We start from the raw sequence: 71,826 nt of genomic DNA on the forward strand, positions 1-71,826 counted from the left end.
GCTGAGGACATCCCAGAACACGTGGTAGAACTCCATGGTCAGCTCGTCCATGCCCGGAGATTTATTAGTGAGCATGCAATAGAGGGCTTCCGAGAGCTCAGCTAGAGAGAGAGGCAGCTCCAGCCGGTCTCGGTCACCCGCGCTGACCGTCGGGAGTTCGGTCCACAGCACCCTGCAGGCATCGGCGTTGGTCGGATCCGGGGAGAAAAGGTTAGCATAGAAGGCCCTGGCCCTTCCACGCATGTCCTCTGGATCCGTGAGGGGGATCCCGTCCTCCGCCAGGAGGCAGGTGACGTGCTTTTTGGCTCCCCTCCTTTTCTCCAGGGTGTAGAAGAAGCGGGAGCTGTGATCCATCTCCCGAAGGAAGCGGATGCGGGATTGAACAAAAGCGCCCCGGGCTCGATGGTCCTCCAGGGCCCGGAGCTCCTCCCGCTTCTACCAGTATGCTGTGCCGAGGGGTAGATCCTCGGGGCCGGAGGCATGACGCCTCTCTAGCTCCAAAACCTCCCGCTCCAACTGCCCTATCACCGCATTCCTCCGCCGGGTGGCGCCCCAGGTGTAGTCGCGGCAGAAGAGCCTTGCGCGCACCTTCGCCACATCCCACCACCGCCTCACCGAGGGAAAGGCACGCCGCTGCCCCTGCCAGGCCAGCCAGAACTCCTGGAAGGACGCCACGAAGCCCACGTCCTCCAGCAAGCTGTTATTAAAATGCCATTAGGCCGGCCCCGGCCTCTCCGAACTAAGAGAGGCTGTAGGAGACCGTGTCAAAAGCTTTGCTAAAGTCAAGGAACAACACGTCTACCGCTTTCCCCTCATCCACAGAGCCAGTTATCTCATCATAGAAGGCAATTAGATTAGTCAGGCATGACTTGCCCTTGGTGAATCCATGCTGACTGTTCCTGATCACTTTCCTCTCCTCTAAGTGCTTCAGAATTGATTCCTTGAGCACCTGCTCCATGGTTTTTCCAGGGACTGAGGTGAGGCTGACTGGCCTGTAGTTCCTAGGATCCTCCTTCTTCCTTTTTTTAAAGATGGGCACTACATTAGCCTTTTTCCAGTCGTCCAGGACTTCCCCGGATCGCCATGAGTTTTCAAAGATAATTGCCAATGGCTCTGCAATCACATCCGTCAACTCCTTTAGCACTCTCAGATGCGGCACATCTGGCCCCATGCACTTGTGCTCGTCCAGCTTTTCTAAAGAGTCCCGGACCACTTCTTTCTTCACAGAGGGCTGGTCACCTCCTCCCCGTGCTGTGCTGCCCAGCACAGCAGTCTGGGAGCTGACCTTGTTCGTGAAGACAGAGGCAAAAAAAGCATTGAGTACATTAGCTTTTTCCACATCCTCTGTCACTAGGATGCCTCCCTCATTCAGTAAGGGGCCCACACTTTCCTTGACTTTCTTCTTGTTGCTAACATACCTGAAGAAACCCTTCTTGTTACTCTTAACATCTCTTGCTAGCTGCAACTCCAGGTGTGATTTGGCCTTCTTGATTTCACTCCTGTATGCCCGAGCAATATTTTTATACTCTTCCCTGGTCATTTGTCCAATCTTCCACTTCTTGTAAGCTTCTTTTTTGTGTTTAAGATCAGCAAGGATTTCACTGTTAAGCCAAGCTGGTCGCCTGCCATATTTACTATTCTTTCTACACGTCGGGATGGTTGGTCCCTGTAACCCCAATAAGGATTCTTTAAAATACAGCCAGCTCTCCTGGACTCCTTTCCCCCTCATCTTATTCTCCCAGGGGATCCTGCCCATGAGTTCCCTAAGGGAGTCAAAGTCTGCTTTTCTGAAGTCCAGGGTCTGTATTCTGCTGCTCTCCTTTCTTCCCTGTGTCAGGATCCTGAACTCAACCATCTCATGGTCACTGCCTCCCAGGTTCCCAGCCACTTTAGCTTCCCCTACTAATTCTTCCCGGTTTGTGAGCAGCAGGTCAAGAAGAGCTCTGCCCCTAGTTGGTTCCTCCAGCACTTGCACCAGGAAATTGTCCCCTACCCTTTCCAAAACCTTCTTGGATTGTCTGTGCACTGCTGTATTGCTCTCCCAGCAGATATCAGGGTGATTGGAGTCTCCCATGAGAACCAGGGCCTGCGATCTAGTAACTTCCGTTAGTTGCCGGAAGAAAGCCTCGTCCACCTCATCCTCCTGGTCTGGTGGTCTATAGCAGACTCCCACCACGACATCACCCTTGTTGCTCACGCTTCTAAACTTAATGCAGAGACACTCAGGTTTTTCTGCAGTTTCATACTTGAGCTCTGAGCAGTCATACTGCTCCCTTACATACAATGCAACTCCCCCACCTTTTCTGCCCTTCCTGTCCTTCTTGAACAGTTTATAGCCATCCATGACAGTACTCCAGTCATGTGAGTTATCCCACCAAGTCTCTGTTATTCCAATCACATCATAATTCCTTGACTGTGCCAGGACTTCCAGTTCTCCCTGCTTGTTTCCCAGGCTTCTTGCATTTGTTTATAGGCACTTGAGATAACTTGCTGTTTGTCCTGCTTTCTTAGTATGAGGCAGGAGCCCTTCTCTTTCACGTTCTCCTGCTCGTGCTTCCTCCCGGTATCCCACTTCCCCACTTACCTCAGGGCTTTGGTCTCCTTCCCCCGGTGAACCTAGTTTAAAGCCCTCCTCATTAGGTTACCCAGCCTGCTTGCAAAGATGCTCTTCCCTCTCTTCGTTAGGTGGAGCCCGTGTCTGCCTAGCACTCCTCCTTCTTGGAACACTATCCCATGGTCAAAGAATCCAAAGCCTTCTCTCCGACACCACCTGCAGAGCCATTCATTGACTTCCATGATTTGACGGTCTCTACCCAGGCCTTTTCCTTGCACGGGGTGGATGGACGAGAACACCACTTGCTCCTCAAACTCCTTTATCCTTATTCCCAGAGCCACGTAGTCCACAGTGATCCACTCAAGGTCATTCCTGGCAGTATCATTGGTGCCCACGTGGAGAAGCAGGAAGGGGTAGGGATCCGAGGGCTTGATGAGTCTCGGCAGTCTCTCCGTCACATCGTGAATCCTAGCTCCTGGCAAGCAGCAGACTTCTCAGTTTTCCCAGTCAGGGCAGCAGATAGATGACTCAGTCCCCCTGAGAAGAGAGTCCCCGACCACCACCACCCGCCTCCTCCTCTTCAGAGCAGTGGTCATGGAACCCCCATCCCTAGGACAGTGCATCTCATGCCTTCCAATCGGCGGAGTCTCCTTCTGTTCCCTTCCCTCAGATGTATCATCTAGTCCACTCTCCGCATTAGTACCTGTGGAGAGAACATGAAAACGGTTGCTTACCTGTATCTGCACTGCTGGTACATGGACACTCCCCTTTCTTCTTCTGGAGGTCACATGCTGCCAAATTTCTTCACCGTCTTCCTGTCCCCACTGCACAGCTGCTCTGAATCTTCAGAACATTGTGCCCGTAGAAGCATATCCTGACGTCTGTCCAGGAAATCTTCAGTTTCTCTTATGCAACGCAGGGTCGATACTTGTTTCTCCAGACCTTGAACCTTCTCTTCCAATATCGAGACCAGCTTGCACTTTGTACAGACAAAGTCACTTCTGTCCTGTGGAAGAAAGACAAACATGGCACATCCAGTGCAGGTCACAACAGCTGAATGCTCCCCATCCATATTACCTTCCTTCTACGAGCTTCCTCAGGAGTTGTAGTAACTATTCAGAGAAGCTGGCAAGATGCAAGCCTCAGTGGGCTCTCCCCGGGCGAACTCCCAGGCAAACTCCCTCTGTTAGCCTCTCTGCTGTTTGCCGCTCAGCTGGTTCACAGCTGACTGGCTTTTTCTAACAGTCAGGCCCACTCAAGGTTCACCTGGAACAAAGCACTCCCAATTCACACTTTTCAAACAAACAACCAATCAAGCACGTGGTCAAACTGTCAAACTGTCCCCACAACAGACACTCAGATACTCACCAACACAGCCTCCCTAATGCAGCCCTTAGCATACGTCCTCTCAGACAGATCCCAGGCAAACTCCCTCTGTTAGCCTCTCTGCTGTTCGCTCTCTGCTATATACTGCCTAATGGGTTATTTAACTGGATAAAGTGATTCAGGGTGCAGTTTGCACAAAAAACATTCTACAAGGTAAATCTGTTAAGAATTTTAACATGAGTCTTGTTTTGGCTTCTGCCATCTCTTAAATGAATTTACACTCCTGTTGCTGAATGTGGCATTTAGTTTGATTCCAGCCACCCATTCAGTAAAGGCCATTCACAACCCAAATGTATTGGATGCTAGAAAGATGCATCTTTCTTTCTTTCTTTCTTTCTTTCTTTCTTTCTTTCTTTCTTTCTTTCTTTCTTTCTTTCTTTCTTTCTGAGGGAAATCTATCTCTGGTGGATGGAGGTTCAAATGATGAAAGAAAAAAACACATATAGACACACACCTACATATATATGTATATATATGTTCATACCCACTGTTACATGTACACACATACACTTGAACACATTTGTATATCCATCCTTCCCTGAGGTTTCAGTAAACCATTCCCTGGTGGTTTGAGACTCAGCCAAGCCATTTATTTTCCCTGCATTGTTTTTATATTTATTTATTTATGTATTGACATTGTACAGACAATTCCATACCCAGCCTTTTGCACTGTGATCTTTGACCTCCAGAGGTCAGGTATTCAATCAGTACGTTCCACTCTTGCCCCCACTTAATTCTTTTTCAGCTGCTCTTTCTTTGCACCCTGGTGCCATATGCCAGCCAAACAGATTCCTGATCAGTACTGTGTGACCAAGTTTCTGTGACCTTGCAACCTGCATCATAAAGGTCAAAGGGCAGCTCAGAATGGTGCCCATGTTTTCATTGCTAGACCAAGTGGGTTTTATTTTTTTTTCTTTTTCTTTTAATTAAATCTAGCCCAGTCAGCCCCTGAAAGATTCTCTCTGTATCTTGACTTCACTGGTGAAAGAGCCACTGAAAAATAAACAACCAAAGAAATCACTAGCACATCTCTATTTAAGACAGGAAATTGCAGTATCTGCCCTGTTCAGATTCCAAGTAAGGCCATTAAAGTAGCAACCTCTCTAATGCCTGACAGGCCCAGTGAGAATGGCTCAGCTTTGCCAATTTGTGAACAAGCTTCCATTCCTGCCTGAAACTAAGCACCATAAATGCCTTCAGTGGGAGTTGAGGGCACCTGGCATCTCTCAACAGGTGCTCAGCATCTTGCAGGATTGAGCCCTCAATGAACACACACAATTATAGAGTAAAGATGGTGCAAGTGCACTTCATGCCGACAACTATAGCCAAGCTCTATTTGTTTGCAATTGTGCTCTGTGGATGCACTGTGGTGTGGTGTGGTTTGTGAGGAAGTCACAGTTCTATGAGATCTCACTGTGATGCTTAGCTATTCAGTGTTGGCAAATGGGCTGGTGAGACCACCCAGTTTTGGTGCAGATTGTAAACCGTATAGATTAGTGACGTGTGTAAACATAGTTCCTTTTTAATCCACATCCTGTACCTACTTTCTGGATGTTATTTTTTTTCCATTTGCAACAAGCAAACACATGTCCATTCAGTCTAGATTGCTTTCAATTTAGTTTAAGGAGAAAAAAACAAAGAAAGACTAAATAGAAAGGTTGAGCTTGCCAAAAATGGAGTGTGATCTATCAGATAGGACAATGGTCTAAGAGTCAGAAGCCCTTGAGTCTCCTCTTGGCTCTGCACTGATTTGTTGTGTAACATGGGGTAAATCAATTCACCTCTCTGTGCCTTTGTATCGCTTCTTAGCCTTTGTCTCTTGAGACTTTGAGCTGTCTGGGTGAGGGCCTGTTTCACTATGTGTTTGTACAGCACTTAGCACGGCTGCAATCTTGGCTGGGACCTCTAGGAGCTACTGTAATATGTGCATTAATACCAGGGGATTAGGGTCATGGGCCAAAGTTTTCTAAAGTGACTAATCATTGAGTGGCTCAGATTTGGGTGCCACCTTGAAGAGGTTTGATTTTCAGGCAGTGTTCAGCAATCCACACCCTGAAATTGAGACACCTTAAGTGGAAAGCCAAGCTCAAGCTAGTTCAAAATAGCTCGCTAGTTCAGATGCTACTTTCCTTGTAGCAGCAGAAAAGACCACAGCATCTGAGATATCAGTAAAATCTCTCCCCTCAGAATCTTCAGACACTTCAAAATGTGAAGAGACTGAAAAACTCAGTCCTCTGAAGACCACGTTGCTAAAGAATCCACTAAAAGTAGTATCTGTCACAAAGCTGTCAAATGAGTGGTCACTTCTGAGACTCTTGGCCATGACCTCTTTTGAACCCCCCACATGGCTTTGGAGCTCTCACCCAATGTCACCAGAAGATCTCATCCTATGAGGTTCTTCATCACAGATGAAATGGAGGGAATAGAGTAGATGACCTGCTGAAGTCCCTGCCAGCTATACATTTCCATGACCTTGTTGTTCATGAATCCGACAGCCCTGCCTAACAGGAGATAGACAGGCAGACTCCTCCTGTTTAAAAGGTGCAGTACACAGAAAACAGAATAATGGTTGCAAACTGTGTGTCTTTGTTTCAAGATTTCCAGATGACAGGTTGGGTTTGTGACACTGGCAAGTTGAAAAAAGATCATCCTTTGGCTTGTAGAGTGAGATAATTTGATGTGGGATCACTATGAGATGACAACCATGGGAGCTTACTGTGTCCATATCATTCTTCTAGTCATTTCCTTTTGTTCAGTTTTCTAAGGCAGCTCTTGGGGTGCTCTGAAGATTCCTATGTGGGATGCTATTCACTTAAAAAAATAATGGAAACCAGGCATCATTGCATCAAAAAAGAGACAACCAAAATTAACCCCAGTTTGGGGAGATGGGGAAGAAAACCCAATGCTTGGGTCTAAACTCTACATTTAAACAAAAATATTAACCCTAAATGTGCTCCAAGGAAAGGCCAACCTCTAAATGGTGGTAGTTAGGAGGGAAATTTCATAGAATATTAGAGTTGGAAGGGACCTCAGGAGATTATCTAGTCCAACCCCCTGCTCAAAGCAGGACCAATCTCCAATTTCTGGCCCAGATCCCTAAATGGCCCCCTCAAGGATTGAACTCGCAATGCTGGGTTTAGCAGGCCAATGCTTAAACCACTGAGCTATCCCTCCACCCTCCCTGCCCTCTAGGCAGGTTAATCCACAACTGCCAGCTTAGCTGGTGTGACAAAGTTCCTGCTCTACCTTGATGGGTCTTACACTTATTGGCGGATTTGCTCATCTTGGAGCTTCACGGCAGCCCTCAGCTTGGCCGTTTTTCTGAATTCACAGTCCAGATCGACTCCTCCTGTGTCTGACTAGGAGTTGGGAGGATTTGGGGGGAACCTGGGCCTACCCTCTACTCCGGGTTCCAGCCTAGGGCTCTGTGGAATGCAGCTGTCTAGAGTGCCTCCTGGAACAGCTGTGCGACAGCTACAACTCCCTGGGCTACTTCCCCATGGCCTCCTCCCAACACCTTCTTTATCCTCACCATAGGACCTTCCTCCTGGTGTCTGATAATGCTTGTACACCTCAGTCCTCCAACAGTCCGCGTTCTCACTCTCAGCTCCTAGTGCCTCTTGCTCACAGCTCCTCACATGCACACCACAAACTGAAGTGAGCGCCTTTTTAAAACCCAGGTGCCCTGATTAGCCTGCCTTAATTGATTCTAGCAGCTTCTTGATTGGCTGCAGGTGTTCTAATCAGCCTGTCTTAATTATCTCCAGAAGGTTCCTGATTGTTCTGGAACCTTCCCTGTTACCTTACCCAGGGAAAAGGGACCTACTTAGCCTGGGGCTAATATATCTGCCTTCTATTACTCTCCTATAGCCATCTGACCCAACCCTGTCACACTGGGTTTTTTGTATCTTCCCATGAAGTACCTAGTGCTGGCTACTGTCAGAGACAGGCTACTGGACTGGATGGACCAACTGGCTGCTCCAGTATGGCCATCCTTATGTTCCTTCCGATATTCAATGAATTGACCCTTACGCGGGTGTAAATCAGGAGTAACACAATATAAAACCAGTGCATAGGAGAAGAGAATCTGGTATGGGATCTTTCTCAAAGGTAAAGAGCAAAAGATACAAAACTACAAACAAAAAGCTTCAACAAAAAGCCTAGACTAAGCTTTGAGAAGATCTAGATCTGAACTTCACAGTTCACCCCTATACCTATAATAAGCTGAACCCAAACCCTGGATCCAACCCCCACTGAACTTTAGAGAAGTTCAGATCCAGCTCCCAGTGTTGCAACTTGGAATGATTGTTGCAAAACAGATAGAACCAGGTCTTCAGCTCGGGTAAATCAGCATAGTGCCATTCATAGAATCATAGAATCATAGAATATCAGGGTTGGAAGGGACCTCAGGGGGTCATCTAGTCCAACCCCCTGCTCAAAGCAGGACCAATCCCCAATTAAATCATCCCAGCCAGGGCTTTGTCAAGCATGACCTTAAAAATATCTAAGGAAGGAGATTCCACCACCTCCCTAGGTAATGCATTCCAGTGCTTCACCACCCTCATAGTGAAAAAGTTTTTCCTAATATCCAACCTAAACCTCCCCCACTGCAACTTAAGACCATTACTCCTTGTTCTGTCATCTGCTACCACTGAGAACAGTCTAGATCCATCCTCTTTGGAACCCCCTTTCAGGTAGTTGAAAGCAGCTATCAAATCCCCCCTCATTCGTCTCTTCCACAGACTAAACAATCCCAGTTCCCTCAGCCTCTCCTCATAACTCATGTGTTCCAGTCCCCTAATCATTTTTCTTGCCCTTCGCTGGACTCTCTCCAATTAGTCCACATCCTTCTTGTAGTGTGGGGCCCAAAACTGGACACAGTACTCCAGACGAGGCCTCACCAATGTCGAATAGAGGGGAACGATCACGTCCCTCAATCTGCTGGCTATGCCCCTACTTATACAGCCCAAAATGCCATTGGCCTTCTTGGCAACAAGGGCACACTGTTAACTCATATCCAGATTCTCGTCCACTGTAACCCCTAGGTCCTTTTCTGCAGAACTGCTGCCTAGCCATTTGGTCCCTAGTCTGTAGCCGTGCATGGGGTTCTTCCGTCCTAAGTGCAGTACTCTGCACTTGTCCTTGTTGAACCTCATCAGATTTCTTTTGGCCCAATCCTCTAATTTGTCTAGGTTCCTCTGTATCCTATCCCTACCCTCCAGCGTATCTACCTCTCCTCCCAGTTTAGTGTCATCTGCAAACTTGCTGAGGGTGAAATCCACACCATCCTCCAGATCATTTATGAAGATATTGAACAAAACCGGCCCCACGACCGACCCTTGGGGCACTCCACTTGATACCGGCTGCCAACTAGACATGGAGCCATTGATCACTACCCGTTGAGCCCAAAAATCTAGCCAGCTTTCTATCCACCTTATAGTCCATTCATCCAGCCCATACTTCTATAACTTGCTGGCAAGAATACTGTGGGAGACCGTGTCAAAAGCTTTGCTAAAGTCAAGGAACAACACGTCTACCGCTTTCCCCTCATCCACAGAGCCAATTATCTCATCATAGAAAGCAATTAGATTAGTCAGGCATGACTTGCCCTTGGTGAATCCATGCTGACTGTTCCTGATCACTTTACTCTCCTCTAAGTGCTTCAGAATTGATTCCTTGAGGATCTGCTTCATGATTTTTCCAGGGACTGAGGTGAGGCTGACTGACCTGTAGTTCCCAGGATCCTCCTTCTTCCCTTTTTTAAAGATGGGCACTACATTAGCCTTTTTCCAGTTGTCCGGGACTTCCCCAGATCGCCATGAGTTTTCAAAGATAATTGCCAATGGCTCTGCAATCACAGCCGCCAACTCCTTTAGCACTCTCAGATGCAACACATCCGGCCCCATGGACTTGTGCTCGTCCGGCTTTTCTAAAGAGTCCCGAACCACTTCTTTCTTCACAGAGTGTTGGTCAGCTCCTCCCTGTGCTGTGCTGCCCATTCAGCAGTCTGGGAGCTGACCTTGTTCGTGAAGACAGAGGCAAAAAAAGCATTGAGTACATTAGCTTTTTCCACATCCTCTGTCACGAGGTTGCCTCCCTCATTCAGTAAGGGGCCCACACTTTCCTTGACTTTCTTCTTGTTGCTAACATACCTGAAGAAACCCTTCTTGTTACTCTTAACGTCTCTTGCTATCTGCAACTCCAGGTGTGATTTGGCCTTCCTGATTTCACTCCTGTATGCCCGAGCAATATTTTTATACTCTTCCCTGGTCATTTGTCCAATCTTCCATTTCTTGTAAGCTTCTTTTTTGTATTCAAGATCAGCAAGGATTTCACTGTTAAGCCAAGCTGGTCGCCTGCCATATTTACTATTCTTTCTACACATCGGGATGGTTGGTCCCTGTAACCTCAATAAGGATTATTTAAAATACAGCCAGCTCTCCTGGACTCCTTTCCCCCTCATCTTATTCTCCCAGGGGATCCTGCCCATGAGTTCCCTAAGGGAGTCAAAGTCTGCTTTTCTGAAGTCCAGGGTCCGTATTCTGCTGCTCTCCTTTCTTCCCTGTGTCAGGATCCTGAACTCAACCATCTCATGGTCACTGCCTCCCAGGTTCCCAGCCACTTTAGCTTCCCCTACTAATTCTTCCCGGTTTGTGAGCAGCAGGTCAAGAAGAGCTCTGCCCCTAGTAGGTTCCTCCAGCACTTGCACCAGGAAATTGTCCCCTACCCTTTCCAAAACCTTCTTGGATTGTCTGTGCACTGCTGTATTGCTCTCCCAGCAGATATCAGGGTGATTGAAGTCTCCCATGAGAACCAGGTCCTGCGATCTAGTAACTTCCATTAGTTGCCAGAAGAAAGCCTCGTCCACTTCATCCCCTTGGTCCGGTGGTCTATAGCAGACTCCCACCACGACATCACCCTTGTTGCTCACGCTTCTAAACTTAATGCAGAGACACTCAGGTTTTTCTGCAGTTTCATACTTGAGCTCTGAGCAGTCATACTTCTCCCTTACATACAGTGCAACTCCCCCACCTTTTCTGCCCTTCCTGTCCTTCCTGAACAGTTTATATCCATCCATGACAGTACTCCAGTCATGTGAGTTATCCCACCAAGTCTCTGTTATTCACATCAGCCAGAATAATGCAAAGTATTTAGCCCCATGACTATGGGGATCTAGTGTAGTGTTATGCATCTAAATCCATATTTAGACCTCAAAATAAAAGGATCCTGATTTTCAGAGATCTGAGCACTTGCAGCTCCTCTTGAAATTAGTGGTTGTTGTGTTTATACAGCAGCTTGAAAATCAGGCCATGTATCAATACTAAAATTCAGAGAAGCTGGGGGTAGTCTGGTAGCTACAAAGTTATACTGGCCTCCAAAAGAGCTGGGTTCAATTCCTTGCTTTTTTACAAGTTTGTTACACGATGTTGGACAAGCCGTTTTTGTTCATACATTCTCTGTGTTGTCTCTTACTTTGTACAGTGAATAGCTCAATGGGACCCTGATCTTGGTTAGGTCCTCTAGGCACTATGATAATATTAATGGATTTAGGCTCCTGTGATTGAAAATGTTGGATTGTATAAGCACATATTATAGGCCAATTTGCATATATGGGCCCCCTAAGAGAATGTCTATTTCTTGCATTCAGACTGTCATTTAGGTGTGATGTGGCTAAGTGTTGATCTGAGAGCTCACACAGGTGGCAGGACTTCCTATGAGTGGCATCCAGTTTGAAGGATCAGCTTTGAATGTGCAAACTGTAAAAACAAAAATAAAAGAAACCTAGCTCTTTAAATCTCCCCTTTAAATGAGACACAGACCACAGGAACAGCCAACCATACAAGAGTGATTGGGGGGCTTTCAAGCTTAGAGGGCAGACTTGTTAAGAAACATACTCATCACTCATGTTAACCTAAACCCTGTTGGGGTGAAAGCAACACAACTCTCCTCTTGAGAGGGGTCTAGTCATTAGTCACAAGGCTAGCAGAGCTAGGGATCTGCAAGCGAGAGAGAGAGACAGAGAGAGAGAGAATTATCCTTGCTACTTGGAAGTACCTGAGTACTTGTTTAAGGTCAAAAGTACAATATACTGGGCCATCCAACACCCTTGATCCATATGCATGGTTTCCACTGATGTCAACGGGAGCTGGTCATGCAGGTAGAGGGCAGGGTTGGGGCCATTTCCAATTAACCCTTATGATGTCTCGAGTTAGGAATAAAGGGACTTTCCATTCCCTGCAGGAGTGGTGGCCTATTTTATGTATATATCTCTGGTTTCACCTTGGCATATGACGTGCAGGAGGCAGTTATTCTGGGAAAGGTAAGCTATAGATATCTGATCTGCAAGCAAGGTGTCATGTTCCTTAATTTATTTTCAATTAGTTTGTATAGTTATCTCCAGTGAGAATTTCCTGGTGTCAATTCATTTGGTCACCCTGAGCCTGATGCACAGAAGGCACCTCTGCAGAGCGGTGTGGTCTGTTCCCTGTGTGCAAACGTGACAAATCCATTACCTTTTTCTTTCACATTGTCTCTTTCTTCAGGCTTCAGGTCCTATCCAAACTTAGTTTGCTCCAGCCAGTGCAGCAGGTCATTGGTGGGGACAATTACAATACTAGCAAGATTATAAGAAAAGCTCCTTAAATCTGATGATCTCAAAGCTCTTTGCAAACACTGATGAAGCCTCAGAGTCCTACTGTAATAGTATCAGTGCGGAGTCAGTGTCAGGTTGCCTTGGCTGGGTCAGCTGTTGGATCTCTGAGCTAAATGCATGAGTTTCTACTGCTCAAGCTAAAAGAGCTGCTCCTCAAGTTTGTGGGTAGTCACTCTCATCAATCTTGCTATGTGGTCTGGCCCCCGGGTGCAGTACTTAGCGCAAAGGGACCTCACTCCCAGTTGGAGCCTTTGGGCACTACCACAATATACACGTCACAGGAGGACAAAGAGTCACATGGCTAATTAAGTATATTAACCGCATTCTGTAGGGGAAGGGTACCAAGGCACGGGGACTTGCTAAGGGCCCCACGGTGAGCCAGTTGCAGAACCTAGATCTCTGAGGCCCAAATCAGCCACAAGATTTTCCTTGTTCAGGCAATGTTCTCAAAGGCTTCAGAGCAAGGACAGCAGGGTCAGCCCCTCAGAGGGGTGAGGACAAGTATATTTCTTCTTGGAGCTCTCAGCTGAAGGACAGGATGGAAAAAAATCAGCTCCCATCTCTCTCCCCACTGCAAGGAGCTCACACCTTCTTTCTCTTCCTTTTCCACTCCCCACTGACGCCAATGAAGTGCTCCCCCGCCTCTCCACCAGTGCCAAAAGGCAACTGCTGACCTTCCCTGCCAGACAGCATCTCAGCCCTGAGGTTATTCCAGGCTCCATGCCTATTCTACACTCTGGCTGCAGCAGCTTGCTCCCCAGCATGCAGCAGGGGGCAGAACTGCCAACAGGGAGAGACGAGGCAGAAAGACAAGTTATCAGGGGAGATGAGGCTATTCCTGGCCAGAGTGAGAAGCAGGTGCCACCTGATGTGCCTAGAAGAGACAATTCAGGCCTCTGACTTCCAGCCACAGACTCTTCCTCATCTCTGGTACAGCATGCTCTAATTATAGATGGTCTGAGCTTCCCCAAAGACCTGGGGTTCAGATCTGGGGTTGGAGCCTATCTCCAGATAAAACCTCTCATGATTAGCCAGTGTCCTAATGGTTAAATTACCTTTATGTTCACATAAGCAATCTGGCACCTTCTTATGCAACTGATCCACTCCCTGTGTGTCTTTGAGTCAGAGCTGATTTACTACTGATGAAAGCAAATTCTGACTCCTGTTGGCAGCATTGCCAAGTTAAAACAGCTATAGGAGGGAGACATGGGTTGTGAGTCTGCCTTGGATACCATTAACAGAGCTGCCAGCTAGATGCTGGTGGTGGGATATCTATCTCTGCCAGTGATGACATCAGAGGCAAAAAGGAGTGTGGCTGTGTTTTCAGATTCTTGGTGGAGTTTGCAGCACTGGTAGCTGGAAAAATCATTTAGCTTTTGAAAGGGGCAAATTTGTTTTGGTTTCAGTGAGAGAGACATAAATAGAACCCCCCAGTGACATTCCTTAATTTTTTAGAGGCATTTTTTTAACTGATAATTTGCACATCAAGAGCCAAAGATCTTGCTGCCACATGCAAAGTCCTTCATCACAGCACCAGCCCAGGAGGGAAGCGAATAGCAGGAAGTAGATTGCCTTGAAGCAGCTCATGTGAGCCTAGGGCTGTGGCTTTAATCTAGAACAACTGCAGCACTTTGAACACACACAGAAAACACTTTATCTTTCCCTTTGTCATCCTTAGACACTTCCCTAATTCCCAGCAGTGACAGGCGCATCTGGAAAGAGATGCTGCCACAACAGTGTTAACTGAACTGGAGTACACACATGCACAGGAAAGGCCCAGACCGATTTCCCAAAACAAAGGGAGGGAACTTGTATGTGCAGCCATTCAGAACAATTGGATAAGGAGTCTTATTGTAATCATATTACAGTAGTCCCTAGAGACCCCAGCTGAGATCAGCGGCCCATAGCTCGGTGCTGTATGTACATATGGTATTTGACAATAACTGTCCTGAAGAAATTACAACCTAAGTAAACAAAACCAAGGGTGGGGAACCAGCACCACCAAAATGTTAAGTGTGGAGTCTTAGTTTAGGAGAATAAGACTTGCTCAGTGTGCTTGGGTTCAAATCTCGGCTCAGCTCAGATTTTTAGATAGACTGGTGGTGGAGGATAAGACACTTGCTTCTGTTGCTCAAGGTCATAGGGTCAAATACACTTGACAATATCAGAGAGAGTGAAAATCACTGTACAGTTACATTTTCTATTGGTACCTTCTGGCCTCAAACTCTTTGAATCTATTAAAGTGACTTGTCAGTGGCTGAACTGAGAATAGGACCCAGGGCATTCCTCTGTTTATCAGCCCACACTGCCTCCGGCTGCTGACCGGAATTGAGCCCAGTTTGATAGTCACTGAATGCACTGTTGGCTGGACCATGTGAAATGAATTCAGTGTTGCCCAGTTTCTTTCCTTTATCATGAGGCTTGTGATATTTGGTGTTTTCCTTAAAGCCACAGCTCCTGGAGCCAGGTGATTACATGAGAATCTCAGCTTTCATCTGAAAAATAGTAAGTTTCTGGTCCTCGTGGTTGGAGAGAAAAGCTTGAAAATATGACTCATAAAGTCTCAAAAAGGAGAAAGCAAATAATAAGCATCCAACATTAATTAGTCTTTAAAAATGTTATGAGTTTTAAGACAATCTCATGATTCTGGGGGAGTCTGGTATGTGATTTTTGAACTCTCAAGACTAGCAACATCAACTGTGATGGCCTCCCATTACTTGTGAGCTGGTGTCCAGTGCACAGAATGACCACTATATATTGTTACCATCTGGTAGTTATGATCTGAAAGACCCATCAAGACACAATTCCCTTCTTGCCCATAGAGGATGTCCTCGTCCCTACCAAAGCAGGATGAGGACACAATTCTGGCCTTTGTGGATAACTCAGAGGACTTCAAATTTCTGGATGAGATGAGATTAGATAGATAGATATAGAGATAGATAGATAGTATTTAGCTCATCTAATACAATCTACCTAGCTATCTATCCTGTAACATTTATCTAGAAAATCACTGTGCATAAAATTTGCAGATGACACAAAGACTGGCAGAGTGGTAAATAATGATGAGGACAGGGCAGTCGTACAACGCAATCTGGATTGTTTGGTAAACTGGGCCTGTTTGAACAAAACGTGTTTTAATACAACCAATAGCAAAGTTAGAGGAAGGTAGGCCATACATAGAGACTAGAGGACTGTGTCCTGGAAAGCAGTGACTCTGAAAAGGATCTAGGGGGTCACAGCAAGTCAACATGAGACCCCAGTAGGATGCTGTGGCAAAAATGATTAATGTGATTGTTGGATATATAAGCAGGTTAATGAATAGGAGTAAGTGGGGTGTGATTTTACCTCTTTATACAGTATTGGTGATGCTGTAACTTTGCATCCAGGTCTGGTGTCCATGTTTTTAAAAGGATGTTGAAAAATTGGAGCAAGTGCAGAAAAGAGCCACAAAAATTATTTGAGGGCTAGAGAAAATGCCTTACAGTGAAAAACTTAAAGATCAAAAATAAAATTGATAGGTGACTTCATTACAGTGTATAAGTACATTCACAAGGAAAAGATATTGGGGACTAAATGACTTTTTAACCTAGCAGAACAAGAATGTATGACTGGAAGATGAAGCCAGATAAATTTAAATTACAGATTAGGCACAGAGCTTTAACATAAGGGTGATTAACCACTAGAATAAACTACCAATTGAAGTGGTGGATTGTCCATCTCTTGATGTCTTCACATCAAGACTGGATGCCTTTCCAGAATATGCTTTAGCCAAAAACAAGTTATGGGTTGAAATACAAGGGTATCTGGCTGAAACGTTACAGAGGAGGTCAGACTACATGATATAATGGTCCCTTCTGGCCATAAACTCTATGAACTGTGAATCTCTAATCTAATCTTTCTATCTGTCTAGTCATCCACTCACAGTTGCCAACTTTCACAGCGTAAATAAGCACCGCGACTTTCACAATAAGCCAAAAATCAAGTTAATCCCATTTCAAAACAAGGCCAAAACAAGCCAATCCCTAAGAACCCCAACACTCTATGTGACTAGATCCCCCCAGCATGCAGTCTGGGACTGTGGTGGGCTTACTGTGCACCCCTGACTCTCTCCCCCGCCTTGCCCGGAGCCCATCAAAAAAAAGAAGCAACAAGCAACAAGCTACAAGCCAAAAACTAGCCAACAAGCAACTCACAAGCCAATTAAGCCAAAAACAAGCCCAATAGTTTTGTGGTTTTCTCATGGGTTTGGCATGTCTGCATCCAATCACCATGGTATCTAGTCACTGTGGTATCCACTGTGCTACGAGGTTGCAGAGACAAAAACCTGCCTCGAGCATTTACGCAGCCCATAGGGACTCAGGTAAGTTGCAGCCTTTAGGCATATGATTGTCAGTGTTTCTTTTAAACTATTATATACACTTTGAGGTTATAAAACAGCTTAAAACCCCCAACCACCGATGCCCTATCAGTGCCAGCATGAGGAGTACCCACCTCGCAGCTCCCTGATAATGAAAGCATGAACTCCAATAGTCAGTGCAGCATACGATAGTGCACAGCCACCATAGCGGAAGTTCAGGCTCGGGTCTGCATACAGGTGTGAAACCTGGGTTTCCATTGCACTGTGGACACTCAAACGTAGGCTTGGAAACTCGAGTCCACAAGCCTGGGTCCCACAGACCTGGGCTTAGTGTGCCATGTAGACCTACCACTAACGTGCCAGCTTGCCCTCTGCCGAGGCAGCAGCAGACTGAGTCGTGCCCATGCCCTGCCTCTCTCTACCCCTCCCCCTGAGACAAGAACAAAAGAGAGGTTTCAAAATTAATATATATATTTTATTGAATGGTTGCTTTCAGTGGCCTGGAAAGCCACCCGTAGAATTACTTCTTTTATTTCAGCAGTGGTTCAGTAACAGTTATTAGCTTGCAAGAGAAGAAAACCAAACAGAAGAGGATGCTTTAAAATAAATAGGTAATTTTTTTATCTTTAAAATAAACTTTTCAAATAAATACTTTATTTTTTCGTAACTGGTACAAGAGTATTGTCAAAAAACAGTAACAGGATTATGGCCAGGTATTAGACTGTCTAGACCGGCAAAAGAATTTCAACATGACCGTTGTGGGATGGGCTCTCTTTATACACTGTACAGGATGCCTTTTGTACCAAATAAACAGAGAGTTAGATGCTTCAGTCCTTGGTACTGGGCTTTCCTTTGAAGTCAAGAGGGAATGAGTCTTCTAAGGAGTTTATGCTACAGATAGCTGGGGTATAAGGAGGCAGCAGAGTGCGTGAAGGAGCCTTTGAACAAAGGCTGGGTGTTGGGGAGAGACGAGAAGGGAGACTGGAGCAGTAGTGTGGGGGAACTGAATGGGCCGCATCCACAAATAACAATTCTCATCACTATTGATGTTGGGGTTAACACAGCCTAGGTGTTCAGTGTGCATAGGAACTATGCCCTGATGCTAGGCGGGCAACATAGGCTGCATTCACCACAAATCCCTGAGTTTGCTGTTGACAGGCTCTATCCCACTCCCATTGAAGTTGGTGCATGTCTCGCTGCTGACTTCAGTGGCAGCAGGGCCTGGCCCTCTTTCTCCAAACCCAGTTGCATCACATGCAAAACTTGATTCCCTTTTGGTCAGCACTGATTCACAATGCAGACCATTGAATGTAAGGTTTCCTGCAAGGGACTGATTGAAAGAGACTTAGTTCAACTTGGCTCCCATCTATCCAAAGTCTTTCCTGACCACACTCCACACTATAATGAAAGATCTTTGGCCCCTTTCCCTATCATCGTCTTTCTAGACATGTGGCCTTTGGGCATCTTCTGAAGTAGCTTGTAAGGGGTGGAACAAAGAATCCATTTCAGGTGGGCCCAGAAATGCAGGGTGGGTTTGATCACAGGCTATCGGTGACAGAAAGCATTTGCTAATGAGCTCTGCACTAGTGTCTCGCACTAAGAAGGACCCCTAAGCAGATTGGAATAAGGAGGTGGATGCTAAGTAGTATTGCTTTGCCCATCTGGAATGGATGCTGGGTACTGTATTTCAACTGCATGTAAGCACCCAGCAGAAATGGACTGTGGATACTTCATGCAGAAGAAGATCCTGAACTAGATTTGCTTGACCACCTGAAGCATATCCATTCTCCCTTTTCCAAGGTGTGGAGCGGTAGAAGTCAGAACAGTGGATATGCACAGATCCCCCACAGCTCCCCAGACTTCTGCAGGCTCACTCAGACTGGAAATGCAACAGTTGCAAGAGGCAGCTAGAGAGATCAATAACAAAGTGTGTGCTGGGGATTGGGGAACATTATAAACGTGCCATCTGCTTATCCTCGGGCCAGTCTAGCCATGCAAACTCCAGTATGGTTTTATTGCACTAATGCAATTGTTCTGAAATTGCTCTTTTGTGCTTTGGTGCCTTTTGGCCACAAGTGGGGATAGAAAGAGACCAGGCAAGTAGGCTTAGGGCAAAGGGTGGGGAGTGAGTGAATCTGAGACTAGCCATCAGCTAGAAACCCCTTGGAGATACTCTGCTCAAAAGGGCCATCCATGCTTCTGGAATGAGACTAAAGGTGTTTTCAGGTTCTGGGCTTGGTGGGGACAAGGATGTGGTTCTTTGTCTGTTAGCCTGTCCCCCAGGGCCTCAGAGTGCTGTTGCAGCAGGGGGCACTTCACATCACTCTACAGTGCCCCCTTCTGGCCAGTGCAGGAGTCTAGGAGGTGGGCAGCACCTCACCTTCCTGTGCAAAAGAGAGGAGAGCTGCAAGGTGCAAACCTCCGAGTAGTGTTTGGAGCTCATATAAAGAGGGGCACAAGCAAAGCAAGTAGCTATTAAAGGCCTGGCTCTTATGGGGCCCTTTTGTCTCATGCAAGTTCTGCAACACACAGGCCAGCTCTGTCTCCCTTTCTAGCAGTAGAATCAGCTGGGGAGGCAAGAACCCACAGCCAGATTCCTTTCCTTCCTCTGCTCCAAAAGTGGGACCAGACAGGGAGGCAGCTCAGACCCTGCATCTCCCCCTTTCAGCAGCTTGGAGCCCAACAGGGTCCTTTGACATAAGTCCCTTTTCCCACATCTAAGTACACTGTAATGCACTTTGTCTATTCCAATTTCAGCTGGAAAACCTACCTCATCCAGCTTTTATTTTCTGAATGAGATCAGATGCAGAACACCACATGCACTGAGCATAGCTTTCCCTGTATGGAGCTGTCTAACAATCAGACTCTGGGAATAAGCCACAGTAAAATCCCAGGTACACAGAGAGATCTGGGGAATCCCAGTCAAAGCTCTTACTCTCTGTCAGAGGACAACTGTAACTTACATTTGGACACCAAGGTGAATCAAACATAACACTAGATCAACCTGCTGCACACATTTGGAGCAGATCTGATCCCTCCCACTTTGTGGCAGTCCCAGCCAGCACTAGATCCATATCTGATGGTAAACTGCATTTTGACAGAATAGAAGAAAGCTCTACCAAGCTGGAGATCTTGGGAAACTCACAGGGAGACCCAGGTTGAAGATGGACTATTTGTTATTAATTAACCAATTAGCCCATGTTGTTCACCTTCAGACAGATTTTGGTAAATCCTGGCCTGGTGTTTTCTGTCCTTGTCTAATAAATAGACTCTCCTGCTGCCCCTCGCCTGGAAGAGGAAATTGATAGTTTTCAATAGAGATGAGTCCCAACTAAGCCCCTGGATCCAAATAAATCTGAACTTCGAAGGGAGTACAACTCAGATTCTGAACATGGTTCTGAATTTCACAACTGACACCAAGAATGGCCCAACCAACGTCCTGGTACTGAACAGTCTTGGATCTGATGTTTTGTGACTCGGTCCAATCTCTGGTTTCCACTCAAGTGTTCCATATTTTACAGAATGTATTGCTAAAAAATTGACAAATTGCAAAATATTTCTAAAATATTACAAAATAGGCCAGATTTCCTGATCCATAACACCCATGATACGGCACAATGTGCTCTCAGAGTGGGAACTTTCACACTGGCACAGAAGAAAGAACATGTAAACAGAAATCACCATGACCTGCCAGTAATCTTCTGACAATTATTGGAGGTATCTGTGGTCGCATAACAGAAGCATAATGCCCATAGACTCGTACTCCATAGGCATGTTGCCTTCACAGGGACTGGAAGATCAGGCCCTTCCCCTCACCACGCAACTTCTCTAGCACTCTGAGGAGTTCACCATTGTGTTTTCATGACATCATGATTCCTCTCCATGGAAACATTCAAGAAGCCATTATCAAGTCATTCCATGAACAAGTGAGAGGAAAAGATGGACTGTGAAGAAAGAAAGGCATTGACTGAATGGACATGCCCACCCCTTTAAAGGAAAACATGAAAAGCAAAGCTGATCAGGAAGGTGGGGGGGGTGGGGGTAGGTTTGTTTTTTCCCCATGAAAAGTTACACTGATTTTTCATCAAATAAACCTTTTCTAAATATTTTGGGTTCTTATTAAAATAATATAAAAACATTTTTCCATGAAAAGGGGCATTTTACACAAAAATTTTAATTTTGTGGAAGAAGTCATTTTCCATTAAAAAAATTCTTATGACAGAAAATGTTTGACTAACTCTGGTAAAAAGTGAATGGTGCTAGCGAAGAAAGAAGTATGGTGCGTCTCGTTATCGAAGTCCCTCCAATATACATGTCTCTGTGTACATTACTCTTTATCTGACAGCAGAAATTGGAATTATAAATCACACTAATTATTGTTGCATATATAAATATATGTTTGCAATACATTATATAATTTATGGAACAGAGATATGGACTGATCATCTATACACACACACGTCTAGTGGAACTCTCACAGGGAAGACCTGGTGTTTTTCACAGATCACTCTGCATAGCATTGCTATGCTTGGAATTGCTCATTCTGAAGCATTAAAACAATTCATGGCTGTGTGTGTGTGTGTGTGGGTGTGTGTGGGTGTGTGTGTGTGTGTGTGTGTGTGTGTGTGTGTATCATATGAATGCCACAGCTTATATAAATATGCTTCCCAGCTTCCAATGGGACAAGCAAACTCCCACAACATGGTTCTGGACTTGGCTGAAATGGAGGACCCCCACCAATGGTACAACGCAGCAGGGAGCAAACTTCCACCTAGGAATAGAACTCTTGACTTCTCCTGTCTTCTATACCTACCCTTCCCATTCACCAGGCCACTCAGTACAGAGCGCTGTTAGGAGAGCCTGTAAAATACCCCAGATTACCTATAAACCAAGATCTAGGATTAGCACAACTGAGCTGAGATATTCCTTTGGAGTTTGTAAATGTACCAGGAAGCCAAACCTTGCATATGGCACCAGTCACAGCAATATCATGAATATTATTATAATAGTCCTAGCCATAGTAACATTATACTTATATATACAAAAATATATCAAAGTAATTCCAAAGGAAGAGGAGTCATCGGTGGATAGGTGTGTGTGACGTCTGTGCCCTAAACATTGGAGTGCCTTGGAGGAAGATTTGGGACAGTTGAGGGATTTGTTGCATGTATTTTTCCAGCTCTTGCATGTCCTGTAGCCCTCCCGAACCTTTACTCCAATGGAACAGGAAGGTTATTATGCCTTTTTCTCTTCAGACACACACACACGCCTCTGAGGATGGATGTGATGGTCGGATATAGCACTGAAGGGTCAACCTGGCTTTCATTCCACAGGCCAAGTTTCTGAAGTCGTTGAGGTTGTAACTGAGAGTTTGGCACCATGTTTTTACAGCAGAGATGAGTGAGCCGGAAATTTTGGATTACAATCTGGATCTGAACTTCCTCAAGGACCAGGAACATTCAGATACAGGGATTTGGTTTGGTTTACTATAGGTGTTGACCATGAACCATCACCCATACCCAAACCTCCCCATAGTCTGAAGATTTCCAGACCTGTGGATTTGGTTCAGACCCATCTCTAGTTTGCAGAAGGTGTCACCTGTCTTAGAACACCTGTGTCAATATCAGGTTTGCTTATAGGATGCATACCTATGCAGCCAATCCGCTTTTGTGTAGCTTTCTCTATAATATGTGGAGATGAGTGAGGATGCTGAGGCGCTTTGGCTGAGGAGGGAAGGCTGGCTTCATGCATTACCCATCCTGTTCAGCTTTCTAACACACAGATCTCCCTTTCCCCACCAGCCCAAAGCTGGAGCCTCAGCTAAGCACCATTTTCAGGCCCAGGCAAGGACATGATCATTTTTACAGCATCAGCACAAGGAGAGAAGTCGGGGTTCTTAATTTTTTTTAAGGTTCAGCTTTCCTTTTCTTTTATTAAAGTGAATTCAGTGCTGGTGAAAGGTACCAGATTGACAGCCCCAGAGACTGAAGGACTCTGTTGATCTACTGGGCAGGGCAGAAGGGCAAGCCTCCTACACACTGCCCTACTCATATATCTCTCTCTGACATCCAGAGTTAAGAAGGAAGGCCAGGCTCCATGACCCACCCAGTTCTTGGCCTCTACACTGAGCCTGCCAACAGGAGTATCACTTGTGGTAGAGGATTACCACCAATGGACAGGCTGAAACCACCAACTCACCACTAAACACGTGGTGTTACCTGTCAGTCACCACCAACCTGAGCTAGAGTCACAGTGACACTTTACAAATTGTAAGGCTCTGCAAGCAGACCTTTACCACTCCCTCAGGGTATCCAGTCCCCCTGACCCTCAGCCTGGGATTTAACCTGCTTCATTCTCTTAGCCAAATCTACTTTGAAATACCAATTACTACAGTGAATTCCCCTTGCTGAAGACCCACTGATGTACCCAAGTGAGAGTGGGACTCCTTTCTGTCCACATCACCCTTTCACACCCTTTCCATGCCAGCGTGATCCTTAATCTATCCATGTCCTATTTCCACTGACCAGTGAGCTCCTAAAAACTGGATATTTGGGCTCACTTATTTTCCTTTTTACCTTGAAATTATTGAGAGCTTTCTCTCTTGTTCTGCTAAGGGGAGGGGACTAAGGTGTTGCCATTGGTTGGTACATTGCAGTGGCCCATCTCCCTTTGCAGAGACTGGCCTATAGCACAACAGCATAGGAAACTGAGGGAAAGCCTGTGGGAGGTGCCACTTAGGAAAGCTGCAGAGAGAAAATGGGTTCTGTGGTCTGGTCCCCAGAGGCTTCTAGCGCTTGGACATGTCACCCTTTTGAAACCCACCACAGAAAAACAGCTCCTAAGGCATTTTGAGGTCACAGAGTCCTGAGCCAGGTCCCATGTTGAAAGCCCCCTGTTGATCACGAGTGCACTGTCAGCCTCTGATTCCCTCTGTCCTGGTCCTTTGCCAAAATGTGCAAAACCTGTCATGTGGGGCTTGGGCACAGAAGCACAATTCCTTTGTCTCAAGAACATGCTTCACACTCCCTTTGTGGGGCTTGGTGGCTGGCGGATTGTTCATCTGTTTGCTTTGTGCCCAAAGGGGGTGTGCAGCAGAGGGAGGTGAAGGAGAAGAAGAATAGCCAACTCTGCTCCCCAGGAATGTCATACTGGCTTATCCAGAGTCTTAGGGAAAGGTGTGCCACTGGAGGAGGAGATCTTCCTGCAGACTGTGTTGGTGTGGTTCTGGCAGCGGCAGCCAGGACGTTTCAGACTGTCATAGCCCCGCTGGCAAAGTTTGAGGCACCCCAGCGTAGGGAAGTAGCAGCAGAGGCAGGGCATGAGGAGAGAGAGGAAGCTCATAGCAGCCCAGCGGGCGCAGCAGGACCCCGAGCTGCAGGAGCAGGGGTCATCGGCACAGGTGTCCTCATCGTCAGTGGAGCAGTGGTAGAAGAGACCCTTGACGCAGCACAGGCAAGTCCCATAGTCGAGGAGACTCTCTGGAGAGCAAAGGCAGCGCTGGTTGCAGACCCAGCAGGAGGGCAAGCTGCGGGTGGCTGTGCAGCGGGCGCACTTACAACGCCCACACTCCTCACAGATGAAGAGGTGTCCAGAGTGCAGAGTGGCCTTCTCCACCACACCTTTCAGCGGTTCCTCGGGCTTCAGGTCACCCGCTCTGGGCTGTGTCCGGATGAGTGAGTGCCCAGAATGTGAGGGCGTGACCCCGCTCAGCAGCCGCTGGTCCGAGGCAGTGGTGCTGTGAGACACAGAGCTGGCAGTGCTGGAATGACTCAGGTGCTGCTGCAAGGCCGACATCTGGTGGTGTTGGCTGTGGCTGCGGTGCAGGTCCTGGAAGGTGGAAGACACCAGGCAGTCCTGAGACCACTCTTGCTTGTGGGCCTGCTGTGAGAGGGATGGGTTGGACCGAGCTTGCTTGAAGGAGACGGCAGGTCTCTCCACATAGTCATTGCTGGCACGGATGGAGCGTATCTGGTCAATGGAGAGGACTTGTTGGAAGTCCTCAGCAGGCAGATCCATTGTCTTGTCACTGTTGAGTTCAGCCACTCTGGATGAGAGCAACAAGGGCTTGCAGCATCAGGGCACATCGGAAAATCCTAGGGAAGTGGAACAGAGCAGGAGAGAGAAAAGACACCTGAATTACAACCGTAACTCCAGCATTGAAACAAACTGGGAAGCAAAGGGTGATGGGAAAGCCATGGACAAACTATCACAGGAGCATAAACACCAGGGAGGGAGAGGAATTATTCCACTGGGCATAACTGGGAGGACTGGAGTGAGTATGAGGACAGGGAGACTTAGTCGGCTATTAAGAAACATTTCTCAATGGTGAGGTCTATTGCTCTATCACCAGTCACTCAAGCAAAGAGTAATATTTTGATCTTTGCTAGCACTTCCCAGCTTCAGATCTCAAAGCACTTTGCAAATACTGAGGAGTTAAGAGTAACAGCCGTGTTAGTCTGTATTCGCAAAAAGAAAAGGAGTACTTGTGGCACCTTAGAGACTAACCAATTTATTTGAGCATGAGCTTTCGTGAGCTACAGCTCACTTCATCGGATGCATACCGTGGAAACTGCAGCAGACTTACGGTATGCATCCGATGAAGTGAGCTGTAGCTCACGAAAGCTCATGCTCAAATAAATTGGTTAGTCTCTAAGGTGCCACAAGTACTCCTTTTCTTTTTACTGAGGAGTTAAGTCCCACACCTCCAATGTAGGGAAGTATTGTCCTTGTTTTAGAGAGGTGGCAACTGAAGCCCAGAGATGTGAAGTGACTTCTCCAAAGCCACACAGAGAGCCTGGGACAGAACTGGGAAGAGAATGATGATCTGTCCTGGTGTTTCCACCCCACCCTTCCCTCGCTTGCACACAATGCTGAACATATACTTTATGGATCAATCCCTGCACTGGACAGGGATGAACAAGATGAGCCAACATCTCAATCTCTGATGTGTTTGATTCAAACTTAGTTTCCCAGTGTTTTTTGTTGGGGTCTCCAGAGCATTTCCATTCATATCCCATGACACGTAAAGATCATGCTTACTTCTTTCATGAGCACTCAGAGAAAAGCTTTTTTTTTCAATAGTGACAAAATATTCGTGCTAACCAGATTTGCTCTAGGCAATTGGGGTTTGTCAGAGGATATGCTACCTGCATAGAGGCTGCCAGGATTTTGTTTTCAGAAAGCGGTACTTCCTGATTCTCACTGCAGCACTGGAAACTCATTCTGGCTTTGTGCCAGGTGGTCACAGGGATGGGAATGGTCTCTAACCATGCTTTTTAGGGGAGCCTCAAGGTGAGACCAATAATCAGGGGAAGATCCATGGATGGAAGGTATTTGCCATCTGACTCAGATTCAGGGATTAATGCTCTCTCATGATGACAGCATTTCTAGACCTGGGTATGGCCTGTAGGAGGAACAATAACCTAAGGTGACCAGATGTCCCGATTTTATAGGGACAGTGCTGATATAAGACAAAGCCCCAAATATAGGTGCCTATTACCCCCCACTCCCTGTCCCAACTTTTCACCCTTGCTATCTGGTCACCTGACAATAACCTGAGCAAGACACCTGTGACCTTAGAATATGGGCAGTCCTTGGGGGAGGAGGAAGAAAAATGTGATCAGGATTTGCGTGCCTATGGATTCTAGTTACAGCCTCATGGAGCTAGATAGTTCTTATAGTGCTTCTGTGTGCAAATTGGGGTACAGGAAGTGTCCCAACAACACCTAAGGAGGGAAAGTTAATTGTTTCGTGTTGTACACTGAAAACAACCCCAACCTGGGTTGCAAATCATTTTAAGTCATGATCTTTTACTGTACCTATTGGTGGTACCTATCAACAGTATGTATTTTCGACTGACAGCTGGGTTGCTATGCAGTATTTTCTGGCTTTCTTAGGACAATCTGTCCTCATCTTGCAAGTTCTACAGGCAACCATATGCTGCATGGATGTTTTCACAGCCCACAGTTCTGCAGAAGGAAGCTATTTAAATACTGACCCTCTTCACTAGCTTTAGACATATTCAGCAAACCAGTCTGATGATGGCAGAGAAGAAGACTTGCCTGTAGGCCAGGAACTATGGGTAAAATACTACCCAGGCAATATACAAAGTGGAGAGAAGATTGACTTTCATTAGCTAGGCTGACCTTGAAAGAACAGACAAGAGCAAAGGCAACTTACTTTGATTGTTAAAGTGAGATCTGTCCTGTCCCTAGTCTCCATAAGGAAAGAAAAGGCAACCAATCTGATTCCATTGTGTTGTATTGTGTTGCTAAGATCTCCAGTCTGCTTTAAGGGAGGAAGGGGTTAGGATCAACTGCTTAAAGAGACTTCAAAGATGCGCCAGAACTGCCTTTGCATAACAGTGGATTTTCAGCATTTCTTAATAAGAGTTGGACAAGTGGTTTCAGTATTTTTATAATGCCTTCTCTCTAGCCACCATCCCACCAGTGGGGGCTGTTCTGGCTAATGATCCAGACCAGGTAGCACTGACAGTAAATGTGGGGTTTTCTCAAACAGGTGGTCCCTAGTCAGATGGACAGCCAGGAATAAGACCAGAAGAAATTAATTTAAGAGGGAAGGGTGAAGTGCGGGGAAGGGCAATAAGATCCAGCAAATGCCAGGACGAATACAGATGGCCATGAAATGTACCAGACTAACGAGATGTGCTCACAATCACCACTCTGTAATGGACAGTCTGAATGAGCTTCTCCCCAGAAGTGTACATTATTGACTGAATGGGTTCGAAGGGTACAGAGTCATTAGGTGTAAATGGCAGTCTGAGCTAGTGAGATACAAGGATGTTGAGCCATTGTGATGGCTAATTCAAGGGAGTTTCTGTGTGACTCCCAACCCAGTGGGTGCGCAAAAACATCTGGCCCTAAGGAACCCAAGGTAGTCCTGGATGTCTAGAGAAAGCGGGGTAGGGAAGGCACATGGGCTCATAGGACTTCCATGCTGCACCGCTAATGTGTAGGCTGGACAGCTACAGTCCTTGAGACCTCAGATTATGAATAACTAGTTGAACTGGTAATACAGTATGTAGGACCACACAGAGTGAACTTGGAGAATGAATTTGGAGAGCACAAGAGCCTGGAGGAAAGGCTGAATGAGAGGGGATTGAATTTAGGAAGGAAGAATCCCAGGTATTGCTACAGGCTGGGGACCAACTGGCTAAGCGATAGCTCTGAAGAAAAGGACCCGGGGATTACAGTGAATGAGAAGCTGCATATGAGTCATCAGTGTGCCCTTGTTGCAAAGAAAGCTAATGGCATATTGGGCTGCATTAATAGGAGCACTGCCAGCAGATTGAGGGTAGTGATTATTCCCCTCTATTCGGCACTGGTGAGGCCACACCTGGAGTATTGCATCCAGTTTTGGGGCCCCCACTACAGAAAGGATGTGGACAAATTGGAGAGTCCAGCCGAGGGCAACAAAAATGATTGGGGGGCTGGGGCACATGACTTATGAGGAGAGGCTGAGGAAACTGGGCTTATTTAGTCTGCAGAAGAGAAGAGTGAGGGGGGATTTGATAGCAGCCTTCAACTACCTGAAGGGGGATTCCAAAGAGGGTGGAGGTAGGCTTTTCTCAGTGGTGGCAGATGACAGAACAAGGAGCAGTGGTCTCAAGTCACAGTGTGGGAGGTCTAAGTTGGATATTAAGAAAAAACATTTCACAAGGAGGGTGGTGAAGCACTGGAATAGGTTACCTAGGGAGGTGGTGGAATCTCCTTCCTTAGAGGTTTTTAAAGCCCAGCTTGACAGAGCCCTGGCTGGAATGATTTCGCTGAGGTTGGTCCTGCTTTGAGCAGAGGGTTGAGCTAGATGACCTCCTGAGGTCTTTTCCAACCCTAATCTTCTATGACCTTCTGTGATTCTATGACTTTGTCCAGGGCATGTGAGCAGTACTGATGCTAACTCCACGGCTGTGCCTCAGTATAGGGCCTGGCCCAGTGGATCACACTCAGGATCTAGAGAGGCACCAGAGGGTAGGATCTGGATCCCATAGGACACTAGATTTCATGCAGGTAGCATGAACTAGCTGGAGAGAAACAGGACCCAGAAAGCACAGGGTTTGGAACCAAGACCCAACAGGTAGGATATGAGGGCTGAGAGGACAGTAGAACCCAGCAGTTTTGAGGGTAGTACGACTGGGTGCTAGAACACAGAACTTGAAAGTTACTATAACCCAAAGAAAAGGACATGGAAACTGGAGAGCACTGGGACCAGCAGGACTAAGCCCTGGTCTACACTTTAGGTCGAATTTAGCAGTATTAAATCGATGTAAACCTGCACCCGTCCACACGATGAAGCCCTTTAGTTCGACTTAAAGGGGTCTTAAAATCGATTTCCGTACTTCACCCCTGACAAGTGGATTAGCACTTAAATCGGCCTTGCTGGGTCAAATTTGGGGTACCGTGGACACAATTCGACGGTATTGGCCTCCGGGAGCTATCCCAGAGTGCTCCATTGTGACCGCTCTGGACAGCACTCTCAACTCAGATGCATGATTGTTTGCCGTTGCTCTGACGCAGGGAGGGGTGACTGAGGACACGGCTTACAGGGTTGGCTTCAGGGAGCTAAAATCAACAAAGGGGGTGGCTTTACATCAAGGAGTATTTCAGGCAGGACTTCACGGAGGGTTCCAATAAGAAATGGTGCACCTAAGTTATTGTCCTTATTGGAACAAGGAGGTTAGTCTGGCCTCTGATTGATACATGGCTAGATTTACCTCGCTGCACCTTCTCTGTGAGTGACTGCAGTGTGACCTAGAGGAATGAGTCCCCTAGACGGGGGTGGGGGGGAAGCAAATGAGTACAAAACAAGTCTGGTCTATTTCTTGTTTTGATCCACTCCATCTATCTTTTACATCTTTGGCTGGCAGCAGACGGTGCAGAAGGACTGCATGCTATCCACATCTCATGGCTGCTTGGCAGAAGATGGTGCAATATGACTGCTATCCATCCTCATCTCTTGCCTGCCCAGCAGAAGATAGTACAGTACGACTGCTAGCAATCTGTATCGCCTGCCTGCTCACCATAAGACGGTTCAATAGGACTGACTGCAGGACTAAAGAGAATGACCTGGTCAAGTCACTCCAAATTTAGTCCCTGCGCCCATGTCTGCCCAGCCGCTCCTGGCTGACATGGCCAGGAGCACCTCGGACACGACGAGGACGGCTACCAGTCGTACTGCACCGTCTGCTGCCAGAAGGCAATGGGTTGCTGCTACTGTGTAGCAATGCAGTACCACATCTGCCAGCACCCAGGAGACATAGGGTGACAGTTACCTGAGTGGGCTCCATGCTTGCCGTGGTATGGCATCTGCACAGGTAACTCAGGAAAAAAGGTGCAAAACGATTGTCTGCCCTTGCTTTCACGGAGGGAGGGAGGGAACGGGGGCCTGTCGATATGTATCCAGAACCACCCACGACAATGTTTTAGCCCCATCAGGCATTGGGATCTCAACCCAGAATTCCGATGGGCAGCGGAGACTGTGGGAACTGTGGGATAGCTACCCACAGTGCAACGCTCCGGAAGTCGACTCTAGCCTCGGTACTGTGGAAGCACTCCGCCGAGTTAATGCACTTAATGCACTTAGAGCATTTTCTGTGGGGACACACACACTCGAATATATAAAACCGATTTCTAAAAAAACAACTTCTATAAATGCGACCTTATTCCATAGTGTAGACATACCCTAAGATAAAGGACTCGAAAGGCAATGGGACCTGCAAGGCTTGGACACTGGGGCCCGATGGCTAGGTTCTGGGACCCGATGGGCACTAGAATCTTGTGAACAGGAAGTTGTACTCAGATGATAGGATTCAGGAACCGGCGAGATAGAGGATCCAGCAGGTTTCAGGACCTGCTGGGCATGGGGATCTGGCAGATAGGATTCAGGATACTCAGACACATCAGAGAGGATTCCAGATTGCTGGGCAGGAGCCTCAGCAGAGAAGATTTCCGACCCAATATGGGCTAGGACCCACTGACTACAGTACACTTCAAGACCTGCTTGGTCACTGGGACTCAGTGGAGTTGACTCTGGACCTGTTAGAATCTAGCATTCAGTAGCTATAATGCCAAACCTGGTGGGTACCAGGGCCAAGAGGATGTGATTCAAGGCTTAGTGGAGGCTGGGCTCAGAAGATATGATTCTGGACAGGATGGGCACTAGGACCCAGCAAGGCTCCCGATGTCCAACAGGATAAAAACGGATTGAATGACAATAAATTGTTTGCCATTCCGGATGTGATGAATCCAATCCAGCCAGCAGGATGGACCGAAATAGATATTGCAGGCAAAGGTAAAGGAAAAAAGTCAGGGATGAATAGGCAGGGAACTGGCAACTGCTGAGAGAAAAAACTACTACAGCCTGTTTCAGATCAAGAGAACAGCCCATTCAGCAGGGAGTAGCAGCAGCAACAGGAGCTAGGAGACTGACCAGGGGTGGGGTGGGTTCAAGATTCACACAGGAGCATTTCTGTCTATTGATGTATCTACCTAGACATATCCATGCCACCACAGATCAGTGTGTCGAGAGATTCACAGGCCAGATCCTCTGCTAGGGTGAATCGGCAGAGCTCAGCTGAATTCATTGGAGCTGCACTGATTCACACCAGTTGAGGAGGTGGCCCCAATACTGTGTATTTAGATGCCACTGGGGCTTGCTTTCCTCTGGATCCAAGGGTATTGGAACAATTTGTATAGTGGGGGTGCTGAGAGCCATTGAACCCTATATATGATGGAAACCACATCAGGCCTCCTAATTCCAGCACCAATCTGGTCCTATAAGACTATCCGTGATAGTGTTACTGGGCCGTGTCCTGCAAAGGGCTGGGGACGTGTGACTCCCAGCAGGTTCAGAGGCAGCTGCAGGAGTTCAGCCCAGCTGGGGATTTGGCCCATGGTTGAAGTTGCAAACCCACTGCCATAACAATTTCCTCATAGCTGTGGGGAGGGGTCATTGTCAGCTGAACTTTTATAGTCTGGGTCTCAACCCAAAGGTGAATTATACTGGAAAAAGTGAGCAAAATCCATGCACTTATTTCTGAACTCTAGATAGCTATCTTTGTCTGTGTGTCTATCTATCCCCATACACACCCCTTTATCTCTCTGTATGTCTGACTATCCCTGTACATATTCTTTTGTCTGTCTATCCCCATACTCATTCTTTTATGTGTGTGTGTGCATATATATCTAGCTCTGTCTGTCTGTCCATCCCCATATACGATAGATAGATAGACAGATCTATCTATCAATCTATCTTTCTCTCTCTCTGGAGTTTGTATAGAATCATTCACCAGAGTGTCTAAGCTTTTGAGAGCATGAAAAAAATCACACTTTTTCTTCTCCAACCCCCTTTTGGACTCCAGAACACCTGGGTCTCCTCTGGTACACACACCGTGCAACTCCAGCTGAGGTGATACCCATTGCCTGCCTTCTAATTCAGCCTTTCCCTGGCAGAGGAAGAGGGGAGGCAGAACGGGGGGCACTGCCATGATTTTGAAGGACAGCACTCCCACTCCCACCTTCTTGTCCAGGAGGCCTACAGCCCACTGAAGCCTGCCTGCTGCTGTCACATTCGCCTTAGAGCTGATTTTTTCTGTACCAAAGGAGCCTGGTATCTCCTCAGGGCCTTGACATACCCACTTTCCCCAAACCTGGTGCCCAGTGCAGTTCCCATGGCAGCCTGGAAGTTTCACTGTTGACTTAAGCAAGTCTAGTCCTATTTCCACATATACCCATAATAACCCCATTAAAAACCTGAGTGCGCACAGTCATTCATGCCTCTGTTCTGAGTCTGCTTTCCCTCCTGCCTACAGTACTGTGTGTATTTCATATCATTAGCCCCTTAGCGGAGAACCCAGACCAACCACCTGGCTAACAGGCAGGGGCCAGCTGCTATTCTGCCGCGCAGGTACTCTAATGAGACACTTCCAACCAGGAGACCCTTTGCCTCAGGTTTCCCTCCCCCAGCCCCGACGCCGCTATCTCCCAGGCTGATGATCGCTGCCTGACAAGCCCCGGAAGCAGGGCAGTTTTATGGCCCCGGGCTACCCCAAACCCTGTAAAGTCTGTGCGATAATGGGCCATAGGGGGAGATTGTAAAGGCAAATGATTCACAGGCGCTTTCAGCCGCAGGAAACATGCCGAGCAGCCAAGAACGAGTTTCACAGGGCCGGGCGGGCGGGGAGATCGCCTCTACCCCGGATTGTGAGCCAGGCGGTGCCGGGCTCCTTTCTCTCCTTCACCATCCCATGCCTCCTGCAAAGGCTCCCTCCCTGTGTTCCTGGGGAGGGACCGCGGGCCTTCCCCGGGGCCGGTGCTATGCGGTTCAGCTCCCGCACCCACCCCCAAAGCGGGCACCCTGGTGGGAGTGCACCTTCTCCAGCCAGCGCCTCCGCCCAGCCTCACTCCCAGAGCGGGGCTTGCTTGGGAACCGGGCGAGGTTCTAGGACCTGTCGGGCACTGGGTTACCTGCTCCCGGGGTCTCGGACACAGCGGCCAGGCTAACACACGCCTCAAGCCGTAGTGCCCGGGAGCTGCTGCGCTGGGTGTGCGAGGCGAGCCGGGAGCTCGCAGCCCGCGAGTCGCCACAGCCCCTGCAGGGCGGCGCTAGCGGTGCCACGCCGCGCCCCGGCACCCACTGGCTCCGCAGGCTTTGCGCGGCTCAGCTCTCCCGTGCGCGCCCCTGAGCCAGCGGCGCATCCCCGCAGGGCGGCGAGGAGCCGGAAAGGCAGCGCCCCGAGATCGCTCGCGAGCTTTGGGGTTCTGTGCCCCCCAGCTCGGTGCACGACAGCCTGCTCCGCTCAGGGAGACAGCCGGGGGTCTCCGCGGGCATCCGGTGTGGCAATGGGCAAGGCGCGCTTACCTTGAGGCCAGTGCAGGTCCATGCTGCTAACGGCACCTTCCTAGCTGGGGCCAGAGCCCCGCACACTCCTGGGCCGCTTCTCCCTGGAGAAAGTCTGAATGAAAACTCCTGCTCGGTCCTCCTCAGAGCCAGGGCAAGACCCGCTCCTGCCGCCTCTCCCTGGGCTGACCCGAGCTCGCGGTCTATGTATGAGCGGTTAAGGGTTAGCGAGATCCCGCTCTACAGCGAGCAGCCTGGACGCCCAGGTTCCCAGCCCAAACCCGGCCCGTCCTCCCTCTGCAGCCTGCTGGGCGGTGCGCGGAGCCAGCGTGAGCTGGGCAAGGCGAGGTGCTGCGGGGGCTAGTCAGGTAGGTGCTGGGGGTGTGTGTATGGGGGGTGGCTCTGGGCGGGGGGGGTAGGGTTGCTGGCTGGCGATTTGTGAATGCAGCTCTCCGCCGCGCTCGTCTTGTGAATGGGTGAGAGGGGAGGGGTTTGCTGCTCCTTGGTACAAGCTCGGTCGCTCCGACCCCCCGTTCGCTCCCTCTGTCGTTCGCTTTCCCGGAGCTGGAGCTCTTAATGCCTTGGCTAAGTGGCGTCATCCAGCTGAAATTGAATCGGCCCATTAGAACTCCCCATAGGGCTCGGTGTATCCGCTCCCTGGATAATGACTGAAACAGAATTAAAAAAGAGAGAGAGGAAAAAACCTAACCGTATTAAGGAGGCTCCATTTCAATATTTCCGTCTGGAGAGAGCTGCCTCTCCCCTACACCCCCTTCCCCAAAACTGCCCCTGGCAGCGGTTCTGGCCCCGGCTCACCCCCCAACCCCTCATTTAATCCCTGAGTGGCTGAGCTCTGCTGGCTACCCTGATGGTCTGACCACCCTCTTTTCTCCATTTTCCCCCTTCAGCTCTTCTCTTTCTCCATCTAGCCTGCCAGAAATGGGGAGTCTGATCACCTAGAACTCAGAGACTCTGAGCTCAGAAGGGACCATCCTGATCATCTATTCTGACCTCCTGCATATCTCAGGCCATAGAACCTCACCCACCCACTCCTGAAATCGACCCAGAACCTCTGGCTCCCTTACTGCCGTCCTCATATTATGGTTTAAAGACTTCACATTACAAAGACTCCACTGTTTACACTACTTTAAACCTGCTGGTGACCTGGACCCCAGGCTGCAAAGGAAGGCAAAAAAAAACCCCAGGGTCTCGGCCAATTTAACCAAGGAAAAAATTCCTTCCTGACCCCAAATATGGTGATCAGTTAGACCCTGAGCATGTGGGCAAGACCCACTAGCCAGACACCTAGGAAAGAATTCTCTGCAGTAACTCAGAGCCCTCCCCATCTACTGTCCTGTCTCCAACCGTCGGGGATTTTTACTACTAGCAGTGGCTGTTGGGCCACATGCCATTGTAGGCAGTCCCATCACACCATCCCCTCCATAAACTTACAAAGTTCCGTCTTGAAGCCAGTTAGGTTTTTTGCCCCCACTGCTCCCCTTGGGATTCTGTTCCAGAACTTCACTCCTCTGATGGTTAGAAACCTTCATCTAATTTCAAGTCTAAACTTGTTGATGGCTAATTTATAGCCATTTGTTCTTGTGTCCACATTGGCTCTTAACTTAGATAAATTCTCTCCCACCCAGGTGTTTATCCCTCTGGTGTATTTATAGAAAGCAATGACATCTCCCCTCAGCCTTCATTTGGTTAGGCTAAACAAGCCAAGCTCTTAGAGTCTCCTCTCATAAAGTAGGTTCTCCATTCCTCCGATCATCCTGTAGCCCTTCTCTGCACCTCTTCCAGTCTGAATTCATCTTTCTTAAAAATTCATCCATTGCTCATGCCTCTGAACAGCTCAGAGGTGTCAACCCTTGCCAGACTCTAGACCTGGCCACTTAGGGCCAGGTTTTCAAACACTGGCCTCTGGTTTTGTTCCTCCACACGTGAGCACTCTTTGCACCCTCAGCAATCTACAGTTCAGGGCCTGATTTCCAGCTCACTGGCAGCAGTGACTTCAGTGGAATGGATCCTGATTCAGAGCCATGGAAGTGGGAAGAGAATCAAGTGCTTGGATGCCAGCATAGGTTGGTCTGGGAAGGATGGCCTTGAGGTTAAGGCAGTGGCTTCACACTCAGAAGAGCAGGGTTCTAGAGCCTTGTGACTTGCCTCCAACCTGATGGGATCCTACTACAATGTTCAGTTGGATAAACAGTGGGACCCTCTTGGGCTCAGGTTGGGTCAGGTCAGCTCTTCTCCACGCGCCTGTGGGGGCAGCTGTACACTCCGGCAGCTGGCACCTCGCTGTGCTGCACTCCAGAGTGGGTGTGCCAGCTGAGGAGTCATTGCACAGCATATCCACCACAGCAGGGGCCTGGCAGGAGGAGGAGAGAGAAGCCCAGGGGCAGGAAATGGTGATGCTGACTCAGGGTTGGGAGATCGGGTGGGGCGGGGGAGAGGGGAGCTGGGCTGGAAAACCCTGCCTGGTTTGAGCCTAAAAATTAGGCCTGAGCAGATCTCTACCGGGTGCTAGTCCAGCTCTGCCACTGACCTGCTGTGTGACCTTAAGTAAATCACTTAATCCCTCTCTGTTCCAGTTCCCTGTCTGTCAAATGGGGATAATAATCTCTCCTTTCTTCCACCCATGTCTATTTAGCCTGTAGGCTCTTCAGGGTTCATGTTGTGTGCACGTTCAGTGCCTAACAAAACGAGGACCTGCTCATGGAGGGCTGCTTCTGTAATACAAATAAGTACTAAATTAAACCTGAAAGCATGCAGCCGCAACCACAGATGCTCATCTAAGGCCAGCCTGGAAATGAGTTCCTTCTGCTCAGATGTGGGATTATCTGCTCCCCGCATTAGGTCTCATCCTGATCCCTACTAGTTAGAGGTTTGTTTAAACCCTGAAGTATGAGGTTTAATATTCCTTCCACTACTTGCTAGCCTTAACTATTATAACTGGATATTCTTGTTATCTTTAGAAATGTCCAGTCCCTTTTTTAATCTTGCTGAGTTCCTGGCCTCAACAACTTCCTGTGGCAGTGAGTTCCACAGTCTAATTGTGCATTATGGGAAAAAGGATTTCCTTTATTCAGTTTTGAATTTGCCACCTTTTAATTTCCTTAAATGTCTCCTTCTTGTGTTATGAGAAAGGGCATTTATTTCCCCTCTGTCTACCTTCTTCAGGCCATTCATGTTTTATATCCTTTATCATTTTCCCCATCATGCCAATTTATACCATCTGAGGATCTGGCCCCTAATATATATGTATATATTTATTTATGTGTTTCCCTGTGTTAATAACCCCTGAGATTAGCAACACTGTATCAACCCTGAAATCTCAGTTACTTTTCTTCACTTATCAGAGGGGTAGCCATGTTAGTCTGGATCTGTAAACACGGCAGGGAGTCCTGTGGCACCTTATAGACTAACAGATGTATTGGAGCATAAGCTTTCGTGGGTGAATATGTCCACAAAAGTTTATGTGCCAATACGTCTGTTAGTCTGTAAGATGCCACAGGACTCTTTGCCTCTTTTCCTTCACCTGTTGCCAATGGGACAATGAAACTAGACCAGTCAGTTTCACTTTCAGTTTCTCATGAGTTTCACTTTCTGGTTCTTATCTACTTCCTGTGTTTGGATTTCCAATGCTTCAAGGGGTGAATTAATTCCCCCTCCCCACAAAAATATTTTCATTGCTTTTTTTTTTTAAATTCACGAAAATGTTAAAGAAAACAAAATAGATACATTTGGAGCATAAACTATTTAGTTATGAGTTTCCGTTTTAACATAATGAAGCCAAGGCAGAGTTTAGCATTATTTTCTAGACATGTTGTCCATCCACCTCCAAGTCTAACCATCTTTGATTCTGCCTTTGCAGACAGTCTAATAATTAACCACCATGAATCAGCCTGGAAGCACTGAAGAGTAGCAGGCAGTGCAGTGGGGAGGGAGAATATCCTACGCTGAAGCAGAAGATGTCTGGTCTCTGCTGATGCTACAATCCAAGCTGGGAGGGTTGGTTTTCAGTGAAATGGTAGGGAGGGTTTAGGAAAACCCATGTCTCTTCTGACTGGCCAGCCCAAGTTAGGGGGGTGCTGCTGCCCCCTCACTTCTAAGGGCTAGTCTACGCTGGCAAGGTTAAAACGCCGTGGCAGCGTTTTAACATGGCTTGTGTAGTCGCGGCAGAGCACTGGGAGAGAGGACTCCCAGTACTCTAAAAAAACCCACCTCCACGAGGAGTGTAGCTACCAGCGCTGGGAACGCGGCTCCCAGTACTGGTGCACTGTCTACAGTGGCACTTCACAGCGCTGAAACTTGCAGCACTCAGGGGGGTGTTTTCTCACATCCCTGAGCAAGAAAGTTGCAGTGCTGTAAAGTGCCAGTGTAGACAAGCCCTAAGGTTCTGTGATTTTAAAGCCAGAAGGGACCATGATGGTCATCTAGTCTGTCCTCCTGTGTTATGTAAAAGTCATTTAAAACAATATGAGGCTAGAAGCTACAACAAGGTGCTGGGATTTTGTGAGAAGATCACAAATTCAACCGGGGGCAGGGGGGCTGAGGGGAACACAGCAGACTCCTCCTGTCCCAATTAACAAAATCACAGAGGAGGATTAGTCAGGCAAGCCCAGGATTCCAGGCACAAGTTAAACAGAAACCATGATAGGAGGAAGGAGATGCAACCACTCATTAAAATCAAATAATTCATTTGGCATATGACACTTACTAGCCAACAGAAAATATGGAGGTACTTTCCACTGTTTTCTCCCTTTGAGCCCAGCACAGCTTACTAAGAAAGAAACGACTGTGCATCCTTTCGAGCCCATACCTCATTCCTGGCTGTTCCAAACTGCATTCATTCTGGTAGAGTTGATGCAGTTATGCCAGTCTGAGAGCAGACTCTGGCCCTCTGTTAGAGCCAAGTTCTGAGTTCCTTACTCACTTTGCAGCACGCAATGAGATTTAGTCATTGACTGCAATGGGAGTTTGCTGTGAATAAGGAGCTGGGCTGAATAAAACCTTAGCAAAGATCTCAGGATGGTTTGAGACTGAAACAGACTGACAGAGCTTGTCTGGAACTGCCTAAACTGTTGGCATCCATAGATTCTGCTGGGAAAGAGTTAAGTGGGTTCTGCTGACCCACTGAGGCAGGTGGTTCAATTTGCTACTTGGATACAAGGGAGGTGGGAGGGGCTCTCTGGGAAAAGAGGATCCAGTGTGTGGGCTGAGAGAGAGGAGCCATAGCTGCACTCAATCCTGGGGAGCAGGTTTGAGCTGAAATTTCTCTTATTGTTGCTTTGTTGATAAAGCCAGCTCCGGAGGGGGGTTGTTATTCTACACAGCGTGTGGGCTACGGTTGTAAGGCAGGTGGGGAAAGGCCCTGCTCACAGAGATTTTAACAGATTTCTACATCTGCCACCGCATTTCAATTCCTCTGTACTAATACACAAACACACAAGCAGCAGCTGAGTGTATAATGATGATGATATGTAGGTAGCTGTAGTTGCTGTGCTTTCCTCGTGCCTTGTTGTGGGTATCTGACAGCTTGCTCAAGGCTTTGCAAGAACATGAAGAATCAAACACAAAATGTCCCTCTGCTCACCTGCCTGTTTGTCCAGTTACATTTTCTGGAGGGTTCTGTTTGTGATATTGTTGGTGGTATGACACTTTGCATTTATGTAGCTCCTCCTCTGAGGATCTCATGGCACATTACAGACATGAACAAGTTTAGCCTCACAGTGCCAGCACACAGTAAGTTAACATTAGCATCCCCATCTTATGGATGGGGTAGCTGAGACACGGAGAGAGAACATGACCTGCACAAGGTCACACAGCGAGTCTGTAAAGACCCTGATAAGGAACCCAGAGCTTCGCACTCTGAGTCACCTACTTTGACCACCCAAGACTCAAACGTGCTTTCTGCCTGAATAACCTGCTGGTACTGGCTCTCACTGATTCTCCCTAACTGTAGTAAGGTGGTCACAAGAGGGTTAAATGGGTTACCCAGAGTATTACGGGATGGAGCCAGGCTCCACCCCTCCCTTACCTACTGTTTAATCAGACGGTGTTTTCTCCCCCACACCTACACTGTTGTGATGCAGTTAAATAAAGCAGCAACTTCCCAGGCTGCAGTCCTGTGAATAGACTTATTTCTGTTCCACTGAGTGGTCCCTTTACAAAACTAACTGTGCACTAATGCAATGGACTGTGGCAACCAAGGGATTAGGGCTCCCTGAGGCATATAGTATGTTGCCAAAATGGATGGTGCCCATAAGGGGTTCTTCTGTAGAAATGTGTCACTGCTGGGAGATTTCTGAACCACATCTTCCAGCCCACGTTTCCAGGTTGGGCACACCATAGGGCAGCAGTTCTTCCACAATGTTTGCAGCAGCCAGCTCTACCCATTAGTCATCTGTGATGAACTCATTGCACCACAATGCCATGACCTTCTCTTGGTGCCCTCTTTTTATTTTGCCCATGTAGTGCTGGGAAAGGGTCCCAGACCGGCTGCCCCTGCAGACAGAAGGCCTCTGGTTATCCACAGGGCAGGTAGACTGCAACAAGGCAAACTTCCCCTTCATTGTCCTGCCCATATGCCCAACCCTGATCCGGTGAGACCACCTCTACCATGGAGAAGAGAACAGCATTTCCATATCCCACTCAGCTCTTGGCCTCTCCACTCAGACTTTCAATGTTGGCGCCAAATAACATCACTTGTGATGCTTTTCTAATGGGGAAGATTGTTTCCACTAGGAAATGGACCACAACTGTACTTGATAAGAAGTCAAGGGTGGAGGGAGAGGGACAGAAGATGCAAGTAAAAGGAAGACGATGTGTTCTGTGCAGAGGACATGGCAAGATTTTCCAACAGGTGCTTTAACCTTAGATAACAGGTTGTTTCTTAGGTGGATGGGATCTAGCAGGCCTGAAGGTTTCACAGCATAGGCCACTGGGACTGCATCTGGAGAGCATTTTCTAGCAGCAGTCTCCAGTGCCCAGTGTGCACCCCCTTCACATGACCCAATTCACCTCTGTACTTTCAAGGCATGCTTGCTGATTTCTGTGCACACGTGCTTCCCAGGTGGCCTGCCTCTCTGCTGTTTGACTCCCTCCCTGACGCACACGTGGCCTAACTCCTGACTACTGTTCCCCCCTTGACTGCCAGGGATGTGCGCTGCTCACAGCTAGCTTCCCCTTGAATCACTGGGCATGAACTTCCCAAGCATCCCTCTCTCCAGCTGCCAATCCCATCAGTGAATCGAGGAGACATGCACTTCCCATGCAAACGGTCTCCCCATTGTCTGCTCTAATCCCCCACTCCTATAGCCTTGTCCTTCTACATGACCTGCCTCCCTGCTGCTGCTGCCATCCCTAACTCCTATGGACATGAACTCTCTGCATGAGCTAGCTACCCAGTGCTGGATCCCTCTTCAGTTCCCATGACATATCCTCCCCATGCAACCTGCCTCCCTGCTCCTTGTTCTAAGAGCCAGCCCTAAGAGACATGGCACTTGCCCCTCTGCCTCCAGCTCCAGTCCTTATGCACATGCAATACACCTCCTGGACTTTCTGCTACTCCCCTAAAGCCAGGGATGGCTGATAATGTCACTCAGGCTGGCGTGGTGGCATTTCTGAATTTCCTTGCTTTCAGCCCGCTAAGTTCCAGCCTCAATGTGACTTTAACTTCCGTGTGTGTGTGTGAGAGAGAGTTGGTATTAAATTGCCAATCTGGTCACATGTTGCTGGGGATTTGGCAGTAGCTTAGCAGCACCGCCCCCACATTCACTTTTTTGGCCAGTGCAACTCCTCTGCTTAACGTAAGGCAGAAGAAGTTAAGAATAGGAGAAACCGGAAAATGAAAAAGGACGAGTCATTGTGAATGTCAGGAGCTCCTCAGCTGCGGGTGTGAGAGTGTTCCAGCCCTCCCCTGCCCACTCTATGTGACAGAGGGAGCGAGGATTTCATTAGCAGGCTATTTTCAGAGCTGACATCCTACCCAACACTAAATATAGCTGGTCCCCTCCTCTCAAACTGGGGTTTCTTTTCTGTTAAAGTTTAATAAACCTCTCCCTTATGTATCACAGACCTTCCTTCCTTGTTCTTCTCCCTCCTGCCTAGCTTTTACTTTCATGCCTTTCTTTCCCTTGTCACTTCTTTCTTTCTGTCTGTTCAACCCTCTTTTCTACCATCCTTTCTTTCCTTCTCCTTCTCCTTCCCCTCCCCACAGCCCCCTCTCATGGCCACCTTTGCAGGACATCATGAGCCACAGGAAGGACAGTCGCAGCCAATGAAGCTGCCTGGCTTGGGGGAAGGTTGTTAGCTGGGCTGGCTGTGCAGGGGACACCCAGGATGCGCTCTGGGCCCTGCATACCTGATGATAGGTTGAAATGTGGCACGACTGAGGTTGCCTGCCAAGTATAGGAGTGGGTACCCAAACCTTCCAGCACGGGAATTCAGCACCTTCTCATGGCAGCCAGGCAAGCAAGCACTGAAGGACACTGCCAGTCTAGCCTCCTGCCCAAAAGACAAGGGCAAAAGGAACCAGGAAGATGGGCTCAGGAGGCTGGGCTGAGACACCTGATTTAGAATTGTATTTGCATTCCACACACAGCTGGTTCCTATTGTCCTCAGCCGTTCTGCTCTCAGCCAGACTCGGGGGCTCACCACTGTGCCCAGAAAAGGGGATCCCCATTGGGGAACTAGAAGCCCTAATGCTGCACCCCCAGCAGAGAGACATGGCCCCACCTCCCAGGAGCTCACTATGGCCCCACAAGAAAGATGACACCCAGCAGAAAACGGTGGGAGTGCAATGGCACACCTTGCTAAAAGGGAGGCCCTGTGCCTCACCCCAGTAGCAAATGAGGAAGCTGCCGGTTGGGGCCGAGGATGGGGGAGACCCAACACCCCAGGAGGAATGGGAGGATACGAATGTTGTGCCCCAGGGAAAACAAGGGTCAGCCCCAGGAGAAACTGGGGAAGTCCAGCACTTCATGCTGATATCAGATAATCACTTAGAAAATTCCTTGAATAAAAATCTGTGAATATTATGAATGATGTCTATTATGGCAGTGCCTGAGGACCAACTGAGACCAGGGCCCCATGTGCTCAGCCATGTGGCCCAGATCTTCAGGGACTTCAGTTGGTGTTAGGTACCTAAATCCCTTTGAGGATCTGCCCCTGTACAAACACAGGGTAGCGGGTGGTCCCTTCCCCAAAAACCAGACAGATGCAAGGTGTGGAACACACCAGCCTCGTGACCAATGGGATGGCAGCAAACATCCTGTGTTCAGCCCTTGGCATTGGAGACTGATGAATTTTGGGAGCATCCCAGTCGAGCTGAGCCAGGGTTGACTGGCCTGACTACAGGGGAAGCCAGCACAAAGTTTGGAATAACACCTTTGCCCACCTCAGTGTGGGGCATTCTGCACACAGCTGCGGTCACCTCTAAGGACTTTCTCCTGCGACTACAGCTAGCCTACAAACGTGTCCTTCCCTACCTACAAGCCTTTGCCCCTTTGCCTAGCCATCTCCAGGGGCTGTGTGCAATTCCCTTCCTTCATTAATACTGTTACCTTGAAGGTATTTATAGACTGTGAGCCTGTCCCCACCTTCAGCCTTCATTTTTCTAAAGGACAGAAATTTAACTCATTCCATTGCTTTTACTGCTGTGTCTGCCCCCATCCAGACTGGAGAGGTACAGTGCAGTAAGCAAAGAGGTGGCTGGCTGTTAGTAAGGAGGCTGTGGTGTAGGGGACAGTGCCCTGGGCTGGGATTAAGTAACCTAGGTTCTATTCCTAGCTCTGCTACGGGATGACCCTGGGCAAGTCACTTCACCTTCCTGTGTCTCAGTTTTTTCATCTGTGAAATGGGGATGATGCTACTGACTGGCTTTGTAAAGCGCTCTGAGATCAACTGATGACAAGCACCAAAGATGAGCTAAACTCAGACAAATGTTAAATATTACCTCCACCCTCCAGAAGGAGAAACATGTGGTGACCTGGCCACAGGGCTGAGTCACAAAGAGGTGCCCTTGAGTGGCAGATGGCCAGAGGATGCCGGGAGAGACGCTGCCAGAGGAGGGGGCAATGCCTGGCCAGTGTTAATCCCCAGAGCCACCAGGAGGCAGTGCCACTAGCAGTGTGCACCCCGTCACACCAACCTATCTGGTCTTTGTGCATCTTCTGATTTTACTGGCCCAGAAAAAGGCCTAACTCTTGCTAGTCCTGCAGAGATGAGACAGTTGGGGGCTGGGTTCTAACCTTTGTCACCCTTCTCTTATAGAAGTGCTGTGGGGTCATTAGTAACTGCCCCTTAGCAGAGGAGGAAGAATGCACTTGGTGCTAAGGTGCTAGATAGGGATCCAGGGTTCAGGCCTCAGCCCTGTCACAGGTGAGCTCGGACAGGACATTTTGTCTCTCCAGGCCTTGGTCTTCCTGTCTGCGAAATGAGGCTAACGAGACTTCCCAGCCTCAGCCAGTGTTGTAAAGGTAATTGGCAGCTAGATGAGACTCTCCAGCAGTGCGTCCCTATTAACCAGCCACTGGCCTGGAATAGCCCAGCCAGTGCTGCACACCTATGGCAAGCTCTACGTCTGGCCAAGTTGATGTTAAGAAGATTTTGGCCCCAACGTACTTTATTAAGACAATGAATTAATAACAGAGCCTGCTGTGATTCTCTCAATAGCATCACTTCTTTTCTATTCAGGTTCTTGTACTCTGCCCATCACCATGGAAACTGGGCACCAGCATGTAGGGCATACCTCTGGCTCTGAGCTAGTGGATTTAGGTTAAGATGGAGGTCCATTGGTAGAGTTGTATACGGGGCCAGGACTGGAATAGCAGGGGCTGTGGTGGAAGATTGAAGTGCATTGGCAGAGCTGTACTGGCACCCACAGCTGGATTAGTCACGTGGGCTTCAGGTGAGGACCAGGTGAGGACTGAGGAGCATCCATAGAGCTGCGTGGAGGAAGTTTACTGATCTCCTCCCATTCGACTCCTTCCCCTGGCTCTAGCCAGTGCTCTCAGGGAGTTGCTTTCACAAAGCCCAGATTCATCCAAAAATAAGTAAATGGAACAAGCCAAATCCATCCTTTCCCCTTCCATGCACCCACTATCCACTACCAGCGCGGGAGCATTTCCAGCCAGAGAGTGACTCAGCTTCCTGGTGTCTCTGCTACATGTGAGTTTACATCTGCATTCAAGTGTCCAGATGCTCTCTCTCTCTCCCCAGTCCCCACCCCCATTCTGAGTGGCAGCTGCAGGTACTTACAGTGCCTCAGCGATGTGTCCATTAGGCCAGTGCAGTCCTCTTGCTCTCATTCTCCCTCTCTTCCTCTGGGTGTGTGCTGCCCTTTAAGTAAGAAGCCGTGGCTGCCTGCCAGACAGCCATTTCCTGGTAAGCTAATAGCTGCAGCAGATGAACTGAAAATGCATTTCCTGCCACCGTGCTGTAAAATTTTTATTAATGTAACAGGAGAATGCATTGCTGGCTCTAGCTGCACTGATGTTTGCAGGGCTGGGAGGCAGAAGGGTGGAAGGTGCACTAGGGTATGGATTAGCAATAGTGCAATAGCATGAGTCTTGGGTCCAGTAAGGTTCTAGGTAACACAGAGCACACACAATGCACTGCTGGAGATTCCCCCATGTGGTGTTGTTCTAGAAGCATAGACAATGCAGTCATGTTCCAGAGCTGGGGCTTCCAGTGCTATGAGACAGTAGGGGTGATATATTTGTAGTTCTGTACTGTGATATGGCAGAGGGGATGCAGTAGGGTCTGGGTACAAGGGTTCCTGGGTGCCTGCGTGGTGACACGGCAGAGGGGATGCAGTGAGGTCTCTGTGCTGGCAGTTCCTGGACGCCGTGTGCAGTGATCCGGCAGAGGGGATGCAGTGGGGTCTCGGTGCTGGCAGTTCCTGGGTGCCGTGTGCAGTGATCCTGATAGCTGCTTTCAACTACCTGAAAGGGGGTTCCAAAGAGGATGGCTCTAGACTGTTCTCAATGGTAGCAGATGACAGAACGAGGAGTAATGGTCTCAAGTTGCAGTGGGGGAGGTTTAGATTGGATATTAGGAAAAACTTTTTCACTAAGAGGGTGGTGAAACACTGGAATGCGTTACCTAGGGAGGTGGTAGAATCTCCTTCCTTAGAGGTTTTTAAGGTCAGGCTTGACAAAGCCCTGGCTGGGATGATTTAACTGGGAATTGGTCCTGCTTCGAGCAGGGAGTTGGACTAGATGACCTCCTGAGGTCCCTTCCAACCCTGATATTCTATGATTCTATGATTCTATGATCCAGCAGAGGGGATGCAGTGGGGTCTCGGTGCTGGCAGTTCCTGGGTGCCGTGTGCAGTGATCCGGCAGAGGGGATGCAGTGGGGTCTCGGTGCTGGCAGTTCCTGGGTGCCGTGTGCAGTGATCCGGCAGAGGGGATGCAGTGGGGTCTCGGTGCTGGCAGTTCCTGGGTGCCGTGTGCAGTGATCCGGCAGAGGGGATGCAGTGGGGTCTCGGTGCTGGCAGTTCCTGGGTGCCGTGTGCAGTGATCCGGCAGAGGGGATGCAGTGGGGTCTCGGTGCTGGCAGTTCCTGGGTGCCGTGTGCAGTGATCCGGCAGAGGGGATGCAGTGGGGTCTCACATCTGGGGGCTCCAAGGAGGTGGGGTTAGAGGGCTGGCTGGAATGCTGTTGTGAATGTGCAGAAGGGATGTGGTTCTGTTGGGGGTTGGTTAATTTTGTTGCATAATTAACACATAAGCTGGGTTAAAGCTGGGGTGCGGATATGGATCTGGACTGTGACTTCCCCCAGGCAGTGAGGTACCATGGCAATGGGCATGTGGAATAGCCTGGACAGAATAGCACAAATGGGGGGTGATTTTATTTCTTTTTAATATTCAGCCTTTTGCTAGTGCTAGCCAGGTTCAAAGCCCCATGGAGACATTATGCACGGCTTCCCCCAGAAGAGGCCTCTGCTGCCACTGCCAGACATGAAGGCCACATAACACCCCACCCCCACCACCAAAGAGCAGAGATGGAAGAACCCACTCATGAACATATGGGAGGCATGGTCCCTTCAGACGGAGGTGTGAGAATGAGGAGATGGAAGGCTGTGGTGGTGTGATGGGACAGAGGAGAAGAAACGGTGCCTCTGATGTGCCTCAGATACCTACATCACAGTGTCCTTGACTTACCTACAGCACCCTCCATTCTGCAGGCTAACCCACACATCACTGAAATGCAGCCTCCTCTGGGGTGGGACAGAGCAGCTGAGCTAGAACACATGTTCTCCCTCTCTCTCTCATCTACTGCCTTTCTCCCTCCTTTAGCTTGACTTTAGCACAGGTTTAGTGTGTTAACAAACTCGGCAGTAGCCCTGCCAGGCAGAAGGTGAATCTCCTGTGGCCGTCTTGGTTACTCCACAGCAAGGGGGCAGAGGGAGCGATTTTCTTTATTTAAATGTTATTAATCTGGTTGCTTTGCTTATCATGGCCCATTCTACTGGGGGAAGATAGATTGGGCTGAAGCTCCTCATTGTCAGTCATGAATAATTTAGTACTGGCTGCTAGCAGGGCAGGAAAGCTTTCCAGTCTGCGGCATGCAGAAGCTGATTCAAAAATTCCAGTTTAAGCAAGAGAAAGACACAGAGAGAAAATAACCACACTGAGCCCTTTGCAGCCACATGCTTTGCAAAGCCAGATCAGCAGCAGCATCCCCATTTCACAGGTGGAGGAAACTGAAGCAAAGAGAGGGGACAGGACTTGCCCAGTGGCAGAGCTTGGAATAGAAACAAGGGTCCTGAATCTCTCCTGTAGGATACAAGTGACTCCTATTGAGATATCCTATGAGGCAAGAATCAGCCCCAGGTCTCCGTACTCCAGAGGCATTGAGGAGGTGAAAGAGAAACACTTAAAGGAACAAACCAGATGTATTTCAACAAGATGACACTAGACTGGGAGGAGAGGTAGATACGCTGGAGGGTAGGTATAGGATACAGAGGGCCCTAGACAAATTAGAGGATTGGGCCAAAAGAAATCTGATGAGGTTCAACAAGGACAAGTGCAGAGTCCTGCACTTAGGACGGAAGAACCCCATGCACCGCTACAGACTGGGGACCGAATGGCTCGGCAGCAGTTCTGCAGAAAAGGACCTAGGGGTTACAGTGGACGAGAATCTGGATATGAGTTAACAGTGTGCCCTTGTTGCCAAGAAGGCCAATGGCATTTTGGGATGTATAAGTAGGGGCATTGCCAGCAGATCGAGGGACGTGATTGTTCCCCTCTATTCGACATTGGTGAGGCCTCATCTGGAGTACTGTGTCCAGTTTTGGGCCCCACACTACAAGAAGGATGTGGAAAAATTGGAAAACGTCCAGCGAAGGGCAACAAAAATGATTAGGAGACTGGAACACATGACTTATGAGGAGAGGCTGAGGGAACTGGGATTGTTTAGTCTGCGGAAGAGACGAATGAGGGGGGATTTGATAGCTGCTTTCAACTACCTGAAAGGGGGTTCCAAAGAGGATGGATCTAGACTGTTCTCAGTGATACCAGATTACAGAACAAGAAGTAATGGTCTCAGGTTGCAGTGGGGGGAGGTTTAGGGTGGATATTAGGAAAAACTTTTTCACTAGGAGGGTGGTGAAACACTGGAATGCGTTACCTAGGGAGGTAGTAGAATCTCCTTCCTTAGAAGCTTTTAAGGTCAGGCTTGACAAAGCCCTGGCTAGGATGATTTAGTTGGGGATTGGTCCTGCTTTGAACAGGGGGGTGGACTAGATAACCTCCTGAGGTCCCTTCCAACCCTGATATTCTATGATTCTATGATTCTAAGATCCAAGGGTGTGGGGCAGACAAGGGGGATGCCTCAGGGGCCTTGTCCAAAGCGGCACTGGAAAGACCCTTGTTGACTGCAGTGAGCTTTGAAGTAATAAGGACAGCATTCTGCCTGCTTCTGAGTGAGGCCAGTCCAGAGCAGAGGGGAATCCTGGGAAGGGCAGGAAAAGCAGGGTAAGTCAGAGGAGAAGCTTGTGATTTGGGGAGACAGAGGGGTGGATCTGGCTCATGTATGATCCCTGGCAGCACCACAGCGCACTCCTGCATGGACACAGCCTCTGTGTCCCCATGCCTGCTAGGAGATGAGGAGGAGCCTGGACCGGATTCGCTTGATCGCAGCAGCCACTGATTCTCACAGGCTTCTGCGTCAGGACCATGAAAGAATGGGAGTCCCAGAACTCAAATATGTCCATATGGACCACTCACAATTCAGGCACCCACCCTGGAGGCCACTCACAACTCAGGCAACCACCCTGGAGGTGGCTGCCCTTGCTGAATAAGCTCAGCTACTACCCACCAAGGTTACCCAGAGAGCCCCTCTGGTTGAGCCTTCCTGAGTGAAACAGGAGAAACAGAGAGCCTTTGAGTGCTGGCACATAACTTGCTGGTTGGGGGAAAGCTCCCCTGAGACAATTGGTGTTGGAGGTGCTGCTCTGGGGCTAGCAGGCTGGGCACTGGCTTGGGCCATAAGGGATTTAGATTTAATTCCTGGCTCAGCCATAGCCTCGCTGGCCTTGGGCAGGCCACACAATCTACCCTGGGCCTTGGTTCCCCATCTGGAATGGGAGGATGATGTTTCCCTGCCTCCCAGGACTGTTGCATTCAAATTCATTTGTGAGTGTGAGGTGCTCAGATACTCGGGGTGAGGGGCACGTAGGTGTCTAGTCAGTCACTTGAGAGGTGGCATTACATCAATTTGCAATCAGGCCTGCGATTAAATTGTGAATATGGAAACTGCACGGCTCCTTCCATCCCCAGAGAGCTTTACCACCATCAGCACCACTGCTCTGTGAGACTGGCCAGTATCCAGGCTGAGGGGGACCGCTTGTACTGGGGACCCAAGGTCAGCCCCCACAAATATCTGTGTAAATAAAGTGAAAGGGGAGGCCAACATGAGGTACTGGGACCCCACATTTCTCTTGACAGGCCTGCCAGTGTCCTTCGCCCCTGTCTACAGATGGGGAAACTGAGCCTCAGAACAGAGGAGGGACTTTTCCCACAGTGAGCTAGAATTTGGACTGAGTCTGTGCTCAGTCCACTAGTGCAACTCTCTCCCAACACAGTATTTGTCCTCAGACTTCAAGGGATCAGTGCTCTCCCTATTGTAATGCCCAGGCACGTTGATTTTTGTTGCTATTTAGAATTTAATTGATGTACAAGGATAAGACCAGTTTGCAGAGAATATTGTAACACCATAACTGATTGACACAACTGATCCCTATTCCTTGGGAGAAGGGCTGTTCAAAGACCAGTGAAATAGCAGTGGTGGATGAGGAGGAGGAGGCTTAAGTTCAGTGGGCTAAAACGGGAAATAGGGACAGATCCTCAGTGATGGAGCTTCACTGAAGTCAATAGAGCTGCATTATCTGAGGATCTGGCCCATGATGTTTAATGTGCTATAATGTGATACTTAAGGCCATATTCTGATGTTGGTTTTCCTGGCCCATCTCAGCATGCCCCATCATGGTCAATGCTTCCCCAACCACCACTGCTTGCCTAGCGCTAAACATATCCTACAACATGCAGCTATCTTAGGGCAGCCCAAGGTGTCAGGCCACCCTCTCTCCCTGCTCTTGTGGCAATGGATGTTGTGGGCAGACATGAGCCTGGACTACAAGCCCAGATCTGACCATCCTCAGTTCTTTCTGAGCAGAGTTCATGTTGAGGTCTCTGTCCAAATCCAAACTGTGGCTCACTTCTATTATAATTTACTAGCTTTGAGTGAGTGATACTGCCTTTTAGAGACCTGGCCCCCAGGCAAAATAAAGGGTCTATTCCTGGTATTATATTCCTTTAGTCTAAGCAGCAGAAGTTTGTGTGCTTGGAGCTGGATGGCAATGTTTCTAGTGCCACTTCCCCTGCTGTGTGTGGTGTGTACAATAATTGTATGTTATGTGGAGTACATTGATCCATTATGGTCTACCTAAAATGGTTCAATCCAAAGTCTGGAACGAGTTCTGGTTCCAAATGTTGTGTCTGGGACTTCTCCGTGGGCAGATGGGTCTAACATTGCAGCAGTGCTGGGAGACATAAGGGTTGTTTTGCCACCCAGCCCCATTCTGGATCTGCATCCCAGATCCTCCTGCCTGTGCAGACTGCTCAGCCCCATTGCCTGAGGGTCGTAGTGCTTCCTATGCTTCCTGCCAGCTGGAGACACTAGGACCGGAAGCTTAAGATGTCGTAGCCTTTGCCCACTTGGAGTCTGCTCCCATTGCCTACGCAAGGCTCACTTGGAAAAGCACACAGCAGGACCTCTTGTGGGATGTAGTATTAATATTTGATAGGCCTAATGTAATCATATACAATCAATAAAGGCAGGAATCTCTCCCCTCTTGTGCTCTCTCTCTTTCTCTTTCTCTGTTCTGGCCCTTCCTTTCTTTTCCTCCCTCTCGCTCTCTCTTTCATTAATGCATTCTCCATCTTACATTATTTATTAACTTCCTTCCGTTTTTTATTTTGAAAAAATAAATTAAATACCATTGGTTTATCCATAGTCTCTGACCTTCTGTCTAAGCAATTTTATGCCAGGCAGGAACTTTGCTAATCCTCCCATCCCCCTCTTCTCTCAACTGAAACACGGAGCCTGGACAAAAATGCCCCACCCCCACTACATCCTCCCACCCACTAGGATTCCTTCTGGGAACTTGGTGCCTTAGAGACTTGTCTGTGCTGGAGATGCAGTTACCAGCGGTTCAGTGCAGTGAGTCCACGTCAGCCATGCAGGGCCAGTGTGGTTGTACTTTTGCCCTGCATTCACACTACCAGTGTATTGCACCTTCTGGGTACCTGGTATAGCAATGATTCTCAAACTTTTGTACTGGTGACCCCTTTCACATAGCAAGCCTCTGAGTGCGACCCCTCTTATAATTTTTTTATATATTTAACCACATTATAACTGCTGGAGGCAAAGTCGGGTCTGGGGTGGAGGCTGACAGCTTGCGACCGCCCCATGTAATAACCTCATGACCCCCTCAGGGATCCCAACCCCCAGTTTGAGAATCCCTCTGGTATAGCTTTCTGAAGCAGTGGCCTCTGGGAAATTTTGAAAGACCTTTCAGGAATTGTGGGAGAAGAGGTCAAATTCCCGTCATTCCCCAGGGGAAATCCCATCAGCCCTCTAGTGCCACTGCCATTTTGTAGGCCTTAGCTCAGAGCGGAAGCCAGGGAGGGCTCAGGTCTCACCCCATGCTAGGGTTGCCAATTTTGGGCAGATGTATTCCTGGAGATTTCATCACATGACCCTAAAGTTAAATGAAAGATTATTTTTTAATTCCTGGATACTCCAGGGCAATCCTGGAGGGTTGGCAACCCTACCCCATGCTAACCAGGAAAGGTTTGGCTGCTGTAGCTTTTGGAAGGCAGTCATGGGGCAGCTGCCTTGAGAAGGTGGAGATGCCCCAAGCACCTGCACAGAACCAGAGTTGTCAAGTTCCAGGCCAGAAGGGACCAGCAGAACATCCAGTCTTAACCTCCTGTATGTCACAGGTACCAACACCACTCACACCCACATGCTAGACTCAAATATTATAGCCCACAGAGGCTCGGCCAAGCAGCGCATGGCATTCACCGTGCATCAGTCAGGCACGTACTGCCCAAGCAGATAGCTCCCTACTGCACTTGCAGAGGATCTCCAATGGGGGAGCACAAATGTGATGTCTGGACCGTGACCACCTACTTGATGGGACCAACTTGTTCTTGAGAGCTGGGGCAAGAAAAAGGGGGCTGAAGAACTTCAGGAGAAGAAAGGAGTCTTTCCTAGAACTCTAGGCTAAGTTTGCCCAACACTGCAACACCAATCCCCACCCCCCAAGGGCTAGGAGTGGCAATATCACTATCAGTGCTGGTATCCCATCAAGTTACCACTCAATGGGATGCCAGGAAGGCCACAGTTGTGGCTGTTGTGGCGGAGGGCCCATCTGGCAAAGGGCCATGTGATTGATGTACCAGGAAGGATGAACAGATTTAAGCAGTCAGAATTCTTGACTTATGCAGGAGCTGCCGATGGAACCTGTGAGCCCATTCTGAGTCCTCAGTAAGCACCGGTCTAGCCCACAAGAAGCTTACAAGAAGTGGAAGATTGGACCAGTGACCAGGGAGGAGTATAAAAATATTGCTCAGGCATTCAGGAGTGAAATCAGGAAGGTCAAATCACACTTGGAGTTGCAGCTAGCAAGGGATGTAACAAGAAGGGTTTTTACAGGTATGTTAGCAACAAGAAGAAGGTCAAGGAAAGTGTGGGCCCCTTACTGAATGCAGGAGGCAACCTAGTGATAGAGGATGTGAAAAAAGCTAATGTAGTCAACGCTTTTTTTGCCTCTGTTTTCATGAACAAGGTCAGCTCCCAGACTACTGCACTGGGCAGCACAGGAGGAGAGGAGGTGACCAGCCCTCTGTGGAGAAAGAATCATAGAATAGCAGGGTTGGAAGGGACCTCAGGAGGTCATCTAGTCCAACCCCCTGCTCAAAGCAGGACCAATCCCCAATTTTTGCCCCAGATCCCTAAGTGGCCTCCTCAAGGATTGAACTCACAACTCTGGGTTTAGCAAGCCAATGCCCAAACCACTGAGCTATCCCACCCCCTCATTTAGAAAAGCTGGACGAGCACAAGTTCATGGGGCCAGATGCACTGCATCCGAGGGTGCTAAAAGAGTTGGTGAATGTGATTGCAGAGCCATTGGCCATTATCTTTGAAAACTCACGGCGATCGGGGGGCAATTTCACCCCAAAGCTGGACAGAGCTAGATCCATTCAAGGATGCTACATCCATCTACAGCAGCTGGGGATCTGCCCCATCATGCAGAGTGCTGAGTCTTGGCGTGCAAGTGAGTGCAGTATAGCTGTCCCACAGCACAGTGCCATCTGCAGGGTGTCAGGCATAGTACTTTCCCACTCCCCACCCAATCCCAGCCACCTAGAGCCAGAACAGCAAGATGAAAGTAGAGCGGTTATGGAAGGGGCTGGGTGGCAATCACAGCCACGGCTGTTAGCAAGAGCTGAGCTCTCTGGGAGAGGAATGCACAGAGAGGAAATATCTTAATTCAATTGGGTTTTAACAGCACATTTAGTTCCCATAAGACCAGTTGCTGTTGCCCTGCCAATCTCACTGCTATGCTGTTTCAATTAGCAGCACTTGAGTCAGCACCCAGCTTGGAGGGGGCAGGGAGAGAGCTAAAGTTACACTGGGCAAGCAGACGGCTGAGAATTGTGCCTGCAGGAAACAAGAAGTGTAGCCCAACAGTGATAGTTATCTACAGCCTGTACCTGCCTCGCTGCTTGTTCTCTGTGATATCTCATCACCGCATATAGTTCTGTGTGTGTACATCTGCCTGTGTGCAGGAGAGGAGGGAGCTGATCTCAACACAGCCTCACTGTGTCAAACACAACTGGCCTGAATTGCCATCACTTGTCTGTTCTGTCACCCCCAATCCCCTACCAGTGCAAAGTCCGTGCTAAGGAGGTGTAAATGCTACCAATGGGAGTGGGGCATGCTCCACACTGGCTTTTCACCAGTGTAAAGGAGCACCCAAGGTGCCAGGCAGTGGCCCAATGATTCATTCCTAGCGTTTATGGCTCAAAGGGACTATTCAATCAATTAGTCTGACCTCCTACATTACACAGGCCAGAGAATTTCACCTGCTCACCCTTGTATTGAGCCCAGTAGCCTGTGTTCAGCTAAAGCAGATCTTCCAGAAAGGCCTCTGGTCTGGATTTAAAGACATCATAAGATGGAGACTCCCTTCTCCTCGGTGCTTCGTTCCAGTGCTTAATCGCCATGAGTGTTAAAAAATTATATCTTATGTCTACTTTGAGTTTGTCGGGCTTTAACTTCCAGCTCTTGGTTCCTGTACTGCTTCTCTCTGCTGTGAGACATGCTGAAGGTGGTGCGGTGTTCGTAAATTAAAATGGGGAGTTGGGGGGGGGGGCAGTCTGCTTTATCTTACACCTCGTGGTAGTTGCTTCCAGCCACCCCTTTCCCCCACCTCCCAGTATGTGCCAGCCATACTCATTTGCCCACCTGCTAGACAGAACCCACATCTTGGTGCTCACTGCTTTACACTATGCTCGGCCCAATTTGGGCACAATGTGTTAGTTACACCATGGCTCCTGTCACTTTAGAATTGGGCCCAGAAAGGCCCATGGGATTCCTATCTGCTTATTTCACCCTGTTGTCCTATCAAATCGAATGTGGTTTCCCCCTCCTTCCCCCCATGCATGGAACAGGCGGACTTGTTGACTCAGGTAGCATCTGCCCCCCCCCAATCAAATCAGTCCATGCACGCACCTGCAATGGTCCTGGGGAATCAAATGGGGGCTGATAGCAACATAAAGGGGCTCTGCAGAAATGTCTGGAAAAGCCATTGGAGCCTGCTCCTTCCTTTTGCTTTTTGAAGGATCCTTAATTTTTCTACAGCAGAAAAATAATTCTAGAGGGTGTTTTTCAAAAAAACACACAACGATCCATCACCTGGTTCTTGTTTTCTTTGAAATTCTATAGGCTGTCCCAGAAGGGTCTGCTGGGCTCTCATCCTAGCACTGGTTTCAACTCCCTCTCTGGCCCTGAGCAACTCACACAAGCCAGTGATATCAAACTCGGGGGCTGGCATCAGACACCTGCATCCATAGTTAGGGAGTGGCCTGGTGCTCAGAGGCGCGGCACGCCTGGTGGTCCCATTGCAATCAAACCAGCCCTGGCTGTAAATAATCCTCAATTGCCTCAAGCCCTGTCCAGACCCAAAAGCTGCCTCAGTTTCCCCCCTTTGCCCCCAGCCACAGTCCTTTATCTCAGTGAGTAACCCAGAGCACGTCCTGCCTCTGTCCCTTTTCAAGTGACCCATTTATCAACTTTTTGCTCAGCCAGAGTGATGAAAATGCTGCCAGGTGCAGTTCACACGAGCAAAAGCTCAGATATCCACCGCAGCGCCCATTCAGGACTGTGGCACTAGAACCTGCAAGGCACGGTATAAAGAACATCTGCATTGCCAGGCTGGGTCAGAGCGTCTAGCCCAGTATCCTGTCCCTGAAAGTGGCCAGTACCAGATGCTGCAGAGGAAGGGGTAAAAATTCTGCAATAAGGAGATGTGGGATGAGCTGCACTCCGCATAGGTTTGATCCTGATCTCTGATAACAGCCATGCGGCATACTCCTATACTATCCAACATACAAGCCAGCATGCCTGCCTGCTTTTAGGCCTTGGGATCACATTAGCTTTGCAGCAGCAGCCTGGAAGGAGGCAGTGAGCTCTTCTTGGTTACTGGACTTGTCAGAATAATTCACCAATGTGTTTTCATTTACTGCTTCCTGGGTACCTTCATAGAAAGCAACAAAAGATGTGTGCTACAAACAAAGGGGACTGTTCTGACAGCTGCTGAGCACCCAGCATTGATAAGTCAGCAGCAGGAATTGAACCTAGTCGGTGATCGCAGAATGGAGTTCAGTAGCTGCAAGCACAAGCAGATGCAGTAACCGCTTATGGGGACCCACCCTGTGTTAAAAGGGGGGACACAGCTTGAGTTGTGTTGAATGGGTGTAAATGAACCCAGAATCTGACCCAGTATGTTCACTAGCAACAGGACCCTCTAGAGCAGGAGAGGCCAGTGCCTGTCAGGAATTATAGGCCTCAAAGACATTCCTGTGAGGTGCTTGGCAGTGTTTTATAACTGACAGTTTTCACAATAATTGTCTAATAATTTAATTTCCCCTCCCCCCAAGCCCCCGTCAGGATGAATCACGTTGCTACTGCCTATTTGAGGGGGTGCATCAGGTGACATGCAGCCGCTGTGCTCCCCAGGCCACTGATGCACCCAGCACCGGATTATCACATTTTGGGGCCCTGTGCACAATGCAAATGCCCCCCACCTTCCCTGCCCCCAAGGAGTGTGAGGCCCTGGAATGGGGGAAGAGAGGGTCCTAGGAAGGGGAGTCAGGTCCTGCCCCTGAAGGGTGGGAGCCCTAGTGGGGGTGATGACCTGTCCCTGGGTGGGGAGGGTGTTGTAGAGTGAGCCCATCCCACGCATCCCGCAGTGGCTCCTGCCCCAAGGGGGTGGACCGGCTCCGCACTCCGGTCCATTGGCTCTCCCCACAGTGTGCAGGCAGGCTCTTCCCCTGCCTGGTCCCCTTCCTGGCCCTGAGTTGGCAGTTTTTTGTGCGTCCACTGCCCCCAACCCACCCCAAGTGACCAGGGGTTCCCCCTGCAAGTGCACTGAGTGCACGCTGGTTAACCTGGGCCGGGGGGCACGCCTCCTGATCATAGAATATTAGGGTTAGAAGAGACTTTAGGAGGTCATCTAGTCCAATCCTGTGCTCAAAGCAGGACGAACACCCACTAAATCATCCCAGCCAGGGCTTTGTCAAGCCGAGCCTTAAAAACCTATAAGGAAGGAGATTCCACCACTTCCCTAGGTAACCCATTCCAGTGTTTCACCACCCTCCTAGTGAAATAGTGTTTCCTGATATCCAACCAAGACCTGCCCCACTGCAACTTGAGACCACTGCTTCTTGTTCTGTCATCTGCCACCACTGAGGACAGCCTAGCTCCATCCTCTTTGTAACCCCCTTCAGGTAGTTGAAGGCTGCTATCAAATCTCCCCTCACTCTTCTCTTCTGCAGAATAAATAAGCCCAGTTCCCTCAGCCTCTCCTCGTAAGTCATGTGCCCCAGGCCCTAATCATTTCCGTTGCCCTCTGCTGGACTCTCTCCAATTTGTCCACATCACTTCTGTAGTGGGGGGCCCAAAATTGGACGCAATACTCCAGGTGTGGCCTCACCAGTGCTGAATAGAGGGGAATAATCACTTCCCTCAATCTGGTGGCAATGCTCCTACTAATGCAGCCCAATATGCCATTGGCCTTCTTGGCAACAAGGGCACACTCCTGACTCATAACCAGCTTCTTGTCCACTGTAACCCCCAGGTCCTTTTCCGCAGAACTGCTGCCTAGCCATTCGGTCCCTAGTCTGTAGCGGTGCATTGGATTCTTCCGTCCTAAGTGCAGGACCCTGCACTTTTCCTTGTTGAACCTCATCAGATTTCTTTTGGCCCAATCCTCCAATTTGTCTAGGTCACTCTGGACCCTATCCCTACCCTCCAGTGTATCTACCTCTCCCCCCAGCTTCGTGTCATCTGCAAACTTGCTGAGGGTGCAATTAATCCCATCATCCAGATCATTAATAAAGGTGTTGAACAAAACCGGCCCCAGGACCGACCCCTGTGGCACTCTGCTTTATACCAGCTGCCAACAAGACATCGAGCTGTTGATCACTACCAGTTGAGCCTGACAATCTAGCCAGCTTTCTATCCACCTTATAGTCCATTCATTGAATACATACCTTTTTAACTTGCTGGCAAGAATACTGTGGGAGACCATATCAAAAGCTTTGCTAAAGTTAAGATATATTACATCCACTGCTTTCCCCATATCCACAGTGCCAGTTATCTCACATAGAAGGCAATCAGGTTGGTCAGGCATAACTTTCCCTTGGTGAATCCATGTTGACTCTTCCTGATCACCTTCCCTCTCCTCCAAGTGCTTCAAAATGGATTCCTTGAGGACCTGCTCCATGATTTTGCCGGGGACTGAAGTGAGGCTGACTGGTCTGTAGTTCCCCGAGTTCTCTTTCATCCCTTTTTTAAATATGGGCACTATAGTTGCCTTTTTCCAGTCATCCTGGCCTCCCCCGATTGCCGCGAATTTTCAAAGATAATGGCCAATGGCTCTGCAATCACATCAGCCAACTCCCTCAGCACCCTTGGATGCATTAGATCTGGACCCATGGACTTGTGCATGTCCAGCTTTTCTAAATAGTCCTTAACTTGTTCTTTCACCACTGAGGGCTGCTCACCTCCTCCCCATGCTGTGTTGCCCAGTGCAGCAGTCTGGGAGCTGACCCTGTCTATGAAGACCGAGGCAAAAAAAAGCATTGAGTACTTCAGCTTTTTCCACATCATCTGTCACTGTGTTGCCTCCCCCACTAAGGGTCCCACACTTTCCCTGACCTTCTTCTTGTTGCTAACATACCTGTAGAAACCCTTCTTGTTACCCTTCACATCCCTTGCTAGCTGCAACTCCAGTTGTGCCTTGGCCTTCCTGATTACACCCATGCATGGTCTAGCAATATTTTTATACTCTTCCCTAGTCATCTGTCCAAGTTTCCACTTCTTGTATGCTTCCTTTTTGAGTTTAAGCTCACCAAAGATTTCACTCTTAAGCCAAGCTGATCGTCTGCCATATTTGCTATTCTTTCTGCACATCAGGATAGTTTGTTCCTGCGCCCTCAATAAGGCTTCTTTAAAATATAGCCAACTCTGATGGGCTGACATTCTGGTACATGCAGAGAGATGAAATCAATGGCAAAACTCCCCCTGACTGCAGAGGGGCCAAGATGTCACTCAGGAGCATCCCTAGAAGATTGCTATGATCTTATCTCAAAAGCAAGGACACGTAGCCCCTTGGTGAGGAGGAGGAGGGATCCCAGCCTGCAGTGAGGACTCCACAGTTAGGAGGCGAGATCTTCCCCTATCCTGTGACAACTGAGAAGAATGGGCCTCTGAGGGGATGTTTACCCCCTGCAGAAGGTGAAAGGATTAATGTGGTCCTGAGAGGCCAGTTAACCCATCTGGTTGCACCTGGAGGCTGAGCCAGGCCTAATTAAAGATGAAGTCCAGCTGGGTGGGTTCTATAAAGAGAGGAAGGTTTGGGGTAGAGAGGGAAGAACCCTGCAGTCCCTCTGTGAGAAGCAGGGAAGGGAACCTGGAGAGTGATGGAGATGTCACTGAGGTAGAGCATGCTCTGAAGGTGAGCCCTGACAAGGCCAAATCCTGGACCTCCAGGGAAGAGAGCCAGTGAGGCGTTCCACTGAAAAGGAGCCTCAGGATGGAGCTTGCAGCCTGGGACAGGCCCTGATCAGAGCAGGCACCAGGGGTGAAGGAGACTCTTGCAGTAGGCCTGAGAGAAGCCACCCCAGAGGCAGATTGCCTTGGGGGTGGATGGGAGCAGAGCACCCAGAGTACAGGCAAGACTCCAGGGAGGCAGCTTTCTGCAGAGGAACAGAGAGCTGGGGAGGACCCAGGATGGACTAAAACATAAGCCCAAGGGAGGGGGCAGAAGTTTTTGTTGTGGTTAGGTTAAAAGGGATACGTCATGGGGCTGACAGAGGCATGGAACGGCAGAGGCCCGTGGAGGGGTGAAAGACTCACAAGCAGTCCTGTGTGGAATGCTGGCCATTTGGGACATGATACAACTGAAGCAGAGAGACTTTAACATGGCTTGGCTGGAAGGCTGAGCCTGCGCAGGCCAGAGAGTGGTTGGCAGGGAGCACTATATGAGAAAAGATCTGCTCTTCCATGCCCAGCCACGAGGGGGCACCCACAGTGAGCCCACTCTTCCATAGGGCTGTACCAGATATTCCAGTCCCTTACCCTGCCAAATCTTGATGCTGTGGGAGAAACACCCAGCATGTGGTGTGTGCTGGTAATCCAGCTGCCTGGGAGACATGGCTGGATTATGAAGGTGGCCTGGATTCTTGCCGGGGGGGATTAGAATGACTCGCGGGAGAGGAGGCAATGAGCAGGGGGAAATATCAGTCTGCAAGGTCCTTCTGACAATAAGCATCAGGAAAGGAAAGAATTGGGTTAGAACAAGCAGCTGGCTCCCTGTGAGAGCCCCTCCTCTGTAAACCAGATGTTCTCTACGCCCATCAGCACAGTGACCCACCCAGGGGAAGGAGCTGGGCTGAGTAAGCTTCAGGGACAGCCAAAGTGAGTAACTGACAAGCCAGATGCTGGTGCCGAGCCCAGGTGCAAAGGACAGCAGCTGGCGGAGTCCTTGGTGACTCATCTGTGGAGGGTCCTTTCAACTGCAATGACAGTGGGAAGGTTGTCGTCAAAGGAGGGGAAGGGGAAATGGCTTAGGAGCTAGACCAGTAAACAGATGAATGGATATGAGGTGAGGGCCCAGAGGGCAGAATCCTGGCATCCCCTGGGCAATTGGTAAATGCCCACTGCAGGTCAGTCCCGACCCAGCTGGCACTCAGGCTGCATCCCTTCCTTGGCCACAAGGGAAATATGCTTAGCAAACTGTGTCAGGTGCAAAGGCAGGGGGCGATGGAGGTGGGGTCCGAGGAGGATTGGCACAACTGGTGGGGAATCCAGGAGTGAGACAGTAGGAGAGTTGCCTGGCAGGCTATAGGGATGACATGGGAAGGACCCAGGCAGGGTCAGGTGACTTGCCTCAGGTCACCCAGCAGAGCTAGGAGGAGAACTTCGCTATTGTCCTAATATAATTCTACCTTAGAATCATAGAATATCAGGATTGGAAGGGACCTCAGGAGGTCATCTAGTCCAACCCCCTGCTCAAAGCAGGACCAATCCCCAATTAAATCATCCCAGCCAGAGCTTTGTCAAGCCTGACCTTAAACTTCTCAGGAAGGAGATTATACCACCTCCCTAGGTAATGCATTCCAGTGTTTCACCAACCTCCTAGTGAAAAAGATTTTCTTAATATCCAACCTAAACCTCCCCCACTGCAACTTGAGACCATTACTCCTTGTCCTGTCATCTTCTACCACTGAGAATAGTCTACAACCATCTTCTTTGGAACCACCTCTCAGGTAGCTGAAAGCATCTATCAAATCCCCCCCCTCATTCTTCTCTTCTGCAGACTAAACAATCCCAGTTCCCTCAACCTCTCCTCATAAGTCCTGTGTTCCAGACCCCTAATCATTTTTGTTGCCCTTTGCTGGACTCTCTCCAATTTATCCACATCCTTCTTGTAGTGTGGGGCCCAAAACTGGACACAGTACTCCAGATGAGGTCTCACCAATGTCTAATAGAGGGGAACGATCACATCCCTCGATCTGCTGGCTATGCCCCTACTTATACATTCCAAAATGCCATTGGTCTTCTTGGCAACAAGGGCACACTGCTGACTCATCTCCAGCTTCTCGTCCACTGTCACCCCAGGTCCTTTTCTGCAGAACTGCTGCCTAGCCATTCGGTCCCTAGTCTGTAGCGGTGCATTGGTTTCTTCCGTCCTAAGTGTAGGACCCTGCACTTATCCTTGTTGAACCTCATCAGATTTCTTTTGGCCCAATCCTCCAATTTGTCTAGGTCCCTCTGTATCCTATCCCTACCTGCCACCGTATCTACCACTCCTCCTAGTTTAGTATCATCCGCAAATTTGCTGAGAGTCCAATCCACACCATCCTCCAGATCATTTATGAAGATATTGAACAAAACCAGCCCCAGGACCGACCCTTGGGGCACTCCACTCGATACCAGCTGCCAACTAGACATGGAGCCATTGATCACTACCCGTTGAGCCCGACAATCTAGCTAACTTTCTAACCACCTTATAGTGCATTCATCCAGCCCATACTTCCTTAACTTGCTGACAAGAATACTATGGGAGACCGTGTCGAAAGCTTTGCTAAAGTCAAGAAACAATACATCCACTGCTTTCCCTTCATCCACAGAACCAGTAATCTCATCATAGAAGGTGATTAGATTAGTCAGGCATGACCTTCCCTTGGTGAATCCATGCTGACTGTTCCTGATCACTTTCCTCTCGTGTAAGTGCTTCAGGATAGATTCCTTGAGGACCTGCTCCATGATTTTTCCAGGGACTGAGGTGAGGCTGTCTGGCCTGTAGTTCCCAGGATCCTCCTTCTTCCCTTTTTTAAAGATTGGCACTACATTAGCCTTTTTCCAGTCATCTGGGACTTCCCCCATTCGCCACGAGTTTTCAAAGATAATGGCCAATGGCTCTGCAATCATAGCCGCCAATTCCTTTAGCACTCTCAGATGCAACGCATCCAGCCCCGTGGACTTGTGCACGTCCAGCTTTTCTAAATAGTCCCTAACCACCTCTATCTCCACAGAGGGCTGGCCACCTACTCCCCATGCTGTGTTGCCCAGCGCAGCAGTCCGGGAGCTGACCTTGTTCATGAAGACAGAGGCAAAGAAAGCATTGAGTACATTAGCTTTTCTTACGCTAGCCAAGCCCAGGTGTCCAGCTCTACTGCATGCTAGTGCACATTGCATTAGTGAAAACTTCCACTTTTGACAGCAGCGGGATCCTAGTGGTTAGAGCTACCAGAGATGCCCTAGGCCCTTGAGCTTTCGTTTCCCCATAAGTACAGGAGCTGGGACTAGGCTGTATCAGTTATTATTAAACAGGGCTCAGGTTTGTTTCTTCCCTCCTCTATAAAAGAATGTTTGCTTGTTCCCTAGAGCAGAGGAAACCACCCAGCTAATAGAGACTTCCAGAGCAAATGGTTCTAGGAACTGGGAAGTGGTGCAATAGAAAGGGGTGTAGAGGTGGTGGTAGGGGAAGTGTCCTGTAGCCTTCCCCATTCTCCCCTTCTCTCCCCAAGCCTGATTCTTAAGTCTCATTTTTGGCATGGATTCTGACAGCCAGTGAGCTTTGAAAAATCAAACCGTACTATGTGGCCCAAGCTAGCAGACATGGGCTTTGTTCCCTCACTGGGGTAACTAGCAGAGATAATAACCAAGCAACGCTGCAGCTCCTGACACCCATTGAACTTTGGGGTATTCCAAACCTGGCCCTGAACAATTGTGGCTTGTGCCCATTTCCAGTAACTAGTCACAGCAGAGACCAGTTTTGAAACAGGCTGCAGTAGCTGGACAGTCTGGGAAGCCAAGATACCAGGGGTGGGCTGGGGGCTTGCTCAGGACACTAGGCCCAGAGCCCCCCTCAGAAAGGCAACAAGAGTCTTGCAGTTTGACAGCACGATGGGGTGAGGTGTCCATACACAGCAGTCATGGGAGACCTGACAGGCCAGCCATCACATGGCAGGCACCACTGCCTTGGCACAGGAGACCAGCCACGTGCCAAATCTTGGTTGGGCCAAAGAGCCACTGAAAGGAACAAAAGTAACAACTCTGGTGCACACCCAAAGCCCACGGAGTCACTTGTGGGATGGGGGGAACCTTGGTATATCTTGGATGGACTCCAAAGAGCTTTCCACCTGACTCATCCTCTCCCTGTGGGAAAATAACCCAACACCCTTCTCTCCGCAAACATCTTCTGTGGAGGTACAGGAAGAACGTCCGCCTGCAGCTATGACACATAGCAGAGCGGCTGGCTGGGGCCACTGCAGCTGAGTAAACAGTTGCCTTCCCCGTCCCTCCTGTAAAGAGAAGCATGGGGAGTGAGGAGCAGGGGAGTCATCACATCTCTGGAACTGCAGCCAGGGCAAGTATCAGTGAACACAATCCATGCATCAGAGGTGGTATGGTGCTGCCTCCATTGAGGGAGATACCCTATTGGGGCCTGCCTGGGAGGCAGGACATTGCTGAGGGCATTTCCGGTCTTCCTCTTCCTAACTCTCCCTGCTTGATAGCCCTGATCAGTAGCCTCTGGCTCTGCCTGATCAGTTGCCATCCCCAGGGCTCCTTGAAAACACTGGGGAAGCATTCTAAAGATACTGCATGCCATATTGTTCTGTGCATCTCCTTATGCCAATTCCCCTGTGTTGTATGATCAAGAACAGTGATCAAGAACCAGGAAGGTCTGTTGTTATTATCTGCATGCATTGCAGTAGCAGCTAGAGGCTCTGGTCAGGACTGGGGCCCTGTGGTGCTAAGCTCTGTACAAACATACAATGAGAAGATGGTCCCTGCCCTAAAGAACTACTATCCCAGCCATGTTGGTGTTCTGCTTCTTTAAACTGGGGGCGCTTTGCACATCAGCAGGGATTGGGGCAGGTGTCCCTCGAGCAGGGGGACAGTTAAAATGTAAAGGCTGAACTGCAGCGTCCTTTGCCTGGTTTGGACTGAGGGCTTCTTGGGGCAACATCCACATTTTGCTCTCTGGTTGTACAGTCCTGTGTGCACGCTCAACATTCCATGAATAAATCGCAGGCAGTTGTTGACTGTAGTTTGGATCCAGGTGTGCTCCTGCATTCCAGCCTCTGCGGGGCCTCTTGGCTTCCTCGTGGTAGTAAGGGGAATCTGAGAATAATCCTGCTGATTGCCCAGTCTAATGTAAATCTCAACTTGTCTGTCTGTGTGGGCAATATTCCTCTCTCTCCCATCCTGTTACACCAGGGGCTCTTGGTGGCCCTCAGAGAACATAGGTCTGGAGGTTCTGAAGATTTTGTGGCATGTTGGAGGAGACCACACCTAAGTATTCCATGAGGAAGGGGATTATATGAGAGGGTTGTCTGGGAGACTAGACTCGATGATCCAGACCTATGTTCTCATGCATTCCCCCCAGCCACCTTGCCCCTGCCCCCGCCCCTACCCCTGAAGCCAGCACAGGATTCTAGAGAAGAGTTCGTGGAACTTCTTCAGGGAATGAATTTAAGGGATTTACAGGCTTCCTGGATGAAGAGTTTATGGATTCACCAAAGTCCATCTGAAGAGTTGAAGGAATTTCCCAACACTATAGAAAGTTTACAAACTTTCTGAGTCCCCTCTACCAAGCATACAGAATTCTATAGGTCCTCTCTTAACAGAACTCCTGAGATCCCCCATGAAGAGTCCATGGAATTCCTGGGATCCCTCATGGAGAGTTTATGGGAGCCCTGTGGTCTGATATGAAGTACTGACAGAGCACTGGACTCCCCTCTGGCTTCAGGATCCCCAGGTTCCATGTTGAACTCCAGAAGTTCCCATCTCCTGCCCTCAGGTGAGTTTTTAGGGGAATCCCTTTGCCACAGAGGATGAGTGACAGCCTTGCCTCAGTCCTTGCACTTCCTCTCTTTCTTCTACTCTACTGCCCTACCATCTAAACCTCCAAATGAATCATTATGGTCTTCACTCCCTCATGAGGAAATCAGGTAGAGGGGAAGCTGTTACCCTTTTCATTCAGCATGATTGAACCCAGCTGCATTTCCTCCTGGGCCAGCTTTGAAAGACACCAGGATGACTCAGAGGTGACTTTGAAAGACACCAGGGTGACCCTGAGGGGGCAGGAGGACAGGGGAGGTAGTTTTACCAGAGCTGCGGAAGGCATAAATGGGATCAAACCTCGAGGGGACCAGGCTTTGGAGCTCAGCAGGAGGAGACTGCTGAGCCCGTGCTAATGGCAGAGGCAGAAGGCAAGAGTCAAGAGGAACCTCAGCAGGCATGATTGGGCCCCACACAGTGGAATAAAGTACAGGAGGGTGGAAACATTCACCTGAAGGCAGCCCCAGGTTCACACCTTCGTGGGTACTTTTTTACAGGTGGCACGGCTGCATTTTCACATGCCTCCACTGCCACAATGGCCTTGGTGCCCTGGCATGGCGGGCAGGGCTGCAGGAGCAAAGGGTAAGGGAGCATGTGTTGCTCTCTCAGAGCTCTACACAACAGGGAGTAAGTGGTCTCGGCTAACAGCCGGGTTTTGCTGAAGCAGGCAAATCAATAGCGGCTGTCTGCTGATGGACAGGGTGAGTGAGTGAGACAGAGAAAGGGGGGAGGGCAAGGGCAAAGAGAGAGCCTGAAGGGAAGAGCAGCCAGCTGGGAGAAAGAGGGGAGTCGCTGAGGGGGCAGGAGGGGATGGTGGCCTATGACGTCACGGAAAGGGAGCATATGGAGGAAGGCACTGGGGTTCATCTCCTTTTCCCAAACTGTGTAGAGGATTCATCCTCCCTGTGAAGAGCCCACCATCCCTGACCCAACCTAATCAGAGGCCCTGCAAGAGGCCTGGCTGCATTAGACACACAGGAGCAATGGAGACTGCCTTAATGCAAGTCACTTATTGACCCTGCAGAGCCAGGGGCACAGGAAGATTGAAAGGAAGTGTAGGGAAAGAGCTCTTATTAGCAGCATCACAGCCATATATTATCCTGTGGAATTACCACACAGGCCAGCGGGCAGCCAGCCAAAGTGGCAGCTGCTGCACAGGGTGCTGGGCGTGACCTGGGTTTGCAGAGACACAGGGACTTGCATGGTGCCCATGGACAGCCCCCCCACAACCACAGAGCTGCCCCCACTCCCTAGGGTTAAGGAAGGGCCAACCTCTTGGAGTGGAATGGACACTGATAGACTGATGAATGGATACTGGCAAAGCCACCAGCAAACTGGCTAATGGGATCCCGATCAGCAACATGGTCCCTGTAAGCTCACTGTACAATGTTATCCTTGTTTAGTGCTGAGAGCAGGTGACTGGCAGTCCGGACACCGGGTTCTGTGCTGTGCTCTACACTGGATAACATTGGGCAAGTCACTTAGTGCCAAAGACTGCTCTCTGGTGTAAATCTGGGTAATTCATTGGCTTTGTTAGAGTTGCTCTGGAGTTACACCACTGTAACAGAGAACAGACTTTGGCCCTTAATCTCTCTATACCTTCGTTTCCACTACAGCTGTAGATTGGGGATAGTAATACAGACCTATCTCCCAGAGAGTGGGAGGCGTCAGCCACCCAAGTATATAAAAAGAAAAGGAGTACTTGTGGCACCTTTAGAGACTAACCAATTTATTTGAGCATAAGCTTTCGTGAGCTACAGCTCACTTCATCGGATGCAAGTCTCTAAGGTGCCACAAGTACTCCTTTTCTTAAAGACTAACAAATTTATTTGAGCATAAGCTTTTGTGCATCTGATGAAGTGAGCTGTAGCTCACGAAAGCTTATGCTCAAATAAATGTGTTAGTCTCTAAGGTGCCGCAAGTACTCCTTTTCTTTTTGCGAATACAGACTAACATGGCTGCTACTCTGAAACCAAGTATATAAAATACTCAGAGTGCTCTTGCATGAAAACTGATTCTGAGATATGAAGTAAAATAAAATGGCACCTGAGTGTCCCAGCTGCAGGGGACCCCACACTAATACATCGTAGGGCCTTCTCTAACCCCCAGTACCGTGTGATCTGCGCTCCTCACAGTCTGGCGCTGTGATGGTGGGACGTGCTGCTACAGATGGAGACTGAGACACACAAAGACAAATTGGAGGATTGGGCCAAAAGAAATCTGATGAGGTTCAAAAAGGATAAGTGCAGAGTCCTGCACTTAGGACGGAAGAACCCAATGCACCGCTACAGACTAGGGACCGAATGGCTAGGCAGCAGTTCTGCGGAAAAGGACCTAGGGGTGACAGTGGACAAGAAGCTGGATATGAGTCAGCAGTGTGCCCTGGTTGCCAAGAAGGCCAATGGCATTTTGGGATGTATAAGTAGGGGCATAGCAAGCAGATCAAGGGACGTGATCGTTCCCCTCTATTCGACATTGGTGAGGCCTCATCTGGAATACTGTGTCCAGTTTTGGGCCCCACACTGCAAGAATCATAGAATATCAGGGTTGGAAGGGACCTCAGGAGGTCATCTAGTCCAACCCCCTGCTCAAAAGCAGGACCAATCCCCAATTAAATCATCCCAGCCAGGGCTTTGTCAAGCCTGACCTTAAAAACTTCTAAGGAAGGAGATTCCACCACCTCCCTAGGCAACGCATTCCAGTGTTTCACCACCCTCCTAGTGAAAAAGTTTTTCCTAATATCCAACCTAAACCTCCCCCCCTGCAACTTGAGACCATTACTCCTTGTCCTGTCCTCTTCCACCACTGAGAATAGTCTAGAACCATCCTCCCTGGAACTACCTCTCAGGTAGTTGAAAGCAGCTATCAAATCCCCCCTCATTCTTCTCTTCTGCAGACTAAACAATCCCAGTTCCCTCAGCCTCTCCTCATAACTCATGTGTTCCAGACCCCTAATCATTTTTGTTGCCCTTCGCTGGACTCTCTCCAATTTATCCACATCCTTCTTGTAGTGTGGGGCCCAAAACTGGACACAGTACTCCAGATGAGGCCTCACCAATGTCGAATAGAGGGGGACGATCACGTCCCTCGATCTGCTCGCTATGCCCCTACTTATACATCCCAAAATGCCATTGGCCTTCTTGGCAACAAGGGCACACTGCTGGCTCATATCCAGCTTCTCGTCCACTGTCACCCCTAGGTCCTTTTCCGCAGAACTGCTGCCTAGCCATTCGGTCCCTAGTCTGTAGCTGTGCATTGGGTTCTTCCGTCCTAAGTGCAGGACCCTGCACTTATCCTTGTTGAACCTCATCAGATTTCTTTTGGCCCAATCCTCCAATTTGTCTAGGTCCCTCTGTATCCTATCCCTACCCTCCAGCGTATCTACCACTCCTCCCAGTTTAGTATCATCCACAAATTTGCTGAGAGTGCAATCCACACCATCCTCCAGATCATTTATGAAGATATTGAACAAAACTGGCCCCAGGACTGACCCCTGGGGCACTCCACTTGACACCGGCTGCCAACTAGATATGGAGCCATTGATCACTACCCGTTGAGCCCAACAATCTAGCCAGCTTTCTACCCACCTTATAGTGCATTCATCCAGCCCATTCTTCCTTAACTTGCTGACAAGAACACTGTGGGAGACCGTGTCAAACGCTTTGCTAAAATCAAGATACAATACATCCACTGCTTTCCCTTCATCCACAGAACCAGTAATCTCATCATAGAAGGCGATTAGATTAGTCAAGCATGACCTTCCCTTGGCGAATCCATGCTGACTGTTCCTGATCACTTTCCTCTCATGTAAGTGCTTCAGGATTGATTCTTTGAGGACCTGCTCCATGATTTTTCCGGGGACTGAAGTGAGGCTTACTGGCCTGTAGTTCCCAGGATCCTCCTTCTTCCCTTTTTTAAAGATTGGCACTACATTAGCCTTTTTCCAGTCATCCGGGACTTCCCCCATTCGCCACTAGTTTTCAAAGATAATGGCCAATGGCTCTGCAATCACAGCCGCCAGTTCCTTTAGCACTCTCGGATGCAACTCATCCGGCCCCATGGACTTGTGCACGTCCAGTTTTTCTAAATAGTCCCTAACCACCTCTTTCTCCACTGAGGGCTGGCCATCTATTCCCCATGTTGTGATGCCCAGCACAGCAGCCTGGGAGCTGACCTTGTTCGTGAAGAAGGATGTGGATAAATTGGAGAGAGTCCAGTGAAGGGCAACAAAAATTATTAGGGGTCTGGAACACATGACTTATGAGGAGAGGCTGAGGGAACTGGGATTGTTTAGTCTGCAGAAGAGAAAAATGAGGGGGGATTTGATAGCTGCTTTCAACTACCTGAGAGGTGATTCCAGAGAGGATGGTTCTAGACTATTCTTAGTGGTAGAAGAGGACAGGATAAGGAGTAATGGTCTCAAGTTGCAGTGGGGGAGGTTTAGGTTGGATATTAGGAAAAACTTTTTCACTAGGAGGGTGGTGAAACACTGGAATGTGTTACCTAGGGAGGTGGTAGAATCTCCTTCCTTAGAAGTTTTTAAGGTCAGGCTTGACAAAGCCCTGGCTGGGATGATTTAATTGGGGATTGGTCCTGCTTTGAGCAAGGGGTTGGACTAGATGACCTCCTGAGGTCCCTTCCAACCCTGATATTCTATGATTCTAAGACTAAGGCTGAGATCCTGAAATATATTTAGGTGCCTAACTCCTGTGGATTTCAAAGGGAGTCAGGTGCTTAAACTCCTTTGAGGATCTGGGCCTCGGTCTGTTCTAGTCTATGAAGGTTTCTATACCATGCTTATCGCTGTACTATCTGAGCGCTTGCCAGTTGTACATGTCTATCACTGCTCAGCCTCTGCCCAGAGGGGGAATAATGAGGAGTGTCTTGTTTTGGTAGAGTTTTTTAATTGTGGTTACTTTTTGTTTTATAAATAAAGATACGTGTTGCTTGTTGATCCTAGCGAAAGCAGGTCAAAGAAATGGACCTTGCCTTTGGAGCAGAAGCTGGGAAGGTTAACAACACTCCCAAGTTCCTGGGGGAGTTCATTCCACAGATCACCCCAGAGGAGTTTTACTTTTATGGTTGAGAGTTCCCTGGAGCCCAGGGCCAACACTGTTGACCACAGTCTTAGTCTCAGAGCTCAGGCTGGTCTGTTAGATACCTGTGGCCCAGGCCATGGAGCACTTTGAAGATAAGGATCATGGGGATGTGAGAGCTCAGTGACAGTGAGGAATCTAAGTGTGCTCTGAGACGCGGCCAAGGTCACAGAGGACAGCCATGGCAGAGCAGGGCCTTGAACCCAGTCTCCCAAGTAGCAGGATAGTGCCCTAACCATTAGGCCCTCCTCTTTCTCTAGCCAGAGCTCTGCTAATAGCTGAGAAGTGCAGACAGTCGAACCTTGACATCTTTGGCCCAGTCCAACACCAGACCCCTGTGAGGTGACTGGTGTGCTTCTCCTTGGTCAGGCACTCCCTCTTTCTAGGGATCTTTGCCGCACTCCTTACTGGAGCCATAGCAAGACAGAGAAGCTCTCTGACTGAGCAGTCCCCTTTGACAATTAATAGGATGACAGGAGCTCTCAGGTGGCGACAGTGATTGCAAGTGAGGTTTGCCAAGTCCCACTGAAGCACAGGGCAAAATTTCTCATCACAAGGAAAGTAAGAGGCTTTAAAAACTGCCCAAAGGAGGAGCTTTGGGTGCCCTTGTTGCCCAGGAGGAGGGAGATCAGGATTATCTGCCCTGTAGGCCCGCCCCCTCGGAAGAAGGATGGAGAAACCCGTTGTCACATCCCCGGAGAGCCAGCTCTCTGTTCAGATGGAAGCTGGTAGCCATTGTGGTAGGAGAGGGTTCCACTACAACTCCCATGATTCCTGCTGTCAGCCCTGGGGAGCCTGGCATCAGCTGAAGGGGGTGGTAGCTGAACTGCCAGAGAAAGGCAACATCAGAAAACAACCTTGCTACCTAGGACACTCTGATCTGGCATTAACCCTTCAGTCACAGTTGGAAATTAATTGTTATTAACAAATAATTCTGTCTTTGCCCTTCTATTTAAGTGTTTCTATTTCTATTTCAGCAAGACCCAAGGGGGGGCGCTTTTCTTAGGGGACAATTTCCTGGCGCAAGTGCTAGAGGAGCCAACTAGGGGGGGCGCTTTTCTTGACCTGCTGCTCACAAACCGGGTAGAATTAGTGGAGGATGCAAAAGTGGATGGGAATCTGGGAGGCAGTGACCATGAGTTGGTTGAGTTCAGGATCCTGACGCAGGGAAGAAAGGTAAGCAGCAGGATACGGACCCTGGACTT

At 48.9% G+C, this 71,826-nt stretch overlaps 1 protein-coding gene across 1 annotated transcript; it reads right to left on the bottom strand.

Moving 5' to 3' along the window:
* Positions 1 to 17,403: 17,403 nt before the first annotated feature.
* SPRY3 (sprouty RTK signaling antagonist 3) lies at positions 17,404 to 45,127 on the bottom strand. The gene is made up of 3 exons (XM_073360555.2): positions 45,070 to 45,127; positions 33,826 to 34,472; positions 17,404 to 25,043 (listed from the first exon to the last, which is right to left on the bottom strand). The coding sequence occupies exon 3, from the start codon at positions 24,964 to 24,966 to the stop codon at positions 24,094 to 24,096; it is 873 nt and encodes a 290-aa protein (XP_073216656.1). The 5' UTR covers positions 24,967 to 25,043; positions 33,826 to 34,472; positions 45,070 to 45,127; the 3' UTR covers positions 17,404 to 24,093.
* Between the last annotated feature and the right edge of the window lie 26,699 nt (positions 45,128 to 71,826).

The sequence above is a fragment of the Lepidochelys kempii genome, chromosome 9 (genome assembly GCF_965140285.1).
Source record: "Lepidochelys kempii isolate rLepKem1 chromosome 9, rLepKem1.hap1, whole genome shotgun sequence".
Lineage (NCBI taxonomy): Eukaryota > Metazoa > Chordata > Testudines > Cheloniidae > Lepidochelys > Lepidochelys kempii.

Bases quoted from the DNA above. Each gene is read 5' to 3' on its own strand.
- SPRY3 (XM_073360555.2), bottom strand. From the start codon at position 24,966: ATGGATCTGCCTGCTGAGGACTTCCAACAAGTCCTCTCCATTGACCAG.